Source organism: Ylistrum balloti, unplaced genomic scaffold (genome assembly GCF_031769215.1).
Source record: "Ylistrum balloti isolate Yb309-2 unplaced genomic scaffold, AGI_CSIRO_Ybal_v1 Utg370242, whole genome shotgun sequence".
Lineage (NCBI taxonomy): Eukaryota > Metazoa > Mollusca > Bivalvia > Pectinida > Pectinidae > Ylistrum > Ylistrum balloti.
Window position 1 is genome coordinate 210,817 of NW_026782196.1, and position 72,089 is coordinate 282,905.

Sequence of the window (72,089 nt, forward strand, 5' to 3'; positions counted from 1 at the left end):
TGTCCAATGTGACCTTGAAAATGAATCCTGACAGTCATTCATTTGAACATACTTAGTAGTTCTTCATTTCAGTACGCCAAAGGCCAAATATCAGTACCATGTATCTCTTTATAATTGAAAAAGAAGTTGTTTGAAAGGAAAAAATTATGCCATACTAACAGCGGCATTATGACATCCCAGAGTTACTTCCCTTGTTTCATTCTACCAGTGCACTGGTGGGGACCGAGGAATGTATCAAGACAATCATTGGTTACCAATGATGGGCATAAGCCAAACACTAATACTGCCATTATCAGTCCCTTTGGAACTACATTCAATCTTCAAAAAGCAACTATGGAAACAACCCTATTCATTTTACTTACTTAACAGATATGAACTCCCTAATTTGAACAATGCCATATAGACATTTAAATTCAGCATCCCAAACTGGGCACATAGATGGGAATAGGTCATTATCCCCACAACACTTGTTTTGTTCGAGGGATATACAAGCTGTTAATTTACCTGTAAGATTAATCCTGCATAAACTTTGATGTTCGAGTCTTTAACAAGTTGACTATAGCGGGCAGAACAAGAGTTTTATGTACATGGTGTTTTGACTTACTGATGCAAACTTTGATTTTTATTTGAAAAACAAGAACAGAGATCTTTTAAATTAATCAATATACAATATACGCCTGAAGCTAGTACTCTCCATTATGTGTAAATAGTTGCTCGAAACGTGTCGTAATATTAATTATCATGAATAAATTTCAATATTTATTTTGATTGATATACATTTAGGAATATCTGGTTCGTTTGGAGAATGCTTCAAGAAATGTATCTATATACAATAATGTTCCAAAGTGTTTTAGACACCCAAAATCTTTGTCTCGTACTTTGGTACCACTTATATTTGTGTCATGAAATCCAAAGACTACATACATGGACTAAAAATAGCAAGGATTCACTGTGTCCATACTCGGATCACTTAACTTTTATTTTATTTTCTTAGTGAAGATCTGAGTGGCTTTTTAAAATGTAGTAGTGTATACATGTTTGTTAGATGGTGACAAACAGCGGTGGCTTAACCACGGTGACAAGGATGAGCATGAATAATTCAAATCTGGCGCTGGAGACCGTGCTTTATTCCAGATGATTCCTGTCAAGTTGCAGTGCCTACATAATGATTGCTGTTCAGGTTTTTTCAGATGGGATGATATTATTTACAGTTGCTTTCACACTGATGATGTACCAATGTTTTTGCCTTGCTTCTACATTTTTTAAATGTTATTGAATGACCAGGTGGTTTTGGTGGTATCTGTCCTCTTCTACCACTCTGTAGAACAATATAAGACATTGGTATAGTCTCCTGGTTTAAAGTGTTGTGAAGATTCAGTTCTTGTAACATTTTGGTCATGCTTCCTTCCACCCTAGCTTTGTAGTCTTTTTTGATAAATCTTGCAAATCCTCTTTGTATGCTTTCTAATGTTGCTGTCTCTTTGGTTGTGTAGTGGTACAGGTGTTGTCAAAGTGCTCTTTCCATTTTGATCTTCTGAGATTTGGTTACTTAGCTATGGATTGGATGAAATTCTTTCCAAGATGTGGTCATTCTGTGTGTAGAATCGTCGCCCTTGCTTCTTGTACAAGTACCAAGAGTACAGCATATTTTTGGCGTGGAATCACATACCCCAGGTTGTTGCCTGTGTTTCCATGTTCTTTACAGTGCAAGTCATTTTAGGGTGTTATGTGGTCTTTCCCATTGTGAGCATTTGTCAGTAAAAAGCCTTTATACGGACTTAACTGGCTGTGGCTGGTCATTCATGTGGTATGGATATAATTGGGCCTAAGACTATTCCCTGTAGTGCTCCAGAGTCAACATTGACCATTTCCAGGTAGTCCTGCGGAATGATGAAAACAAGAAAGAACTGTTTAGGTTTCTAGCCCAAAGTTGCACTGAGTGTAATTCACAAGGCACAGTTATTATAACTACCACCGAACAAAGTGTCATCTCTTCTGTCAAGGATATGGACAAGCAGGGCCTTGAACCATGTTCACAGGAGGAGGCTGATACGCGAGTTGTCTTGCGCGCCAGGCATGCTGCCCTATGTGGTCATGAAAAAGTCACGATTCGTAGTGTTGAAACAGATGTGGCTGTTATTGCAACATCTTGTTTCTACTCGACCGGCCTTCAGGAATTGTGGCTGGCCTTTGGAACTGGACAGAAATTCAGATGGATTGCAATACATGAAATCGCAGCTCACCTTGGTCCAGCTAAATCCACAGGATTGTGTTTCTTCCATGCATTTACTGGATGTAACAATGTGTCCTTCTTTTTAAGCCGTGGAAAGATATCTGCGTGGCAAACGTGGGAGAGTTACCCTGAAGTAACAGATGCATTCGTGAAACTGTCAACGCAACCCAAAGAGGTTACACAGGATCTCATTGCTAGACTTGAGCGTTTCGTGGTTTTGTTGTACGACCGGACAAGTGCTTTGGAAGGGATAGATGAGGCTAGGATGTACTTGTTCCCTAAACGATGTCGAGAAATAGAAAACTTACCACCAACTTCAGCTGCCTTAAAGGAGCACATTCAACGGGCTGCTTATCAAGCAGGGTAAATCTGGGGACAGGCATTGGCCACCGATCAAACAGTCCCTTCCCCCTCAGACTGGGGCTGGAAGATGCAGGATGGCCGATGGACTCATGTATGAACAAGATTGCAACAAGCAGCCAAAGCCTGCTCCGAGTTGTTGTGTTGCCACTGCAAGTTGACTTGTAAAAGAAACTGCAAATGTTTCAAAGCCAACTTAAAGTGCACAACATTTTGCAGTTGTGACGGCCAGTGTTTTGAAGATTAGGACACATAGGCCAATTGCCATTCTGACTGGTACCACCTTGAGCACACTTTATAATGAGAAGACAGTCATCTTAATGATCTGCTTCAACTTAATACTCCCAACTGTTCTTGTGATTATTTTATCAATAGTCTATAAAATATGGTTAAAAATCGGTTACAGTGGTGGCCATCTTGAAATCCAAGATGGCGGACACAACAGTAGTTTCATATGATTCTCTGACCATGAAAACATGGGGGTAGCCATTGAAAATACGTGTGTATTTGCCTTAACAACGGAGTTATTGAGGAATACATACACCAGTTTGCCGCCATATTGAATTTCAAGATGGCCGCCACCAGGGGGCGTTTCTGAAGTGGTTCCTAATCGAAAATGACTTGTATTGAGATGCACTACCCACAAAAAAAGTTTCATGCTTTCCCCACATAGTGAAGTATTGTCTCCCGTAACCGCTGGACTAAGGTGTTCTTTATCCGCTGTCACAGATATTTGGTTACCCATCATGGATAGTTGGTCAGAATCCTTTCGACTGCATTGCTTAGAATATTTCCTCTTGCTTTCATTGTTTATCAGTTGTACATCTCATCACATGATATTTGGGGAGTTGTACTTGACCAACGTCCTCTAAGATGTTGATGAAGAATCCATGTTGAAAGCAGAGTTTGTGCATCTGAAGTTATCGATATGTATGATCTGGGTAAGAATTTAAAAAAAAAAATTTGTTAAACAGTATGTTCTTGTATTTCCTTTTTGTTTTCAATTGTTCCGTTATCTACTATGAAGATCCATGTATTAGCAGTCATCTGATACAGTAGGTTTATCTTTATAATGGCACTAACGAAGGCATGAACTGACAGTTTTAATATAACAAAAACAAAATAAGGGGTTTAAATTCTATAATTACTTTGTCTTTTTTGTTATGCTTGGCAAATATTGTCAATTTGGACCAGCAACTTGTTTCCTCATTCAATTATTGTAAAGATTTCATCATGTTTACACTTGCTTAGTCACTTAGGATAACTGATACTGAAATGGTTTGTTCTCTGAAATATTATATTTCAACCTTGTCTCTCCTTGGGCTACCTACATGTATAGGCATATTTCTGTCTGGGAAATTAAGGCACAAAATACCAAACTATGTACATATAAACACAAACTGTGTTGACTGTGACTGATAGAGGCATACAGCATGCACTATTTCCGCCAAATGTGAATGGAGGATGATAACATTGTCAAGGGTGATAGTTCTATAAACAATCTACCACAAAGATTTCCTAAGGAGTGTGAATCATCATGAAATATACTACATATCTAGTCAAAAGTTTGAGGCGACATGACCTAATCATTTACCTGTTCCACACTTTTGAATGATGCTGTCATTGAACACTTCTGTACCATCATCTTCAATTCACGATGTATCATCAATTCATTTGTCACCATTTCAAATTAAAATATTACGAGGTATAAAATGGAACTACATTGGAGCTGAAGAGACAAAAGTTGACAACTATTTTCTTTAAGTACCTTTAATGTCAACAAATGGATTACAATTTATACACCAATGGATTAAATGTTAAACTTATAATATAACTACATCGTATCCCACAGAATTACCTTAGCAAAAGAGTCTAGTTAGAATGGTGTATCAACTACTATCTCTTGTAAGAAACTCATTCTAGAGAAATAATCCCAAAGACGATGATTGTCAAGTGAAAAAATGGTAAGGAATCATACAATTACATTACTCAGAGAGATGGGGTTGGGGGTAAGGATGACAAGGTGGTGGTGTGGGGGAGGGGTGGAGTGGGGTGGGTTGGGTTTAGGATGACAAGGGGGTGGGGTGAGGATGGGTGGAGGGGGTTAGAATGACAAGGGGGTGGGGTGGGGAAAGTTAAGGATGACAAGGGGTTGGCGTGAGGATGGGTGGAGGGAAGGATGGGTGGAGGGGGTTAGAATGACAAGGGGATGAGGTGGAAGAGGTTAGGATGACAAGGTAGTGGTGTAGGGGTGAGGTGGATGGGGGTGAGGATGGGTGGAGGGGGTTAGAATGACAAGGGGATGGGTTGGAGGAGGTTAGGGTGACAAGGTGGGGATGGGTGGGGGAGGTTGGGGTGACAGGTGGGGAGGGGTGGGGGAGGTTAGGATGACAAGGTAGTGGTGTAGGAGTGAGGTAGAGGGGTGGGGGGTTGAGGATGGGTGGAGTTGGTTAGAATGACAAGGGGATGGGGTCGAGGAGGTTAGGATGACAAGGTAGTGGTGTTGGAGTGAGGTGGAGGGGGTTGGGTTAGGATGACAAGGGGGTGGGGTGAGGATGGGTGGAGGAGGTTAGGATGACATGGTGGTGGTAAGGGTTATTTATAATAACGGAATCAACATTCTTATTAAGTGACACTTTATAATTCATTACGAAAAAGAACAAATTTCCAGAACAATGGCAACTGACAGTGTTATGTTATTTCTTTAATACACAAAATACTAAAAATCAATCTCTCAATGGAGGAAGAAAACACTTGGGCTTTGTGGATCATATACCTGTTGTCTACATGAATGACTCAACAAAACATGTATACACTCAATGTACAGGAATTACTGAACAAACCAGTATTTACACACACAAAGTACATCAATGACTTTTTCAAATATTGCAAGACTTATTACCACGTTTTGTGTAACAAAATAATGATAACAGTCATTTTCAATTTATTTACTCTTTGTCTTTTATATATTAAGATATGTGACCTTGAAAATTGTGACCTTGAAAGTAGGTCATTGTAAATAGGGTGTAAGTATCTATGTGTCAGTAGCTCTTGAGCCCTGGTGATAAGTGGGGCAACAACTCAATGATGGACTTTATAATAAAGTTAACTGATAAATGATGGACTTTATAATAAAGTTAACTGATAAATGATGGACATTATAAAGAAGTTTACTGATTAACATTGTCTTTCTAACGCAGTCTTCAGTCTGGTTCTAGTGTATGATACTGTAAGGCAGTTTCTCATTTAAACTCAGTCTATCTATGTCGGTGACTTGAGGATCATCCATTTGTTCATTCAACTTTTTCTCCACAACATAATCATCTATGTCAGAAATAGGTGCTGAAACAAAAGAAAATGTGAAATATTCTTAATATCTCTATCAATCTATGATGCACCTTGTTTGTAACATGGAGGCTCTTTCTTAAGTTCAATCCAAATTTATAAAGGCAGATAAACTCTGCTCCATTTTAATTGAACTGAAGCAAAGATAATTAGTTGACTTGATAATTTAAATTGAACAGAAGGGAAGATAATATAATTGATTGATGATTTTTGAAGAGCGTTGTCAGTACAGTTTTGTGTGATATCTATACTTGTACATCAGCCAACCTCAAAACAATTAGGTGATGACAGGACATCATTAGATTATAAGGCTTATTAGACCTCATACAATAGGTGAGCTAAAAACTTCAATATATTCAGATATTTAAAAATAATAAAGACATTACCAGACAAGTATTGTCATACAAACATTCTGATACATATGTACAAAGTAATATAAGAAAAATGAGTAATTAAATAAATCCCAACACCATCACAACAACCTTATCAATAATTATAGGCTTTCTAACATGTTATTTTAACAAGTTATCCCCCCTTAGTAACTTTACTCTGTTATTTTAACTTTTTCTAATATTGATGACTATAGTCTTGTTTGAGCATTATTTTTGGCTATTCAGTTCAGATACCTCCAGAACTAATTACTTATGATGAAAGAATTTTTTTCAACAGATGTTCATAGTTTATTTATAACTTAATAAACACTAACAAAGATATGCAGGTCTTACTGAGAAATAGATATATGTGACATATGCATGAATGTATTCAACATGGCTACAATTTTCGACAGGGAATTCAAAATCTGAGACCTTGGGATATATGACACATTGTGTTAACATGATAACACAACAGAAAAAGAAAAACAATTTTTGACTCGTGCTCTATCTGGGCCTCAAACTCACAATCTATGGCATCAAATTGACTAGCCAGGAACTTCAACAACTGCTTAACCAACTACACCAACCGACATCCACAAAAAAGGATGCTTGGAAGTTGTAAAGATAGACAACTGGAGATTCTTGTCTATTATTTGATATGAACATAAGTATACTGATAAATACTGATTTGTTCTGTTAACCTTCTAAATTAAAATTTCTTTAATGTTATATATCATTATCTGATATTATTGATTCTGTCTCTACTTTGTGCAATACAAATGTGATTTATAATCAGCCATTTCTGTCTTTAAGGAGTCTTTATCAATTTTGAAAATACAGATTGGTTATTCTTAATTTTAGTGCAGAAGAATATAACAGAGAAGATATCATTGTTATTATAAGGAAACCTTCATCAGTTTAAATGACTGAAGTTTAGATAACTTGTTCTCATAAGTAAGTATCACCAGGCCTATTCTTATTTCCTGTCTGGAAACAAAACACATCATTATGAAATAAACGCTGGGAAGAAAAAATTAAAACTGAGCATGCTGAAGGTGATTTTAAAATCCTTAGAATCAACGTCAACCAAACTAAAGTGGCAATTCAAGTGTGGTTGAGAAAACTGAGGAAAGTCCATTCAACAGCCCAAACACATACTTACATAGAGACTTGGAGTTTAGCTCTGTCCTGGAGAGGGACGTGTAGGAGTGTTACTTATCATCATAAAAATTTACTTTTTAATATGAAAGCATTTCAATATTTCATTTACTTTCTAAAAACAGAGGATGAAGAAAAATTTGTGTTTACAACAGAAGCATCACACAAAGAATATGGAACAAAAAAAGACGGGAATTAACACAAGACAATGCTTTTGAGATTTTTCACAAAAAAAGGATTGAGTGTGAAGTTTGGACTAATCACTGGAATTTAGAGATCAAGAATTCAACAGAAGTGACACCTGTATCAGCTCAGGTGAAAGAGATTAAAACTTATACCACCATTAATGTAACAATGAGCTGTCTGTTGCAGTATTTTGAAAATGTTTGATATCAAACAGTTAAGTCTTGAACACTTGACATTTTTTATGAGCTCATACTTAAATTTGAGCTTACACTTCTAACAAGTCAAGCACACATATATTTATGGATATATTTTGGGCTTGAAAGTCACACTGGTCGATGACAAGTATGCAGATAACTCACCTTTCCTCACTATCTGTATTGTCTGCTGACTGGTCCAGGACTTCCTTCTGTAACCAAATATATAGGTCAAGGTCACATAAAAAGGTCAAGGTCACATAAAAAGAGATCCTACAAGGAATCTTGATGCCCACTACCAATATTGTTTGATCTTCTTATTCTCTGAAACTTTTAAAATGTTTTTACCCTTTATTTTCTATATATTTCTCTTATTTGCTTTTAATTTCAGAAATCTGAGAATTCCTCTTCACAAACAGTGATAAGAATCTTTAACTGCCAAATCAAATATGGTTTCTTGTTTTTGCTTTGTACAACTAGGGACCAATGAGAACCTACATATGAAATTAAAAAAAAAACATCCTTCCAATACCTTCTCAAAAGATAATCAGCATAAACAACGGCTGTTTCTTTGATCAGTCCGAGAATCAACATGCACAACCAAGGATATTGGGGAATCTACATATCAAATTTGAGAAAGATCCATCCAGTACTTCTCAAGAAATAGCAATAACAAAAATTGTTAAAAGAGGAATGGTGGACGGATAAAAAACAATGGACACTGTAATTTGTTGTTTGTGAGACACCTAGTATTAATGCAGGCAGCTCTGTTTCAGTGAAAAGGGAAGTAACTCCTCGACTTTCTTAGTTATCAAGGTACACATTACTTATAAATCTTAAATACAACTTAATATGGGTTTGTCAATGCTTCATTTTATTTTAGACTTAGTTTTTTCATATTATAGATTGAAGATGAATCAGGACATTACTCAAAGACAGAACAGGATTAACCTCTGACAATATTACAGAAATATAGACACATCTGATAATATTACAGAAATATAGACACATCCTTAACCTAAGGACTTCCATGAAGCTTTATTATCAAATCCCTTATGATAATTAATATAAAGATTGAGAATGTAAAAACATGTGATATTATCTTCCTTGTGTGATAGGAAGAGGTAATGATAAACGCACAGTCCCAGCTGGTGTGTGAACTTGTAACCTGATGCTGGTGACCTGAAATATCATTTTCTACACAGGTACATACCTTACTGGGTTGACTGAAACCTGGAGTAGGGCCTACTAGATGAAGGTCTGCCTTCTTTAGGGGTCTACCTATTCCTCGTAATATATCTGACTGTAATAACAAAACATAACACATATGAAATTTAAACAAGTCAGTCACACCATACAACAGGTAAGTCAGTCACACCTGTATATACAACAGGTAAGTCAGTCACACCTGTATATACAACAGGTAAGTCAGTCACACCTGTATATACAAAAGGTAAGTCAGTCACACCATACAACAGGTAAGTCAGTCACACCATACAACAGGTAAGTCAGTCACACCTGTATATACAACAGGTAAGTCAGTCACACCTGTATATACAACAGGTAAGTCAGTCACACCTGTATATACAACAGGTAAGTCAGTCACACCTGTATATACAACAGGTAAGTCAGTCACTCTTGTATATACAGCAGGTAGATCAGTCATACATGTATATACAACATGTAAGTCAGTCACACCATACAACAGGTAAGTCAGTCACACCATACAACAGGTGAGTCAGACACATCTGTATATACCACAGGTAAGTCACCCACTCCTGTTTATACAACAGGTAAGTCACTCACACATGTAAATACAACAGGTAGGTCAGTCACACCTGTATATACAACAGGTAGGTCAGTCACACCTGTATTTACAACAGGTAAGTCAGTCACACTATACAACAGGTAAGTCAGTCACACCTGTATATACAAAAGGCAAGTCAGTCACACTTGTATATACAGCAGGTAAGTCAGTCACACCTGTATATACAACAGGTAAGTCAGTCACACCTGTATATACAACAGGTAAGTCAGTCACACCTGTATATACAACAGGTAAGTCGGTCACACATGTATATACAAAAGGTAAGTCAGTCACAACAGCTGATTAAATCTCATCTTACGTTGTTAACATTTGTCTTAAGATCTTCATACATTACACAATTTCATATTGATAAAGGATCTTTGTTTCAAATTGGTGACTGCTTTTGGAAAAATATTCCTAAAAACAATTATGCATTGCTAACTTAACAGAACGTTTTTGTGTAATGGGGTGGTTTCAACAACAGAATTAGAATGATAATCCTTTAACAAAGCATACTTTCTCCTCTGAGGTCAAATCCGCCTCATACAATGGTCTCCATTTTTTAAGTGTCTTCTTGGTGACAAATGTGAGCATGAAAATGGTGAAAGCGCAGGCATAATAAAATTGTAATGAATCCACACTGGTGTGATGTCACAAACTTAATCATTGTGAATCCACACTGGTGTGATGTCACAAACTTAATATTCTAAATCAAGTGTGGTTTATTGATAAAATACAGAAACTATACATGTACATCAAAACATTCTACATGCAGGATAATCATTGAACTTAACAACTTCAAATAAATAACAATGTATTGGTATTGAGAGAAGATAATATTGAAACAGATGTATCTCATAGTCAATAAAGATGTTTATAGAATACAAAATATCTTTAGAATTTGAAATGTTTTCCAGAAAATGTTTATAAAATAATAAAATGACTAGTGACAATTTCTATTGCTTAGTTTGCTAGTATAACTTGTGACAATGACAAAGATGATAAAAAAAATTTCTTGAAAAATAAGAACAATTTTTAGAAATCTACTACAATCTAACTAACTACATACATCAAGGCAGTGACGACATTAATTACTACATACATGTACTAATTAATGATTAAATTGGGATTAGGAAAAAAGTACATCCCAAAAATGAAAAATTAAAAAAAAAATTGCATATTTTTGTTACATTCAAACAAAATTTGGCATAATTATTGTAGGTATAGACAAGAGTACATGTATCCTTTATTACTAACATTGATACATTTTTACCTTCATCCTTTATTACTAACAATGTTACATTTTTACCTGTATCCTTTATTACTAACAATGTTACATTTTTACATTTATTACTAACAATGATACATTTTTAAATTTCTGACCTGTCCTGTTAAATATCATTCCCTGTACTGTAAAATCATTCAGTTTCATGGGACTCAATTTTTTAAGATTTTCAAAAAATACTTTTTCAGGGACACTTGACAACATGGATAAATATAGTTCAGTAAATCTACTTATACTTACTTAACAGTCCATAGGAATTTGTGGGTTAACAGCAGCCACAAAATCAATGAAAATAAATCTCCCAAGAAAATTATTGAGTTCACAGTACTATCATGGTAATTATAGGTACCAGTTAATTCATTAACCTTGTTTGTCAGGGCCGAAAACCATGAAAGCAACAAAAAACAGAAAATAATCATACTACACTGTCTAACAAGAAGACTAAGATATATTATATCTGAAAAAATAAAATAAAGAAAATAAATTCAAAGAAATAAAATTCATGAAATAGTTGATATCTTAAGAAAACTTTTAATGTGCTTTCAAATAACAGTCTTATAATGTGGCCATGGAATTAGATTAGTACATAGGTTGTGCTTGGTAAGGAAACAAAAATGAATGTATGTGAGGTGATATACCACCGCGCAGACCTCAACTTCACGTTTCATCTCGGCCTTGTCCTGTTGCTGTCGTTGCAACCTCAGTTCGAGCTGGACTTTTTTTGTGTGCCTCTTATGCTGACGTATTTCTTCTAATAATTTGTGTTCCAGTGCATTTCTCTTCATCCGATTTCTCTCGAACACCTTGTCAAGTTATATATTTACTAATAGGGTTGATAACATCTGGATTAAGTTTATTAAAAGTTTGACCAATACAGTGACCATGACTAATTCACAGTCAATGTTGTTGTGTTTGCCCTCCTTTTCCAGATTTCACAATAATTCCTTTTTAATACAGATCAGAATCATATATCAAAACAAATTCTTACATCATTAATTTGTTTATAGGGGAGGGGGAGGGGGAGGAGGCAAGAGGGTGAGATAAAAAAAGAATAAGGGCTACAAGATTACATTTTTCATGAAAAATTGAACTCTGGAAATTTAATGTTTAAGTTCATTGAGCGGAGAAGGCTCTGACATATGATAAGAAAACATAACTCCTTCAAGTTTGCCAGGTTTAACCTCCAAACCTTTTATATAAAAAAATTATTCAACTATATGTGAGCAGTAACCCTGTATGACCTTGTGATGTTGATGACCATGGTGACCTTTTATGACCTTGAAGAATTGATAACTGTTGTGAACCTGTATGACGTCGTGGTGTTGACGAATGTTTTGACCCTGTTTTACCTTGTGTTACAAGCAGTCACCTTTTATGACATTGTTATGTCGTTGACGACTATTGTGACCGGTTACGACCAGGTCAAGATGTATGACCTTGTGATGTTCATTATTATTGTTAACCTGATTAACTTTGTGGAGCTGGTGACTGTTGTGACCTTGTATGACCTTGTGGTGTTGATAACCTGTAAACCTATTTGACCTTGTGGTGTTTTGCCATGAAGATTTAACTTACTTGTGCATATTAGATAGATATAATTTCATAAGTAATGTTTTGATGGCATTGCCGTTTCATTACCACACATAACACTAACAATCAATATCACACACAATTCTACATTATATTCCGGCTTCAACAAATTCACCAAATAATACCCCTAGACAGACATGCAGTAGTTTATCATGCAAACAAATTCAGCCCAAATCACCAGGCAGTGTACATGATGAAATGATAAGCAGAATTATTATATTTAACTTCTGTTTTAATCAATAAATGATTTACTGAATCCAATGTTTTGATTCAGTCAAATCAATTACAGCCATTTTAAACACTAAGTACCATTACAATACAGTATTGTATCAATATTCTACATAGTTTTTGATATATAAAGATTTATATTGATTTTTAAGTTTGATTTATATATATATATCAGTATTTCAACATTGCTTTCTACAGTAAACTTTCTACTTCGGTTGTATATATTTTTGGTACTGGGTGACCCCTAAATGACTTGTGACCCTTGACTTACCTCTTCTCGATGTCTCTCTTCATTCTGCCTTTGGTGGACTTGTTTCTGCTGTAAGACTTTCTCTAGCCTTGCTGCTGCTTCCATATCCTGGTTTCCTACAAGAATCATCTGCATGAAAATCTTATTTCTACGCATCAATCCTAATTTCTAAGCATCAATACTAATTTCTAAGCATCGATCCTAATTTCCGTGCATCAATCCTAATTTCCGTGCATCAATCCAAATTTCTAAGCATCAATCCTAATTTCTAAGCATCAATCCTCATTTCTAAGCATCAATCCTAATTTCTAAGCATCAATCCTCATTTCTAAGCATCAATCCTAATTTATACACATCAATCCTAATTTTTAAGCATCAATCCTAACTAATTTCTTAGTATCACTCCTAATGTCCTAGTATCAGTCCAACATTTCCTAAATACCTGTAGATAAAGGTGTAGAAGGTGTCTGTTCCTCTTCTGATCTCTGATCCTTAATCTTCCCTATAAAATGATCTTCTACCAAACTATCATCACCTTCAAGAGTGTCATCATCTTCATCCTTCATTTCTTTTTGCTCACCTTGTCGCTTGAGATTCAATCTGTTTAACTCTGTTGAGTAATCATTTTATAGAAATAAAATACAGTATTAACTAACTAGGGGCCTACTGATACACAGGTGTGGTCAGACAGGAACAGTAAGACAGGTACTACTAAAGTACTGACACACACCAGACTCTACTGATACACAGGTGTTGTCAGACAGGAACAGTAAGACAGGTGTGACTAGAATACTGACACACATCAGACTCTACTGATACACAGGTGTGGTCAGACAGGAACAGTAAGACAGGTGTGACTAGAGTACAGACACACACCAGACTCTACTGATACACAAGTGTGGTCAGACAGAAACAGTAAGACAAGTGTGACTAGAGTACTGACACACATCAGACTCTACTGATACACAGGTGTAGTCAGACAGGAACAATAAGACAGGTACTACTAAAGTACTGACACACACCAGACTCTACTGATACACAGGTGTGGTCAGACAGGAACAGTAAGACAGGTGTGACTAGAATGCTGACACACATCAGACTCTACTGATACACAGGTGTGGTCAGACAGGAACAATAAGACAGGTACTACTATAGTACTGACACACATCAGACTCTACTGATACACAGGTGTGGTCAGACAGGAACAGTAAGACAGGTGTGACTAGAGTGCTGAAACACATCAGACTCTGCTGATACACAGGTGTGGTCAGACAGGAACAGTAAGACAGGTACTACTATAGTACTGACACACATCAGACTCTACTGATACACAGGTGTGGTCAGACAGGAACAGTAAGACAGGTGTGACTAGAGTACTGACACACATCAGACTCTACTGATACACAGGTGTAGTCAGACAGGAACAGTAAGACAGGTGTGACTAGAATGCTGACACACATCAGACTCTACTGATACACAGGTGTGGTCAGACAGGAACAATAAGACAGGTACTACTATAGTACTGACACACATCAGACTCTACTGATACACAGGTGTAGTCAGACAAGAACAGTAAGACACGTACTAACCTGAGTACTGACAGAGACTCAAATCCTGATTGTTACATCAATATTGTATTTTTGTTGTTTCAGAGACACAATAATTTGCCAATGGCATTTAACCTTCACCTTTGACCTGGTGACCACAACATGTAGTCCAATGACTTCTCATTTAATTTCAAATAATTTTGCTTTATTATGTTATAACAAAAAATGTATCATTTCAGTATTTCAAATTAGACCTTGATCTTTAGTCTGAAATATTTGTAAATGTATTCAAATTTGATTTCAAATAATAATGCTTTATACTTTATACTGTATGATTTCAGTCAACAATGCTTCATAATGTCATAAAAAACATCTGCCAATAAAATATTTCCCATATCGACTTCAGTGTAGTTAGAAAGGTATGGATAGATAGATTTAGTTAGCTATGTGTATTTCAATATGTATACTTAAGACAAGTGATGTCAAACAGGTATATTCTGAGGGAGAAATTTTGACAGGTAGGTTTTGGTATTTAAAAAAGTATAGGTAGACAGGTAGAATAAGACAGGTGTACTAAGATATCAGACAAGAAATAGCTGGTGTAGTGGTTAAGGTATTGATACAAAGTCAATGGTGTTTTTGATCTGAAAAGAGATGCTGGTATTGTTTCAAACTTACCTTCCCTGAAGTCTAAGCTTGGCTGAGGAGCTGACGGAGGTGAAGGTGCTTTTTTCTTTGTCTTTGGTCTATGTAGATAAATACATATACAAAGCCACCTGTGTAGACTGACATCAGTGTAAAGTATATCTATAGGCCAAACCTATTTGAATTTACTAACATATGTTTTTGATCACGATTTCCCCAACCTTGTTGTTTTCTTCATGACATACAATAATATGTAAGAAGATCATATTCAAACATGCAATTCAATATATACATAAATTATTTCTCAATCAAGAACTGTTCCCTGTACTTAACCTACCCATACATAAATTGTTTGGTAGTCTAAGGATTACAAGTGAGTGATATTTACTCAAGACTGAATTCATGTATTGGCAACTCTTAGTTTATTGTCTTTTTTATACAGAGTTATCTGCTCTTGTCAGCAGGTATTGATTGTTATTTGTGTAGAAAAATGTTTTCTCAGTCATAATGTTATTTATTTTTGCAAACAAATGACATATCAATGCACGCCTGTTCACAAGAGCAGATAACTCTGTATAAGAAAAGAAAGAATATGATTGACGAAGTACTAAAGCTTTAATGATAAATATGTCCAGGCCATTAGCATTGGTTTAGTGTATATTTGATTTTTATACTTCTACTTTTATAATTGCTATTTCTGGACAAGTGTGAACCTGTAGGTAGATCTTTTTTTTTCAAATTTCATATGTACCGATATGTCCCCTAGTTCCCTTAAAGTAATCTTTCAAATTTTGAGAGTAATCTGAAAACAAAACGGATGACAGGTGGCCATTATGAATTTTACTATGAAAGTTTATTATTGCTTTTTCCTGTGAACAACTGAATGGATCTTTCCCTTGCAGTGCCCTTTTCATTTTAAGTATCATCAGTAAAGCAAATGACCTGAGGAGGCCATCTTGGATTTTGAGAATTGAAGTTTGTTTCCACATGGTATTTTAGGTGAGGTGATCAGTCTGATGTTGGATTTATAACGGTCACTGAAATTCTTATATGAAATAAACAAAAGCAAGCACACTCTACAAGTTCAGAAAATAGGAAAATAAAGAATAAATGTGATTTTCAAACCATTGTATAATATATATTTAGTAGTTGTTATCGTCAACACAGGCTCTTTTATACAGAGAGACAAAGTCACAGGAGGAGGGTAGATATATTTATTCAAATGTAAACATCTAAAGCATGCAACAGCAAATCACAAACAAGAACATGCAACAGCCAATCACAAACAAGAACATGCAACAGCCAATCACAAACAAGCAAAGTAAGAACCAAGCAATAAATCAGTGGAAAGAGAAAAAAATACACTTAAAAACGAAGCTACCTGGTTGTTTAAACAAAAGAAATTTCAAATATTTTGAGAAACTTCCAGAAAACGAAAGACCACCATATATGTGACTGTGTTGGTGTTTTTTCAAATGATTTGTTTGTATAGCTCTTTGGCAAAGACAATCCTGAACATCACCTGTAACATTAAGCATGGTGTCCACTGAACTTCATCACTTTTAACAATCAAGTAGACACTTTTTTACAAATGTTCTATAAAACTTTTCAGTTTTGAACCAGTCTACCAAATTAGTAATGGTATTGAAATTTGAAAACATTTCAAGAATGCCAATTAAAATGTCACAAGTACACAAGTACTTATATGTCTTTTTAATACATTCATGAACCATTCAGCTGTGAAAATCTAGATGAAAAGGTTAAATTTCACTGACAGGAAAAAATAAAAAGGAACATATGATACTGATTTCACAGCAAGCAGCCAGGTAACTGTACCACAATTGAATGAGAAGTGAAAGGGAGTGATTACATACATATATTGTATATTGGATTACATTTACAAATGGTTCCTTAAAGATAGATAAGCATATACATATACATGCATAATCAAGTGACACATTCAATTAAGTGTGAAACAAATGCATATCAGACACCAAGGAAAGGTGATAGTCCATAACATTTTCAAAATTACTACTAGAACAGTACAGTGCAGTGTTATCAAAACTGTACCTCTATTTTATTTTCTTGAACAGTACTAAAATAAAATTGGTGAGGACATTCTGTACTTTAAATACATGTATATGTCTATAAAGTGGTGTATGTATCTTTTTACTATTTTCTTTTATGTAATTATGAATCACTGCCATTTTATCCAAACTCTACAGCCAGATAGTTTCACTTGATATGTAATCAATGACTGCCCCAGCTACTATGAAAACCAGAATCTGATTAGGTGTTGAACACTATGGGGTAAATATGAACCAAATCTGTTGAGAAGTTCATAACATATGACACTGTGACGTAACAAAATGGGAGAAAGTATGTGTGGAAAACATTATGTAAACACAAAACCACTAACTAAATCAATTATCTTCATATCCTGTAAACTTCACATCAATTTTGACATTTTTATGATGAAATTCATAAAAATTGAAATTGTATAGATAAAATGTCAGAATTTAGCAATTAAGATAAATAAAAAAAAAAAATTTTGTTAAAAGTTAATAAGACACACACAGGAAATGTTTTTCTCCAAACCTGAGATACACTCCTGTAATAAGCTGGGGTTTCATGGAAATCAGGAAGAAAGAAAAGGGACAGGTAGATTTAGACAACACCAGTAAGTAGAAAAACATAATCATTGTTGACAGCATGCCTAGTTACTTAGAACTACAGTTTAGATAAAACATGTACATGATCTCACTAGACATGTTTTATCAAACAAAGAATGGCCAGAAATAAATTTAATAACATTTCATAACATTTTCAAATAATTTTGAATTTAAAAAAATTTTTTTTTTTGGAATTTTTGAAAAAAAATACCTCGCACAAAAAATAATGGGATATACAAAAAACATGATTAATGTTACTATGGCAGAATCTCAAGTCGTGAGGCTTTGGGCAAGGATTTTCAGGTTCAGCAATTAATAAAATAATTTAGGTAAAAGGTCATCCTCAGGTATAGACACCAAAGGTCATCCTCAGGTATAGACACCAAAGGTAATCCTCAGGTATAGACACCAAAGGTCATCCTCAGGTATAGACACCAAAGGTCATCCTCAGGTGTAGACACCGTAGGTAATCCTCAGGTATAGACACCAAAGGTAATCCTCAGGTATAGACACCAAAGGTCATCCTCAGGTATGGACACCAAAGGTCATCCTCAGGTATGGACACCATAGGTCATCCTAAGGTATAGACACCAAAGGTAATCCTCAGGTATAGACACCAAAGGTCATCCTCAGGTATAGACACCAAAGGTCATCCTCAGGTATAGACACAAAAGGTCATCCTCAGGTATAGACACAAAAGGTCATCCTCAGGTATAGACACAAAAGGTCATCCTCAGGTATAGACACCAAAGGTCATCCTCAGGTATAGACACCAAAGGTCATCCTCAGGTATAGACACCAAAGGTCATCCTCAGGTATAGACAACAAAAGTTGTAAGATATGCAATTGATAAACATTAAGAACATGCAAAAGCATTATCCATCAGTCATGCTTAACTACAGCATCAGGTGTTCTCTATAGAACTGAATGTCTGATTATAATTACCATTGTAGTGATGATCATGCTGATCTAACACTGCTACAATAACAGCTGCCACTAATTAGCAGCAAACATCTCATGCATTAACATATAATCAATTTGATCATTTGAAATGTTTACTTATTGTGTCATTACTGGTTGTGAAATTACAGAGTTGTGAACTATCTCCGTCTAATTCTGAAAGCTACAGGCAGTTTTAAACATAATTGATCTCCCTATGATAAAGTAGATGTGTATTATCTCCCTTGAATAGATAGGGTCACCCATGTTAATGTTGTATTCATAGAGATCCGTCTTTATTTACCTAATTCACACAGCTATTTCATCACATGTAAATTAAAACAAGATTCTAACGAAAATGTGTCAAACCTTTTGTAAGTTGAGTTTTGAAATTATTCCAAAGAAATAATCTTGGTAAGAATTTTAATCAAACAACATGAAATTGACACTTAAGATTGAAAGAAGAAATAAATTATGAAAAGAATTATTGCAAATGAAAATTATCATAATTTATAAATTATAAATAACAAAAAACTGAATATGACTAGTTAGTTAAAATATCATTAATGTGGTGGGTTAGTACTCGAGCACCAAGAAAGAAAATTCTATCTTTTCAAAATATTTCCATGATATTTTCATCCTCTTCATCGTCGTTGTTACCATGATGGTTGTAACTGTCATACCTATGTGTGGTCTGTTCTATAGGCGGTGGAGGTGGTGGGACAAGGGAAGGGACTGCGGCCGGGGGTGGAGGTGGAGGTGGCACATCTTTCTTTTCCTTCATAACAACAGCATATGCAGGTTCTTCGTACTGCTGACCACTCACTGGGCCACTCTCCTGCTTTGGAGGTTCTGTTGGTGTCTGGGTACGAGTGTTGATTGCGGCAGATTGCACTATTTGCATTCCCTAAATAATATAGTACTTCAATCAGTGAGAAAGACATTCAAATATCTCTTAGCACGGTTTTTATAAAAATTTTAAATTGGTGTGATTTTCTTCACCACAAAATAAATTCACATCTTGTATGTTTTTATCATTACTGTATACTAGTAGGTAGATCTTGATGGAGAGTTACCAAGACAACACATCTTGCCAGTGAAAGAACTTAGGACAGATCATTTCTTTGTATTAAGGAGAACTGAAAATTCAGAATAAAATTTGATAATAATTTTGAAAGATCTGTGTCATATAACAGGGAAGAGTGTTCACTTTTTGTGGCATTTTCACAACCCCAAAAATAGCTCTGCAAACGTGGGCAATACCCCACAGCCTTATTATAAAGTTGGAAATGTGTGGTTGGGGTGAGTGGAAAGTTATCTCAAGAATGGGTTGTGTAGATCCATAGGCCCAACATCCCCAGTGAAAATGGTGATGACCGGTGATGTAGTTTTTGAGATAATAAGCGGTATGCAATTGTGGATGGACGGGCAGACAGACAGACGGACGGACAAATGGACGAATGCCGTGCGTGATCGCAATACCCCACACCCTTTCGGACTGTGGAATAAAAAGTACAAACATGTTTGCTTTATATTAAGTTTTTGATAGGTCTACTCACTGTCTTTTTTCTGATTACAAGATTGAGTTCCTTGCTGCTTTTAAGTGCTACAATGGCCTGGAATAAAGGAAAATGTTCAGTTTAACTGCTGACAAAGGTTACCACATCAACAGCCTAGTATCAAGCTGAATCAGATAACTAAATTTCTGTGATGGCAGAAAAATATCAAGTTGTTGATTTTATTCATAAGCACTACTTTCAAAGCTGTTTTGATTTGTTGACAAGAAAAATGCTTGTAAATATTTCACCTCGTTATGTGATACATTCAGGAAGCTTATGCCATTGACATCGAGGATCTGATCACCAACTTCTAGGCCGATCTGCTCACCCAAACTCTGTGGGCCCACCCGCTGGATATATATTCCTCGACCTTGGGGGCCACTTATAATCCTGAAATTGACAAAAAAAACTTGTGAATATCAAGTATTAGACCATCTGACTGCCAACGTTAATGTCATACATGAAAACAACATCAACTCTGTAATTTAATGGGTTTTTTATTACTATTTTTTCTTTTGAGTGATGGCGTGGCAAACAAACAATGATTCTGCTTTCACCATTGTGTACTTCCTGAGGTTCAAGTTGTATTATTTATTGCAGCGTTGTATGATCCAACTGGACTACAATGGTGCACTTACCTACATCCAAGAGAAGGACACGTACAGAGATTGGAAAACAGTGCATTTACCTACATCTAAGAAAAGGAGACATACAGAGATTGGCAAACAGTGCATTTACCTACATCCAAGAGAAGGAGACGTACGGAGATTGGCAAACAGTACACTTACCTACATCCAAGAGAAGGACACGTACAGAGATTGGCAAACAGTACACTTACCTACATCCAAGAGAAGGAGACGTACGGAGATTGGCAAACAGTACATTTACCTACATCTAAGAGAAGGACACGTACAGAGATTGGAAAACAGTGCATTTACCTACATCCAAGAGAAGGAGACATACAGAGATTGGCAAACAGTACACTTACCTACATCCAAGAGAAGGGGACGTACCGAGATTGGCAAACAGTGCATTTACCTACATCTAAGAGAAGGAGACATACAGAGATTGGCAAACAGTGCATTTACCTACATCTAAGAGAAGGAGACGTACGGAGATTGGCAAACAGTGCATTTACCTACATCCAAGAGAAGGACACGTACAGAGATTGGCAAACAGTACACTTACCTACATCCAAGAGAAGGAGACGTACGGAGATTGGCAAACAGTACATTTACCTTCATCCAAGAGAAGGACACGTACAGAGATTGGCAAACAGTACACTTACCTACATCCAAGAGAAGGAGACGTACCGAGATTGGCAAACAGTGCATTTATCTACATCCAAGAGAAGGAGACATACAGAGATTGGCAAACAGTACACTTACCTACATCCAAGAGAAGGAGACGTACGGAGATTGGCAAACAGTGCATTTACCTACATCTAAGAGAAGGAGACATACAGAGATTGGCAAACAGTGCATTTACCTACATCTAAGAGAAGGAGACATACAGAGATTGGCAAACAGTGCATTTACCTACATCCAAGAGAAGGAGACATACAGAGATTGGCAAACAGTGCATTTACCTACATCCAAGAGAAGGAGACGTACAGAGATTGGCAAACAGTACATTTACCTACATCCAAGAGAAGGAGACATACAGAGCATTTACCTACATCTAAGAGAAGGCGACATACAGAGATTGGCAAACAGTACACTTACCTACATCCAAGAGAAGGAGACGTACGGAGATTGACAAACAGTACACTTACCTACATCCAAGAGAAGGAGACGTACGGAGATTGGCAAACAGTTTGACAATTTCCCCTTTATCCTCAGGTTCTTGGCGATGCTGTGTCTTCATCTGTAAATGGAAAATAGAATATTTTGGAAATACTAGAGATCAATATTTGTATAAATTCTGTTTCACATAATACATACTATTTTTCCTACTCATGATTATAGCATCTAAAACAAAAACTAGAAAATATCTACACATAAGTATCATTTGAAGAAGTTGTCAAGTTTCATCTTTGACCCTATGACCTTAATTAATGACATTATTAAAATGCTAGAAGTAGAACATGATGTTATAATAATATGGAGTAAAAATGAACTGATCTGTTGAGAGGTTCTGAGATTGACATCGGGTGGGACAAAACTGAACAGGGACAGGGCAGACAAACATGGGTAACACTATCTTTTTACCCAGCTACGGACATAAAAACTTCTAAACAGTAAATATCATTATCTTTACCCAGGCAGGGACATAAAAACTTCTAAACAGTAAATATCATTATATTTAACCAGCCAGGGACATAAAACCTTCTGAACAGTAAATATGATTATCTTTACCCAGGCAGGGACATAAAACCTTCTGAACAGTAAATATGATTATCTTTACCCAGGCAGGGACATAAAACCTTCTGAACAGTAAATATGATTATCTTTACCCAGGCAGGGACATAAAACCTTCTGAACAGTAAATATGATTATCTTTACCCAGGCAGGGACATAAAACCTTCTGAACAGTAAATATGATTATCTTTAACCAGGCAGGGACATAAAACCTTCTGAACAGTAAATATGATTATCTTTACCCAGGCAGGGACATAAAACCTTCTGAACAGTAAATATGATTATCTTTACCCAGGCAGGGACATAAAACCTTCTGAACAGTAAATATGATTATCTTTAACCAGGCAGGGACATAAAACCTTCTGAACAGTAAATATGATTATCTTTACCCAGGCAGGGACATAAAACCTTCTGAACAGTAAATATGATTGCTTGAATGTCCTTCTGACTCTTTAGGTATTCTGCCTTAAACTTACTACACTTTTCTTCCGGTCACGTTTCTCTACATACTTCCATGTCAGTGTGTCTCCTTGTTTCCTAGCAACAGAAGACACAGATAATGATATGACCAGAGTATGTTTGATCAACTTCTGATAGACTTACACTCTCTCTGTTTTTATTATTCCCTGAATTAAATACCCAGCTTTAAAAAAGTTTGCTGGACTTAAATCACATGAAAATGAAAAACCGTTATTCTATATTACTCAGTACTGAAGCCATACCCCCACAACATCACCTGTATCAACTGCTGATTAATTTGGATTTCACAGAGAAATAATCACAATTGTAACATGGAGATCACACAGTACTAGGTATAGAGATCACACAGTTCTGGGTATAGAGATCACACAGTGCTAGGTATAGAGATCACACAGTGCTAGGTATAGAGATCACACAGTACTAGGTATAGAGATCACACAGTACTAGGTATAGAGATCACACAGTACTAGGTATAGAGATCACACAGTACTAGGTATAGAGATCACACAGTACTAGGTATAGAGATCACACAGTACTAGGTATAGAGATCACACACTACTAGGTATAGAGATCACACAGTACTAGGTATAGAGATCACACACTACTAGGTATAGAGATCACACAGTACTAGGTATAGAGATCACACAGTACTAGGTATAGAGATCACACACTACTAGGTATAGAGATCACACAGTACTAGGTATAGAGATCACACACTACTAGGTATAGAGATCACACGGTACTAGGTATAGAGATCACACAGTACTAGGTATACTTTAATACAGAGATCACACAGTACTGGGTATATTTCAATACAGAGTTCACACAGTCCTAGGTATACTTTAATACATAAAATCACACAGTTCTAGGTACAGAGATCATACAGTACTAGGTGTACTTTAACACATAGATCACGCAGTACTAGGTATACTTTAATACAGAGATCACACAGTACTAGGTATACTTTAACACATAGATCACGCAGTACTAGGTGTACTTTAACACAGAGATCATACAGTACTAGGTATACTTTAATACAGAGATCACACAGTACTAGGTGTACTTTAATACAGAGATCACACAGTACTAGGTATACTTTGATACAGAGATCACACAGTACTAGGTATACTTTAATACAGAGATCATACAGTACTAGGTATACTTTAATACAGAGACCACACAGTCCTAGGTGTACTTTAACACAGAGATCATACAGTACTAGGTATACTTTAATACAGAGACCACACAGTCCTAGGTGTACTTTAATACTGAGATCACACAGTACTAGGTATACTTTAATACAGAGATCACACAGTACTTGGTGTACTTTAATACAGAGATCACACAGTACTAGGTGTACTTTAATACAGAGATCACACAGTACTAGGTATACTTTGATACAGAGATCACACAGTACTAGGTATACTTTAACAAAGAGATCACACAGTACTAGGTGTACTTTAATACAGAGATCACACAGTACTAGGTATACTTTGATACAGAGATCACACAGTACTAGGTATACTTTAACACAGAGATCACATAGTACTAGGTAAACTTTGATAGAGATCACAAAGCACTTGAAGGTTTCTCTCCTACAAGTGGTTACTTGTATCAAGAAAGTATCAGTCAATATTAGGACTGATTTGCACTTGATTGAGTATTGTGTTAAAGTGAGACAGGACCAGTACTAGTATAATATTGGTATGTTAGGGAATATCCTCTAATTAAGACCAGCACCATGAGGGTAATTACATACATCAATAATTAATATATATTTATCTTTATATTCTAGATTTTGACAGCTGTAACAAACTCTCTGTTGATAAACAGAGTTCCGCTTAAAATTATTAAAGACCCATGAGTATAACAAGTTAATTACCAGATATTTGTCTCATCAATTATGTCAGCTGATGCCACGGTAGAGTTCACCCTACCTATCCTGGCATGTCAGATGAAAACTTTATTAGCTAGAATATTTGTTACACAAGTAGCATAACACTCATACAAGTAACATCTGAGCAGAAAGAAACAGCACTTCAGACTATAGTTTGACCAAATTACGTTAATGGGTATGCTGGAATAATGTGTCTGTTCACAGGTGTCTCTGCGGAGACATTTTTCCAAAGTATTCTTATTTTGTTTTAAACGATGACAAAAATTCCACATACATCTCTGTAGTCACAAGCATAAAAACTAAACAAAAAAAAAACAAAAAAATACTGATTTATAGAGAGACATTTTGTTACATTATTTATAATTAATTGGAAATTGGAGAGCTAGCTATACATTACACAGTATACTGATCTGCCAACAGAATGACCAATACAAAACACATTGTACTTCTCCATTAAATGTTAATAAAATATCTATACCCAAATATCGACTTGAATTATTCAGTTTTGGTGAACAATGCTAGGGTTTAGTTCCGGATTTAGGGTATTCCTACCAGTACAGAAAGGAAACCAAGCATTACTGGTTGACCTACAAACATCAATGATTTTGTACTCTGCATATGAAATACTAAATTATAATAATTAATGAGCTGGTAATTTAATATTCATTATGACTGGGACATGTGGAGGAATATTTGATTAGATACATACCTGTGTTGACATTAGATATACATGTGAGAACACTGGACAAGGAATATCAGAAATTACAATAAACCTCCTAACCTATAAATGGATATGCTTCAATGAGTAACCAGCTTCAGGTTTCGTTTTCAATCGTGATCATAAAGAATTCATAACGTATTGAAATCTATGACAATCTTGTTATAATCTTTCTGGGCCTTGTTTCTTATCCCTCTGTATTACAATAAAGTCACTGGGCCTTGTTTCTTACCTGTTTTAAAATCACGAGACCTTTGTATTGTACATTCCTTATAAAGTCAACACTGGGCCTTGTTTCCTATCTCTCTGTATTATACATCACTTATAAAGTCACCACTGGGCCTTGTTTCTTATCCCTCTGTATTACATGTCCCTTATAAAGTCACCACTGGGCCTTGTTTCTTATCCCTCTGTATTACATGTCCCTTATAAAGTCACCACTGGGCCTTGTTTCTTATCTCTCTGTATTATACATCACTTATAAAGTCACCACTGGGCCTTGTTTCTTATCTCTCTGTATTATACATCACTTATAAAGTCACCACTGGGCCTTGTTTCTTATCACTCTGTATTATACATCTCTTATAAAGTCACCACTGGGCCTTGTTTCTTATCTCTCTGTATTATACATCACTTATAAAGTCACCACTGGGCCTTGTTTCTTATCCCTCTGTATTATACATCACTTATAAAGTCACCACTGGGCCTTGTTTCTTATCCCTCTGTATTATACATCACTTATAAAGTCACCACTGGGCCTTGTTTCTTATCACTCTGTATTATACATCTCTTATAAAGTCACCACTGGGCCTTGTTTCTTATCCCTCTGTATTACATGTCCCTTATAAAGTCACCACTGGGCCTTGTTTCTTATCCCTCTGTATTATACATCCCTTATAAAGCCACAACTGGGCCTTGTTTCTTATCTCTCTGTATTATACATCCCTTATAAAGCCACAACTGGGCCTTGTTTCTTTTCTCTCTGTATTATACATCCCTTATAAAGCCACCACTGGGCCTTGTTTCTTATCTCTCTGTATTATACATCCCTTATAAAGCCACCACTGGGCCTTGTTTCTTATCCCTCTGTATTATACATCCCTTATAAAGTCACCACTGGGCCTTGTTTCTTATCCCTCTGTATTATACATCCCTTATAAAGTCACCACTGGGCCTTGTTTCTTATCTCTCTGTATTATACATCACTTATAAAGTCACCACTGGGCCTTGTTTCTTATCTCTCTGTATTATACATCCCTTATAAAGTCACCACTGGGCCTTGTTTCTTATCTCTCTGTATTATACATCCCTTATAAAGTCACCACTGGGCCTTGTTTCTTATCTCTCTGTATTATACATCCCTTATAAAGTCACCACTGGGCCTTGTTTCTTATCCCTCTGTATTATACATCCCTTATAAAGTCACCACTGGGCCTTGTTTCTTATCCCTCTGTATTATACATCCCTTATAAAGTTACCACTGGGCCTTGTTTCTTTTCTCTCTGTATTATACATCCCTTATAAAGCCACAACTGGGCCTTGTTTCTTATCCCTCTGTATTATACATCCCTTATAAAGTTACCACTGGGCCTTGTTTCTTATCTCTCTGTATTATACATCCCTTATAAAGTCACCACTGGGCCTTGTTTCTTATCCCTCTGTATTATACATCCCTTATAAAGTTACCACTGGGCCTTGTTTCTTATCTCTCTGTATTATACATCCCTTATAAAGTCACCACTGGGCCTTGTTTCTTATCCCTCTGTATTATACATCCCTTATAAAGTTACCACTGGGCCTTGTTTCTTATCTCTCTGTATTATGCATTCCTGTTAACATCTTGTTTTTGGTTATTTGATATAGAGGTAATATTGCCTTAAATATCACATTTGAAGACTGGTATAATTTTGTTATATCAAACCAGTTTTGTTAGTTTTAAAAATCTGTACTCACTCTTTGACAGGCAGCATCCCTATATCTGGAATAGAAAGTTTTATAAAAAAAAATCAGACTTCCATCTTCAATAGATGATAGTATAATGGGTCACAGTTAGAAAGGCTTTTTAGTGATGGACGCTCCAGGCAGCCGCCTGCTTCAACACAGTTTTATTAAAATTTGTACCAAACACTCTGGTAAAATAACAGATACTAAATAAATCTCTAACCCAGTACATATGTATCCTTAAATCCTTCGCTGTTAAAACTGTTTTACTATTGTGACTACTCTGTTCTTCACTGTATAAACTTAGGTGAGCTTATTTCATTGATAAATCATCAAGGACACGAATCGACCCATTTTTAAAGATTCTTCATACATATAATGGAACTAAGCTTTATATATCACATGTTATCTTACCATAAAAAATCTTACTGTTCAATTGATATCTATTGATGGATTAATTATTCAAACATACTTGTAACCTTGAGTTCCACTGCATCATGTCCCTTAATGAGGTTGAGGACCTCTTCATGGATTGCCTGGGAGATTGTGTAGCCATTCACTCTCACTATCTCATCTCCAACCTAAAACACAAACTAACTATGTCATCACGTTTTAATTACTGATTTCAGAGCAAGGAAAAGTATGTAGGTCTAATTAATATGATATATAACTATATAATTATATTAAATAATATATATTATCATGTTACCTTTGTAAGTATCCTGATTCTTGAACACCCTCAGGCTCTGTACCAGTACAAAAACTACATAAATAGACACTTTCTGACATTTTCATTGAAGTCTGTAATGTTTTTCCTGTAAATTGACTATAAGATTTAAATCGAGGTATTTATGATATGTACTTTTATGTACACACTTACTCGGAGCCCCTGTCACTTGGCCTGGACTATTTAAATGTCCACACTTACCTGGAGCCCCTGTCACTTGGCCTGGACTATTTAAATGTCCACACTTACCTGGAGACCCTGTCACTTGGACTGGACTATTTAAATGTCCACACTTACCTGGAGACCCTGTCACTTGGACTGGACTATTTAAATGTCCACACTTACCTGGAGACCCTGTCACTTGGCCTGGACTATCAAAATGTCCACACTTACCTGGAGCCCCTGTCACTTGGCCTGGACTATTGAAATGTTCAATACTTACCTGAAGCCCCTGTCACTTGGCCTGGACTATTTAAATGTCCACACTTACCTGGAGCCCCTGTCACTTGGCCTGGACTATTCAAATGTCCTCACTTACCTGGAGCCCCTGTCACTTGGCCTGGACTATTTAAATGTCCTCACTTACCTGAAGCCCCTGTCACTTGGCCTGGACTATTCAAATGTCCACACTTACCTGGAGACCCTGTCACTTGGCCTGGACTATTTAAATGTCCACACTTACCTGGAGACCCTGTCACTTGGCCTGGACTATTTAAATGTCCACACTTACCTGGAGACCCTGTCACTTGGCCTGGACTATTTAAATGTCCACACTTACCTGGAGACCCTGTCACTTGGCCTGGACTATTTAAATGTCCACACTTACCTGGAGCCCCTGTCACTTGGCCTGGACTATTTAAATGTCCACACTTACCTGGAGACCCTGTCACTTGGCCTGGACTATTTAAATGTCCACACTTACCTGGAGACCCTGTCACTTGGCCTGGACTATTTAAATGTCCACACTTACCTGGAGACCCTGTCACTTGGCCTGGACTATTTAAATGTCCACACTTACCTGGAGACCCTGTCACTTGGCCTGGACTATTTAAATGACCACACTTACCTGGAGACCCTGTCACTTGGCCTGGACTATTTAAATGTCCACACTTACCTGGAGACCCTGTCACTTGGACTGGACTATTTAAATGTCCACACTTACCTGGAGACCCTGTCACTTGGCCTGGACTATTTAAATGTCCACACTTACCTGGAGACCCTGTCACTTGGCCTGGACTATTTAAATGTCCACACTTACCTGGAGACCCTGTCACTTGGCCTGGACTATTTAAATGTCCACACTTACCTGGAGACCCTGTCAACTGGCCAGGCCTGTACCTACATGAAAATGTTGACACTTACCCGGAGTCCCTGTCTCTCTGCCTGGGAGCCTGCGTCAATATGGGACACAAACACACCAATTCCATGTTCAAAACCTGTAACATGGAACATATATGATGGATACTGAAAATGTTGTGGATCCTGTAACAACATTTGATGATATATAATAAATCAGAACATTGAAGCCTCAAGTCTCTGTCCATAAATCAAGGAAGGGAAAGGGATAAGACTGAACAAAATGGAGGACATTCCTTGTGTTTTCATTAGTACCTAAGATACTGTGAAGATTGTTTTTTTTGAGGGTAAAAAAAAATGCGAAAGACAGATACCTTGAAAAAAAAATTTATTCCGAGAGCAGGGAGCAAGATTTGACGAAGTGACTCACACGAAAAAATATCACTTTTGTAACAAGCTTTTGGTTATGCTGCAAAAACTTTAACCATCAGAAAAAAAAAAAAAATTATAAAAAAATGTATGTATCATACAGACTTACCTCCCCTGACAGCAAATCCCAGACTTTCATTGGCACGACGGCGGAGGTTGATGATACGTCTACCACGACCAGGAGGTGATGGAGCAAGTCGATCAAAATCCAATTGGTGCTTTGCAGGGATCAGAGGCCTGAAGTAAAGAAAATATATGGTCATCATCCCGCTCTGGACGTGATAATGCTGGACCACACAGATATGTGTTTACATATTCCTTGTATTATAAGCATCATCCTGCTCTGGACGTGATAATGCTGGACCACACAGATATGTGTTTACATATTCCTTGTATTATAAGCATCATCCTGCTCTGGAGGTGATAATGCTGGACCACACAGATATGTGTTTACATATTCCTTGTATTATAAGCATCATCCTGCTCTGGACTTGATAATGCTGGACCACACAGATATGTGTTTACATATTCCTTGTATTATAAGCATCATCCTGCTCTGGACGTGATAATGCTGGACCACACAGATATGTGTTTACATATTCCTTGTATTATAAGAAATACATTGAAGATGTATGGATTTCAAACCTATAACTAATTCTGTTTGACAATGAAAAAAGGTATATCACATCACAAGTGACACTTGCCTCAATATGTGGGAAATTACCACGTTTGGTTATGTTTACTTTCTATATATCAATTACAGAATAATTTCGTCACGTGTTCAATTTCATGACTATCATGTATTTAACCTTTCAAGCATGTTTCATTTATTAATGACAAAATATAAGATCATGAATATGTTTTTTCACCTGTGAATTTGTTGTGAAGATAATAACGTGTAATGTGTTGTGAACAAAATACCAAATAATGAATTGTGCAGAGAATATCATGTCAAGGTTAACTTTTTCACCTGTGAATTGATTGTGCAGAGAATATCATGTCATGGTTAACTTTTTCACCTGTGAATTGATTGTGCAGAGAATATCATGTCATGGTCCACACAGAATGTGATTGTGCAGAGAATATCATGTCATGGTTAACTTTTTACCTGAGACTTGACTTGCTGGAATATATGTAAATGGACCACACTTTTTTACCTGTGAATTGATTGTGCAGAGAATATCATGTCATGTTAACTTTTTCACCTGTGAATTGATTGTGCAGAGAATATCAAATGGTTAACTTTTTCACCTGTGAATTGATTGTGCTGGAATACATGTCATGGTTACTTTTTCACCTGTGAATTGATTGTGCAGAGAATATCATGTCATGGTTAACTTTTTCACCTGTATTGATTGTGACAGAGAATAATGTAAATGTTAAACCTGTGAATTGATTGTCAGAGAATATCATGTCATGGTTAACTTTTTCACCTGTGAATTGATTGTGCAGAGAATATCATGTCATGTTAACTTTTTCACCTGTGAATTGATTGTGCAGAGAATATCATGTCATGGTTAACTTTTTGGGACACAAACACACCTGTGAATTGATTGTGCAGAGAATATCATGTCATGGTTAACTTTTTCACCTGTGAATTGATTGTGCAGAGAATATCATGTCATGGTTAACTTTTTCACCTGTGAATTGATTGTGCAGAGAATATCATGTCATGGTTAACTTTTTCACCTGTGAATTGATTGTGCAGAGAATATCATGTCATGGTTAACTTTTTCACCTGTGAATTGATTGTGCAGAGAATATCATGTCATGGTTAACTTTTTCACCTGTGAATTGATTGTGCAGAGAATATCATGTCATGGTTAACTTTTTCACCTGTGAATTGATTGTGCAGAGAATATCATGTCATGGTTAACTTTTTCACCTGTGAATTGATTGTGCAGAGAATATCATGTCATGGTTAACTTTTTCACCTGTGAATTGATTGTGCAGAGAATATCATGTCATGGTTAACTTTTTCACCTGTGAATTGATTGTGCAGAGAATATCATGTCATGGTTAACTTTTTCACCTGTGAATTGATTGTGCAGAGAATATCATGTCATGGTTAACTTTTTCACCTGTGAATTGATAATGCTGGACCACACAGTCATGTGTTAACTTTTTCACCTGTGAATTGATTGTGCAGGAATGATCATGACCACACATGGTTAACTTTTTCACCTGTGAATTGATAATGCTGGACCACACAGTATGTGTTAACTTTTTCCTGTGAATTATTATAAGAATATCATGTCATGGTTAACTTTTTCACCAATTGATTGTGTTTAGAATATCATGTATGGTTAACTTTTTCACCTGTGAATTGATTGTGCAGAGAATATCATGTCATGGTTAACTTTTTCACCTGTGAATTGATTGTGCAGAGAATATCATGTCATGGTTAACTTTTTCACCTGTGAATTGATTGTGCAGAGAATATCATGTCATGGTTAACTTTTTCACCTGTGAATTGATTGTGCAGAGAATATCATGTCATGGTTAACTTTTTCACCTGTGAATTGATTGTGCAGAGAATATCATGTCATGGTTAACTTTTTCACCTGTGAATTGATTGTGCAGAGAATATCATGTCATGGTTAACTTTTTCACCTGTGAATTGATTGTGCAGAGAATATCATGTCATGGTTAACTTTTTCACCTGTGACTTGATTGTGCAGAGAATATCATGTCATGGTTAACTTTTTCACCTGTGAATTTGTTGTGAAGATAATATCGTGTAATGTGTTGTGAACAAAATACCAAATAATGAATTGATTGTGCAGAGAATATCATGTCATGGTTAACTTTTTCACCTGTGACTTGATTGTGCAGAGAATATCATGTCATGGTTAACTTTTTCACCTGTGACTTGATTGTGCAGAGAATATCATGTCATGGTTAACTTTTTCACCTGTGACTTGATTGTGCAGAGAATATCATGTCATGGTTAACTTTTTCACCTGTGAATTGATTGTGCAGAGAATATCATGTCATGGTTAACTTTTTCACCTGTGAATTGATTGTGCAGAGAATATCATGTCATGGTTAACTTTTTCACCTGTGACTTGATTGTGCAGAGAATATCATGTCATGGTTAACTTTTTCACCTGTGAATTTGTTGTGAAGATAATATCGTGTAATGTGTTGTGAACAAAATACCAAATAATGAATTGTGCAGAGAATATCATGTCATGGTTAACTTTTTCACCTGTGAATTGATTGTGCAGAGAATATCATGTCATGGTTAACTTTTTCACCTGTGACTTGATTGTGCAGAGAATATCATGTCATGGTTAACTTTTTCACCTGTGACTTGATTGTGCAGAGAATATCATGTCATGGTTAACTTTTTCACCTGTGACTTGATTGTGCAGAGAATATCATGTCATGGTTAACTTTTTTACCTGTGAATTGATTGTGCAGAGAATATCATGTCATGGTTAACTTTTTCACCTGTGACTTGATTGTGCAGAGAATATCATGTCATGGTTAACTTTTTCACCTGTGAATTTGTTGTGAAGATAATATCGTGTAATGTGTTGTGAACAAAATACCAAATAATGAATTGATTGTGCAGAGAATATCATGTCATGGTTAACTTTTTCACCTGTGACTTGATTGTGCAGAGAATATCATGTCATGGTTAACTTTTTCACCTGTGACTTGATTGTGCAGAGAATATCATGTCATGGTTAACTTTTTCACCTGTGACTTGATTGTGCAGAGAATATCATGTCATGGTTAACTTTTTTACCTGTGAATTGATTGTGCAGAGAATATCATGTCATGGTTAACTTTTTCACCTGTGAATTTGTTGAGGCAAACGTTTCACCCAACAGTACTCCGAATGAAATCTGTGAATCCAATTTTCTGTCTCAATTGCCCTGATTTTTTTCTGGCGTTTCTTTTCTGGGTCTGAACAACAATCCATTTCAGAGTCGGTATGCTACATCTATACATGTAGATTTTTTCTCAGAAATTGTCCAGCATAAACATTTATTGGAAAAGTTGTTCCAAATAATGATTGATTTAAGCATTAGACCAAGGTTGGTCCAAATACATCACATGTCCATATTTAAGCTATGAGAATCCTATGGTACAAAAGGAGATTGTGATCAGTTCAGGCTACAGTAGTAATTAACAGACGCACCTGTTGATCAATAGAGAACAAGTTAAGACACCAACATATGACTGGATTTTCAATACTACGAAAATGTCCTTTATCTCTTTGATGGTCGAGTGTATCATTTTAGTTCATGTAGTGTCTGGTGTGCATGGACACCAAAACACATTCCAGTTTTTCCAAACACAGAGAAAAATTAACACTTTTTAGAATTCTTACTCTCAATGGAATGGTGATATAATTATTCTGTTTCACAGTGAAATCTTGAGAAAATTTAGAGATAAGAAATCTTCTGTACTGCCAACACAATCCTTCTAAATAAGGAAGCACCAATCTGCAGACCCACACACTTAACTTATCCCTTGGCTAGTTTGATCCTGGCGTCCTTGTTAACATTGGGGCCTTATCTCCAAACACCAATTAAGAAGATATCCATCCTCAATGGTACAGTAGTGTAATTTCTGCCTTGTCAGTACCAGAGACTTTAGTCTTCTACTGACTATCAGGTGTAGATATATACTCCATATACAATGTATATGTACCGTACTGTACCAAAATATTCCTGTGAAGGATCATTTGTGTCCCTTTAAGGGGATGTTATTTGTAGCATTTCTATATCTTACGACCCCAATAAAAACAAGTGATTTCTTTATATATATATATATATATATATATATATATATATGTGTGTGTGTGTGATCTTGATACCTCTAAAATTGTTCACAAAATGAAGGGTGGTTTAGATCTACCTATTGATTAACTACGGTAAGTTACCAGCTCCAGTTGCAGCAAAGACTCTAAGTATGAATAATTTACACCTCACAAACATAACCGTCCCATAAACTGACCACCTTGAAGAGTTCATATGTTATGAAACTCTTCTATTTCAAACATACAGTAGAATCATATATTTTATTTTTGTGGACTAAAGTTTCGAGGTTTTTAATAAGATTCCTTCTTCATGACCACTTTTTTCAAGGATTAAAAAAAACTCCTTTTTCAAGGATAATTGATTTCATGAATAGCTTGATAAATCTTTTTATGCTAATTTTATCAATTCACGGACATATGAATTTTTGGATTAAGAATTCCCTCAAAAAATAATAATTTTACCATTACCATAATTACCATTATACTTACTTTGAAATAATGACTGATCTTTAAAGATACATCTGTAATATAATTTAACTATGATATTCAAAACAGGTGCAATTGTCAATATTTACATTCTTATCAGCGACAGATCAACATCTGAATGTATAATCATATGGCTGTGTGCTACACAAGTGTTTAAATTAAAACACACAATTCCCTGATCACATTAATTAATACATCCTTTAAAGCTCTATTTCCCCAATTGTGTACAAGAGGAACAGTACACCTGTTTAACTGTATCAATATATCCTTACACCTGTACAACTGTATCAATATACCATTACACCTGTACAACTGTATCAATATACCCTTACACCTGTACACCTGTACAACTGTATCAATATATCCTTACACCTGTTCACCTGTATCAATAAACCCGTACACCTGTACAACTGTATCAATATACCCTTACACCTGTATAACTGTATCAATATACCTTTACACCTGTATAACTGTATCAATATGCCATTACACCTGTATAACTGTATCAATATACCCTTACACCTGTATAACTGTATCAATATGCCATTACACCTGTACACCTGTACAACTGTATCAATATACCATTACACCTGTATAACTGTATCAATATGCCATTACACCTGTATAACTGTATCAATATACCTTTGCACCTGTACAACTGTATCAATATACCTTAACACCTGTACAACTGTATCAATATACCTTTACACCTGTACAACTGTATCAATATACCCTTACACCTGTACACCTGTACAACTGTATACCCTTATACCTGTACAACTGTATCAATATACCATAACACCTGTACAACTGTATCAATATACCTTTACACCTGTACAACTGTATCAATATACCCTTATACCTGTACACCTGTACAACTGTATCAATATACCTTTACACCTGTACAACTGTATCAATATACCTTTACACCTGTACAACTGTATCAATATACCCTTACACCTGTACACCTGTACAACTGTATCAATATACCCTTATACCTGTACAACTGTATCAATATACCATAACACCTGTACAACTGTATCAATATACCTTTACACCTGTACAACTGTATCAATATACCCTTACACCTGTACAACTGTATCAGTATACCCTTACACCTGTACAACTGTATCAGTATACCCTTACACCTGTACAACTATATCAGTATACCCTTACACCTGTACACCTATATCAGTATACCCTTACACCTGTACAACTGTTTTAAATTTCATTAACACCAGTATAACTGTACAATTAATTTTTTGTTTGATATAATATATTGTGATGCCATACATTTCTTGGAAGCTACACATACGTCTAATTGTACAAATTTGAAATCAAATTTCTAGGCATGCAAACACAGAAAGGTGGGGTTTTCATAATTTATAATGGTAAGTTAATGATGCATTTATTAGCAGTAAACACTTGTCAATCAGTTCCAGGTGATGATTTAACCCATTTTACCTGAAAGCAGTATTTACAAACTGTAGGTATACAGGTTGTTTTTAGGCAGCAGCCCTTCTGGAGGACAACAGAAGCCTGCCTAACTACTACACAATCAGGTTATCAATATCTTATTACCTCTCGTCTCATTATCAAAACATGTTAAACATGTTTTATTTTTAATTTTCAATAAGCCTGAGATGACAAACATGATTATATATTCATTACAAACTAGCAATAAATGTATCTAAAACAACAGATGAAGGTCACCTAACAGTGCATAAAGGACTGACGATTTCTGATGTCAATGACAACAATTCTGGAGGTTACCATTATTTACATGTTTGTTTCGAAATTGGCAACCAAATAATAAACAAAATGTTACCCATTTCTTCTATAGTTACTTTAACAGTGTACATCTGTTAGAGTTACCTCCCATCTTTACAAGCTATACAAGTAGATTGTTTATATTTTGTACACAATTAAGGTAAATTCAAGAGGAACTCGACTTATCGAGGGGAACTTTTGAATTTGAAAATGACCTGAATTGACAATTTGATTTAGAAAGCAATCCTAAAATAACTAGAACACTGACAGATCAGCAAGGGCCCAACTATGTGGTTGGAAATCCACCATCCCCTCCCTCCAGCTTATCTTAGACACACACCCCAGACTGACTGATTAGCGGCAAGACCTTAAGTACACTCTGCCACAAAAGTCAAGAAAGACTTACTAAAAATAACAACCCATATTGACATACTAACAAATACATTCAACAAGCTGATTTTTTTATTTACAATAAAAATGACCTTGACCTTTGAACTTGGGATATAAAAAGCAATATCCCAAGTGAGCAATTTTGCTCAGGAAGCATTTTATGAAGTTTGAATTAGATTTGGCAAAGCAAACTCTAGTTATCACATAGAAACTGAATTTAACTTATAGTTAGAGTGACCTTTAATGTTTGGACCTGAATGGCAATCTCAAACAAACACTTATGGTTAAGAAGCATTGGTTTAGATTATCCAATGCAAACTCTAGTTATCACACAGAAACTGAATTTAACTTATAGTTAGAGTGACCTTTAACCTTTGGACCTGAATGGCAATTTCAAACATTTTTAGATCAGCCAAAGCGAACTCTAGTTTTCACATGGAAACTGATTTTCTATTTATAGCAACAGTGACCTTGAAGTTTAACCTTGGGAGATGAAAAACTACATCCCCCAAGTAAGCACTTCCTTCAAGGAGGCTTTGCATAAAGTATGAGTGCAATTGGTCAAACAGACTTTGAGATACTGTACAGAAACCAAAAAACGGATGGACAGACAAGTTGATTAATATAGGGCACCCGCATCTCAATGTTGGGTCCTAACAAGCATACTGAGAATAGATAAAGCAATACATGTCCCCTATCGGCCCTCAAGAGCTATTGCACTTTAATGATATATAAATATGGTGCTGTTTTTGGGAAAAAAGAAGCAAGTACACAATTAGTTAGTAACTGATTAAAATGGGAAATTAACTAAGGATTACAATATGACAATACAGTTTTATCACCTAAGTGTATTTGGTCATTTGTAAGTGTTTGAGGTTTGATTGAAAACCCTGTATGAAGTCAGTAGAGTGCAAATGATAGCCTTGACCCTACAACCCTGAAAACTCATATGTGTCATACTTTTGATGCTGAATAAGAGTGTGAAGTTTGATGAGAATCCCTCTAGTAATGATGCCTCTAGAGTGCTGACAAACTTTCATGGATGAAGGGATAAAGGGACAGAGAAGAAAGCTATTGCCCCTCCAAGTTTCAATGGTTGGTAACTAACAAGAACAGTTATTTGAGAAAATAGTCTGGAAATTTTGAGTCCGAGCAGTCCACGAAAGCTCAAGTTATTGAGCAGAAACAAATTTTCTATTGCTAGTAACAGTGACAATTATCTATCTATCAGCTTCCACATCAAAAAGCCAAGCAAGCCTGTTGGTAGGAAAGTACTGTGTGATGTTGGACTGAAACCTTGATATTTGACCTTTTGACCCAAAAAACAATCCAAGCAAGCACTGCTAATACCAAAGCAGTGTGTCAGGGTTGAATTTAAGCAGTTCACTACAACATGCATTACTGAGCATAAAATGGGACGCAGAATGACAGAATGAGAGAAAGGTATAGTGGCAACAGCATTTCAATATTCCTCTCCCAACTTCAATTTGAGAGACGAAAACGTTCCTGAGTGGTTGAAATATGGCATTCCACCTATTGTGATGAACTTACCTCACAAACTCGAATACTTCTAGTTTGGTAGGATCATCTAGTACCACCTTCAGGTCTTGTACCAATCTCTGAAGATCTGTAGATCTGCAAACAAACAGACAAACAAATAAATGACACTAATCTTACAATTTCAGTCTCTCAACAAAGTTTGTTTCTAAAATAGTTAACAATATTTCTGAAGTAGTCTAAATTGGTTCGAAGATAGTGTACAATTGCTTTGACCATGTGGTTGAATGAGAAAATGCCATTTACATATTTGTCCCTGAAGGTAGATGTTTAGTAGACCAGATATGTCAACAGTGAACAAGGTGTCAGTTTGGACAGATATTTGAAAAAATTGTACTTTTATTTTTTTCTGATATTTTATAGGAATATTAAACATCATAACAGTGTTATATATGCATGTGTATAGCAGATCCATTATATAAACTACCGTAAATCACTTCATGTGGGATTTATTTTCGCACTGATATGTGAGAACAGTCAATCATGAATTCAAATCCCTCGCGATGTTGTACAGAAATCATTCTTGATGACACCCATGCTGATTCAGTTAATGATACTGGAGTCCAAAATCTAATAGCCCATCACTTCTAGATGGTTGTTTGTGAAACCATGTATTCACAAATATATGTCAGAAGAGGTAATTTCGCAAAATAAAATATTCACAAAATCTACATGATTTACATGCAGTGTTCAGACAGAAGTTTGATTTGAGGTTCCATGAATGACATCTAGTACATGATCATTAAACACTATTATTGTCGAAAAGGAAAGTGTTACGGCCCACCTCCATTATGGCTGTTCTTCTTAACAGATTACATTATCGACAATGAATAATGTATACTGATTCAAATTACTGACACCATAAGACATCAACACAGACAGTGAATGTGATGAGCATTGGATGGTCTTTTTAATTGGTTATGATATTTACTTTGTACCAATCTTTGATTTTCTGAATGAAGATTTGACACTCTGAAAGAGTATGATTTAACCATTTCACCTACAATTTCAATACCAGGTCATTTTAACTATATCACCTATACTTACGATTTATATCTCTTGAGAGCATCAAAGACCACATCTCTGTCCTTTGCTGGCACTAAGTCATTCACCTGTAATGAAATATGCAAATATTTCATCATTAAGTCATCAAACTGTTGCTTAACATTTTGGAACACCTGGTCTTACTCTCTTGCATTTTACAGGGATCTCTGTGTACATTTTTCTTTGTTCCTTATTTTGCCATAGTTTCAAGAAGCTTGAATAAAAATTCTGACAATTTTTAGTTTTGTTGTTTTCAGATTCATTCATAACTGATTGGGTAAGGCTTATTGTAGGAGCAATGAAATAGCATTTTTTAACATTTTCACTGAACTAAAACATATCTGGGTGGGCGTGGATACGACAGGATTCATAGCTAAGCTATAAAATATTAAAAATAAAAAAATCTCCATCATAAATTTTCTTCAAAAGCTATCTTTCGATAAAGATCAATTAATCATTCAACTCGAGATTGCTCATATACAGACTTTAACTTCAAGGTATCTTTAAGAATCCTTATATGACTATCAGAGTTATCTGTCAAGGTGAATGTGTTCATGACAATGAATTGTCATTCACTGTCCCATGTGTGGTCTTCATACAAGGTGATATAATTCATTATCGATAATTTTATTTCTCTGGAAATCCTCTTTTATCTTTCTTCAATAGCAGTAATAATCATTTATCCATTGAAGAAGATCACCCAAAACCAATTCTATTTTTAATTCATGATAAATTATTTAAAGTTGTGAATGCCAAACACACATGCAACTTGGATATTCCTGGCATGATTCAGTACTCAAAATGTTTAAAACCATTAACAATGTACGGCTCATCACTGGTAATTTATTTTTTTAATTTTCTCATGAAAGGCAAAATTACAAATAAACATGCACAGTTCCATCAGAAGGAGATTAGGTGGAGAGATAAATTCATTAAAATAGTCTGCAGACCATTAATAATTTATTCTCATGTTACAACAAATAACAAGACCGTCACTTAACTCTGAAATATACTAGTATATAGGTGCATTCAGACTTCTATATAACCATTGTCTCAGATGTATTTATCAGCTCAAGGAGAGGTGATAAATTTAGACATTCCCTCATCACATGGTTAGTTAACCCTAATATATAGCCCAGCCTCCTAAATCTAACCAACATTAATCAGGTAATATAGCTGATCACATGGTTAGTTAACCCTAATATATAGCCCAGCCTCCTAAATCTAACCAACAAAACTATATCACATACTACATATGTGTCATTAATATTGGAAGGGTCCAGATGTCCTGTCAGTGTTGTAGTTAACACATTGTCACAGTGTCCTGTCAGTGTTGTAGAGAATACATTGTCACAGTGTCCTGTCAGTGTTGTAGAGAACACATTGTCACAGTGTCCTGTCAGTGTTGTAGAGAATACATTGTCACAGTGTCCTGTCAGTGTTGTAGTTAACACATTGTCACAGTGTCCTGTCAGTGTTGTAGTTAACACATTGTCACAGTGTCCTGTCAGTGTTGTATAGAACACATTGTCACAGTGTCCTGTCAGTGTTGTAGGGAACACATTGTCACAGTGTCCTGTCAGTGTTGTAGAGAATACATTGTCAGAGTGTCCTGTCAGTGTTGTATAGAACACATTGTCACAGTGTCCTGTCAGTGTTGTAGAGAATACATTGTCACAGTGTCCTGTCAGTGTTGTAGTTAACACATTGTCACAGTGTCCTATCTGTGTTGTAGAGAATACATTGTCACAGTGTCCTGTCAGTGTTGTAGGGAACACATTGTCACAGTGTCCTGTCAGTGTTGTAGGGAACACATTGTCACAGTGTCCTGTCAGTGTTGTAGAGAACACATTGTCACAGTGTCCTGTCAGTGTTGTATAGAACACATTGTCACAGTGTCCTGTGTTGTAGTTAACACATTGTGTCCTGTCAGTGTTGTATAGAACACATTGTCACAGTGTCCTGTCAGTGTTGTATAGAACACATTGTCAAAGTGTCCTGTCAGTGTTATTGGGATCACATTGTCACAGTGTCCTGTCAGTGTTGTAAAGAACACACTGTCCCACTGTCTTATCAGTGTTGTTGGGAACACATCCAAAATGCCAACATCCTTGAATCTGCACATTACCATCTTTGATGTGCCTTGGGACAAAGCTCTCATGGGTTCAACCTCAGATGTCCTCAACATGCACAATGGTTAAGCTGTGCCACCCTAGGATTAGAACCTTCAGTCCTAAACATGCCTTCATGATTACTGTGTGTCCAATAATGTCTGAGAACACGATATACAGAATACCAGGCATGTTTACTGCCACCAAATGTTAAATGTGTACTGATGTGCTGACCAAGCTCGATGTTGCTTAACTATGTTACATAGACAAGACAATCTACTACATATATAGCCACAAGGGCTAGCTAATGGACTCAGAAACTGATATGCCCATATCCATGAAATGTCACACAATTTCAGAAACATCTTTCATACACAAGAATAGTAACTTGTTCTATCCTAATGCAGTAAAATGTACCATTATTCTAACTGATATCGTAATTTCACAAGATATTTGATTATGAAGAAGTGACGCCATTTTAGTCCCCATATATTTTTATTGAACATCCTTGTGAAGACGTGTATTGTACAATGCTCATATTGAACACTTTGTTATATAAAGTATTTTAGCTAAAACTACCTTAAGTGTTTATTTATTATTTTTTATCATCAAACCAACAATTTGTTATCAATGTTGTAATCAGCTCTGTTATTACCTACCTTTTTGGCAAAGTCTGCACCTGCATTTGACTTCGCCATATTACTTCCGGTATAATTTATACAGTTTGTATTCCAATATAATATTGTTCAATGAAATGCTGATTTTAATATTACGATGACCTCCAACTTCTCTATAAATAGCCAGTAACATGCAATATTCCGGTAGAAGTAGAATTCTATCAATACCTGACCTTAAAAGTCAGTATGAGATATACATGCAGGGTGTGTCTCAACAGGTAACCAATATTTCTCCCTCGAAGTTTTCTTATCAAGGTACAACAAATGAAGTGCTGATAACATTTAAACTAATCTGGGCTAGTACTTGGTATTATATGCTTTGTAACCACAGCCTAGGACTGTCACAACTCTGTTTACGACTGTTTTGAGGTAATTTTGTTCTGTTTATTTTTTTGTTAATGGCAAGTTGGGGAAAGTAGCACTCCGGTTCATGAGAATTTCGTCCAAAAATTAACAAATAAATTTATGGAATAAAAATCCTTCAAAATGAGGCAGCATACCTACAAAGTTAATGCCTCAAAGATTGTCCAAGACCTGTAACATGAAAACTAGGTCACAATGTCCTACTTTCATATGTGATGTTACATTGACCTCATAACCACACATGAGCCTTGGGTCTGAAAAATCTGGACTTATGTATCCGTTTTCCATACCAACCGTATATTTTTCGGCTTGCTCTTAAGTTTTCTCTCCAAAAGTTTTAATTGAAGTACTATGAAAGTCAAATTATTTCTCTATATATCAATCCTTAAAAGTAAAATCAATTTATAAAACAGAAATATTTTTTTACCCTTATTTACTTAGTGAAAATACATATACTTTTAAGGCATCAGCTTTGGCCATGTATGTGTGCCTGCTAATGGAGTCATAACTATCATAAACAGCATAAAGTAAGTTAAAAGCATAACCAAATAAACAAGAGATCCCAGAGGGATCTTGGCGCCCACCATTTGAGGATCTGTTTTCAGTTCTTGAAGATTTGTTTATTTTTTTTTTGTTTGTTACAGGTGTTGTAAATGTTCATGTACTGGTCTTCATTGAATGTACTCAATGATGGCACAAGATATTTTTATTAAGCACCTATTAGCATATATCATTTGAAAAAGATCTCAAAGTATTATTAGAGAGCAGTCAGTTACAGGTGGATAATGGACAATAGGCTTGTGCTGTATTACTGTCGACATCCAAGATGGCTGCCTGTGGGCCACCTTGATTTCAAATCAGTCCAAAAAAGGTACAATACACAACTAGGGACCAAGGGAAACCAATATCTATGAAATATCATAAGGATCCATCCAGTACTTCCTCAGATATAGCAGTAACAAGATTTTACTCTCAAAATCCAAGATGGCTGCCTGTCAGCCATCTTGATTTCGGATCAGTCCAAAAGGCATTATGCACAACTTGGAACCAAAGGGAACCTGCATATGAAATTTGAGAAAGATCCATCCAGTACTTTCCAAGAAATAGCAGTAACAAACTTTTACATCCAAAATCCAAGATGGCAGCCTGTCATCATCTTGAATTTGAATCAGTCCAAAAAAGGTACAATGCACAACTAGGGACCAAAGGGAAACTGCATATGGAATTTGAGAAAGATCCATCCAGTACTTTCCAAGAAATAGCAGTAACAAACTTTTACATCCAAAATCCAAGATGGCCACCAGTCGGCCATCTTGAATTCGAATCAGTCCAAAAAAGGTACAATGCACAACTAGGGACCAAGGGGAAACTGCATACGAAATTTGAGAAAGATCCATCCAGTATTTTCTCAGAAATAGCGGTAACAAACTTTTACTTCCAAAATCCAAGATGGCCACCTGTCGGCCATCTTGAATTCGAATCAGTCCAAAAAAGGTACAATGCACAACTAGGGACCAAGGGGAAACTGCATATGGAATTTGAGAAAGATCCATCCAGGACTTTCCAAGAAATAGCAGTAACAAACGTTTACTTCCAAAATCCAAGATGGCTGCCTGTCGGCCATCTTGAATGCAAATCAGTTCAAAACAGGTACAATGCACAACTAAGGACCAAGGTGAACCTGCATATGAAATTTGAGAAAGATCCATCCAGAACTTTTCCAGAAATAGCGGTAACAAGAATTGTTTACGGACGGACGGACGGACCACGGACCACGGACGCAGGGCGATTTGAATAACCCACCATCTATTAGATGGTGGGCTAAAAATCTAGGTTCCAGTGACCTACTTTCATTTGTAATAATGAAATAATGACACCATAGCCCACAAATTTTGATTCAGGTATTCAAAAAGATGTACAACTGAATATATTGCGTTAACAATATAATATTTTGAATACTTGAATCAAAATATTCTATTGTTCATGCAATATATTCAGTTGTAAATGTAATACAATTACAGTTACTGTGAGCACATAAATGAATAAGACCACAGTTCTTGTCTATACCAGTTCTTCCCAAAAAAACTTTTGGCTACTGTTATACTCATCAATTTCAGCTGCTATCAACACAAATGAAAAATGTACACCAAAAGGACATATAAAATGACTGGCATACAGACAGCTTTCGATCGTCAATCGCTGAGTCATACAGGGGTAATGCAATTCAACCAAAAACTAGGAAATGTCTGTTAGACATGAATATCCATGCTCCTTTGAATAAAAGTATCATTGTTTGATGAACCAATGATCACTAAACAAATCCTGTTGTGAGGTTTGCCAGATATAATGACCTTCACTTGGAATAGGACACACAGCAATGAGACAGACCATAATCAGAACAGACCTGGGTAACACTATATGCCCCCTCTCCCACTCCACCCCAATCCCTGTTATCTTGAAAATTAATGCAGTTCATGGAAAGTAAAAACAGCTTCTGTGTCACTTTGCTTCAAAACAGCAGGTCACGCACCACCAAAGATAATTTAGGAAAACATGGCCATCAATATCCTGTTTTAATATTTCAGAAATGTTTCACTACCACTAAGTGGAAGAAACATTCCCCATTTGTTTCAGAAATCAATATCCTTTATGTAATTATTAAAACGGAGAAAGACAAATCTAATTGCTACTTATGATTCTATAAATTGTGTTTGAGGTAAACAGTTTCCCCGTGAGTACCCGTGTAAGCCTTATCTATATATTAAGTGATTGATGACAGCAATCTGTAATTCTCATTTACTGTTGAAAGAGGCTCAGAAAAATGAAAATTCTAGATATAGACTTATATACAAAATAGAAGTTCATCCTCCATACAGTGTACAACATTCAAAACTCATCCTCCATACAGTGTACAACATACAAAACTCATCCTCCATACAGTGTACAACATTCAAAACTCATCCTCCATACAGTGTACAACATACAAAACTCATCCTACATACAGTGTACAACATACAAAAGTCATCCTACATACAGTGTACAAAATACAACACTCATCCTACATAGAGTGTACAAAATACAAAACTCATCCTCCTTACAATGTACAACATACAAAAATCATCCTCCATACAGTATACAACATACAAAACTCATCCTCCATACAGTGTACAACATACAAAACTCATCCTACATACAGTGTGCAACATACAAAACTCATCATCCATACAGTGTACAACATACAAAAATCATCCTCCATACAGTGTACGACATACAAAACTCATCCTCCATACAGTGTACAACATACAAATCTCATCCTACATACAGTTTGCAACATGCAAAACTCATTCTACATAAAGCGTACAACATACAAAACTCATCCTCCATACAGTCTACAAGATACAAAACTCATTCTACATACAGCATACAATATACAAAATTCATCCTACATACAGTGTACAACATGCTTAACTCATCCTCCATACAGTGTACGACATACAAAACACATCCTACATACAGTGTGCAACATACAAAACTCATCCTCCATACAGTGTACAACATACAAAACTCATCCTACATACAGTGTACAACATACAAAACTCATCCTACATACAGTGTACAACATACAAAACTCATCCTACATACAGTGTACAACATACAAAACTCATCATCCATACAGTGTACAACATACAAAACTCATCCTCCATACAGTGTACAACATACAAAACTCATCCTACATACAGTGTACAACATACAAAACTCATCCTACATACAGTGTACAAAAAATACAAGAAGCCAGTGTGAGGTCCCCCTCAGTGACTACTTCATTGTGGTTTACTATGGACTGTTATATATCAGCCACAAGTTTTAATCACACCAGGATAAATATCTATACCTTTACACTGGCCTTTTCTACCACTCAGAAGTGTTGCAGTTTTACTCCTTGATATGACTTCATGGAATTATTGTTACATGGACATATACGCCACTAGAATTCTACAGAACAGTGCACAGAAGACAACATTACAATAATCATAATTTATATCATTTGACGGCAAGAGACAAATTTATGTCACCTTCATGGAAAATCTAAATGTCAAGCAATGATCTTAACAGGAACCCAATCCAACTCACCAGTAATTTACTGATCCAATCCAGTTTTGTTTAAATATTTTAAAAAGGGACTTATTCAATATTTTAAAACTGTCTATCTGTTATTAATTGTTTCTGAGATGATAGTAGTGCCTATTAGATGTATATGTAAAACTGCATTTCAGAAGGCTTCAAACACAACATAGACTGCCATTATGTATTAAGCATGCTTCCATCAAGGTGTCTTTATTTATATCACACCTAATGCTGTAAGTATAATATCATCCTACTCTCACCAGACTGTCAGTATACTGTCACCAGGATGTAAGTATACTGTCACCAGACCGTCAGTATACTGTCAATAGACCGTAAGTATACTGTCACCACCAGGCTGTCAGTATACTGTCACCAGGCTGTCAGTATACTATCACCAGGCTGTAAGTATAATGTCAATAGACTGTTAGTATACTGTCACCAGGATGTAAGTATATTGTCACCAGGTTGTAAGAATATTGTCACCAGACTGTAAGTATACTGTCACCAGGATGTAAGTATATTGTCACCAGACTGTAAGTATACTGTCACCAGGATGTAAGTATACTTTCACCAGGCTGTAAGTATTGTCACCAATGTCAGTATACTGTCACCAGGATGTAAGTATACTGTCACCAGACTGTAAGTATATTGTCACCAGGATGTAAGTATACTGTAAGTATACTGTCACCAGGATGTAAGTATACTGTCACCAGGATGTAAGTATACTGTCACCAGGATGTAAGTATACTGTCACCAGACTGTAAGTATATTGTCACCAGGATGTAAGTATACTGTCACCAGGATGTAAGTATACTGTCACCTGACTGTAAGTATACTGTCACCAGGCTGTAAGTATACTGTCAATAGACTGTAAGTATACTGTCACCAGACTGTAAGTATACTGTCACCAGGCTGTAAGTATACTGTCACCAGGATGTAAGTATACTGTCACCAGGCTGTAAGTATACAGTCACCAGGCTGTAGACTGTAAGTAAACTGTCACCAGGATGTAAGTATACAGCCACCAGGCTGTAAGTATACTGTCACCAGGCTGTAAGTATACTGTCACCAGACTGTAAGTATACAGTCACCAGGCTGTAAGTATACTGTCACCAGGATGTAAGTATACTGTCACCAGACTGTAAGTATACTGTCACCAGGATGTAAGTATACTGTCACCAGGATGTAAGTATACTGTCACCAGACTGTAAGTATACTGTCACCAGGATGTAAGTATACTGTCACCAGGCTGTAAGTATACTGTCAATAGACTGTAAGTATACTGTCACCAGGATGTAAGTATACTGTCACCAGGATGTAAGTATACTGTCACCAGGTTGTAAGTATACTGTCACCAGGCTGTAAGTATACTGTCACCAGGCTGTAAGTATACTGTCACCAGACTGTAAGTATACTGTCACCAGGCTGTAAGTATACTGTCAATAGACTCTAAGTATACTGTCACCAGGCTGTAAGTATACTATCACCAGGATGTAAGTAAACTGTCACCAGGATGTAAGTATACAACCACCAGGCTGTAAGTATTCTGTCACCAGGCTGTAAGTATACTGTCACCAGACTGTAAGTATACAGTCACCAGGATGTAAGTATACAGTCACCAGGATGTAAGTATACTGTCACCAGGATGTAAGTAAACAGTCACCAGGCTGTAAGTATACTGTCACCAGGATGTAAGTATGCAGTCACCAGGCTGTAAGTATACTGTCACCAGGATGTAAGTATACTGTCACCAGGATGTAAGTATACAGTCACCAGGATGTAAGTATACTGTCACCAGGATGTAAGTATACAGTCACCAGGATGTAAGTATACTGTCACCAGGATGTAAGTATACAGTCACCAGGATGTAAGTATACAGTCACCAGGCTGTAAGTATACAGTCACCAGGATGTAAGTATACTGTCACCAGACTGTAAGTATACTGTCACCAGGATGTAAGTATACTGTCACCAGACTGTAAGTATACTGTCACCAGGCTGTAAGTATACAGTCACCAGGCTGTCAGTATACTTTCACCAGGCTGTCAGTAAACTGTCACCAGGCTGTAAGTATACTGTCACTAGGCTGTTAGTATACTGTCACCAGGATGTAAGTATACTGTCGGCAGACTGTTAGTCATGAGTGTCAACAGGCTATTAATATATAGTCACCATTTTGTTAGTCTCAGTGCAAACTCCACATTATTTAAAGACTGTGGAATTAGGCCTCCGTTAAATAGAGGATATTCTTTTGTCATTTCTGGATTCACTGATTTGATACAATGTAGTTACAGAATTATTCATAAAGTTGGGTGGAAATTTTAATATTTTTCACAAGGATGCAGATTAATTATTCAGGTTGCTAACAGTTTTTTTACTTTTGCATTCTATACTCCCTTGAATGGGTATGTCGAGTCTAAGAGGGAGTAAACAAATACCAATTTTTTTTAGCAAAAAATAAAAAAAAATGAAGCTCCATCAATCAGAAATAAAGTAAACTATGATTTATCCTTTGTATCAATTATATACTTATGAGAGATCGTATTGCCTTTTCGACTGTTATTGTTCAATTTTTAGCCCCGTTAACCTGATAACGTGGTTCTCAAGTTTTATCAAATACTGTCAAAATATGAAATACAGAGTTATGTCCCTTTAAACATAAACGTAAACAAACACTGGTATACATTCCCGTGATCACAAGAGAGGTAGATCGACAAGCCCACACATGTCCCGAGACCTTCAACTGTCAAATACATCGTGCATTTTATCATAAAGCATTTCATCTTTGAACGCCCCTCATGTATCTGTTAACTGCTTGTTTGTTGTGCGGTAAGGTCACGGGTGGTGATCCCTATAGATGACACACGCGATAGCGACGTGTGGCTACATAAATATACACTGTATACTTCTACGAAAATTTGTTTATATATTTCAACTTTTCTACATCTATTAACATGCATCATGCATTATTACCTCTTCTATAAATTGTTTTACAACGAAGTTCTCTTCTAGGGTGCTATGTGTTGTCATATTCAGGTCTCTCCTAACCGCTCTCACCTGTCGGAAGATGCTTTGAACTTTGACCCTAAGGCTACATGTTCTTGACCAGCGCCATCTGTTATAGAGATAACAACAAATACTTAAAATTCTCAAACAGACACTTTGTAGTGTTGTGCTAGGTGTATAGAGTTGACGTGACTAAACAATATCCTGACATATTTTATTTATGGGTTCCATGCATCAGGATATCGATTTTAAATACATTTGTAGACCTGTATCAGATACATATACACATATGTATATATCGTAGAGGTAGGAAAATAAAACTATACATCCTTGTTTCGGGAAGAAAAATAAAATTATACATCCCTGCTAGAGGTAGGATAATATAATTATACATCCCTGCTAGAGGTAGGATAATATAATTATACATCCCTGATAGAGGTAGGATAATATAATTATACATCCCGGCTAGAGGCAGGATAATATAATTATACATCCCTGCTAGAGGTAGGATAATATAATTATACATCCCTGATAGAGGTAGGATAATATAATTATACATCCCTGCGAGAGATAATATAATTATACATCCCGGCTAGAGGTAGGATAATATAATTATACATCCCTGCTAGAGGTAGGATAATATAATTATACATCCCTGATAGAGGTAGGATAATATAATTATACATCCCGGCTAGAGGTAGGATAATATAATTTTACATCCCTGTTAGAGGTAGGATAATATAATTATACATCCCTGCTAGAGGTAGGATAATGGAATTATACATCCCTGTTAGAGGTAGGATAATATAATTATACATCCCTGCTAGAGGTAGGATAATATAATTATACATCCCTGATAGAGGTAGGATAATAGAATTATACATCCATGCGACAGATAATATAATTATACATCCCTGCTAGAGGTGGGATAATATAATTATACATCCCTGCGAGAGATAATATAATTATACATCCCTGATAGAGGCAGGATAATTCAATTATACATCCCTGTTACAGGTAGGATAATATAATTATACATCTCTGCTAGAGGTAGGCAAATATAATTATACATCCCTGCGAGAGATAATATAATTATACATCCCTGCTAGAGGTAGGATAATATAATTATACATCCCGGCTAGAGGTAGGATAATATAATTATACATCCCTGCTAGAGGTAGGATAATATAATTATACATCCCGGCTAGAGGTAGGATAATATAATTATACATCCCTGTTAGAGGTAGGATAATATAATTATACATCCCGGCTAGAGGTAGGATAATATAATTATACATCCCTGTTAGAGGTAGGATAATATAATTATACATCCCTGTTAGAGGTAGGATAATAGAATTATACATCCCTGCGAGAGATAATAGAATTATACATCCCTGCTAGAGGTAGGCTAATATAATTATACATCCCTGCGAGAGGTTATAGAATTATACATCCCTGCTAGAGGTAGGCTAATATAATTATACATCCCGGCTAGAGGTAGGATAATAGAATTATACATCCCACCTAGAGGCAGGATAATATAATTATACATCCCTGATAGAGGTAGGATAACAGAATTATACATCTCACCTAGAGGCAGGATAATATAATTATACATCCCTGATAGAGGTAGGATAATATAATTATACATCCCTGATAGAGGTAGGATAATATAATTATACATCCCGGCTAGAGGTAGGATAATACAATTTTACGTTCCTGGTTATTTAAAGTGATAAAATATTCGTCTCTGCTACATATATATAATATTTATTAATAGAATAACACTTCACTGGCTATAGGTAGAATTATAGAATTATATGTACTTGCTATAGATAGAATTATAGAATAATACTTCCCTGCTATAGATAGAATTATAGAATCATACGTCCCTGCTATAGATAGAATTATAGAATCATACGTCCCTGCTATAGGCAGAATTATAGAATCATACGTCCCTGGTTATAGATAGAATTAGAGAATCATACGTCCCTGCTATAGGTAGAATTATAGAATCATACGTCCCTGCTATAGGTAGAATTATAGAATGATACGTAGCTGTTATAGGTAGAATTATACATCACTGCTATAGGTAGAATTATAGAATCATACGTCCCTGCTATAGGTAGAATTATAGAATGATACGTAGCTGCTATAGGTAGAATTATAAACATCTGGTAATAGGAAGGATATTTATGATTGATGTTTGTTGGATTACATTATTTGTTTTGTTGAGTTTTCCTCCTACATCCAAAACAACAATTGTTCCCTCAACGACATTGTTATAAAAGCTGTATGGAGTGTATGTGTTGATGGCTGAGTGTACATTGTTATAAAAGCTGTATGGAGCGTATGTGTTGATGTCTTAGTGTACATTGTTATAAAAGCTGTATGGAGCGTATGTGTTGATGTCTTAGTGTACATTGTTATAAAAGCTGTATGGAGCGTATGTGTTGATGGCTGAGTGTACATTGTTATAAAAGCTGTATGGAGCGTATGTGTTGATAGCTAAGTGTACATTGTTATAAAAGATGTATGGAGCTTATGTGTTGATGGCTGAGTGTACATTGTACAACATAAGCTAGATTTTCGAAAGGAATTAATTGGTTTCTTTTATCATATAAATGCCTTGTAATTCAGTAAATGTACCATTTTTAGCGAAATACACATGTGCAATATGGCTTATTTTCATATCACTCTAGAAATGCCCGTTGTTTACCAATTTCATATGAAAAAATGATCATTTGATAAAATGGATCTTAAATTCTTTATTTTAGTTCGCAATAGGCTTGCTGAAATGAACGAAATGCTTAGACTGATTTCACAAACTGTGTTTGAATCATGAACTCAAGTAATATATTTTAGATACATGTGATATGTTAACTACAACATTGATGTCAACTTTCATGCCATTTGTTTTATTTCCATTGAAAAATGAAAAACAAAACAAACAAAAAAAAAAAAAAAAAAAAACAAACAAAAAAACCAAACCAAACAAAACAAAAAACAAACAAACAAAAAACAAACAAACCCAAATAATAATGAAATAATAAAATATATACATAACAACACCTTGTTGGTGTTATCACACTATTATATACATATCGTTACGACACACATGTAGGCCTAACATGACCTAGCGGTTCTGTAATTGCTGAAGCTTGTTTCTATTGTCATATCGTAACATAAATACGTCATTTCCATTGTGACGTCAGCAGAGAGATGATAGAGTAAGCTAATTGCCAATTCATATTTTGTATCCGTTTGATAAAGTGTTATTCTTGGTATTTTCACAAGAATGATATAAAAACATATAAGTTGCACGTGATAGATATACATTTGGTGCCATTTATACATATGTATGTAATTCATGAAACTCGTCATGGTATTTTCAGTATACTTCGCTAGAGACTCGCTTAAATGTATTGTATGGTTCGTATTAATCTAATATGTCTGGAAACTCATTGATATCCTATATCTTAGATTGCAATAAAGATATACGATACTCGAAATTGGTTTAATTTTGTCGCGGGTACTTCCGAAACCCCTAGACGCGTTCCTTCCTGGTAAAATAATAGCAACATACACTTTATCACGTTCGGAAGAACACCAGTCCCGGTTTCGATTACTACCAGAGGAATGAAGAAAAAAACATCTCTTACAAAAATATCAGACTGGTATAAAACACAATAGTGCTATATATCAATCGCATTTTTGCCAATTTATCAATTTGATCAAAAGCCTTCGTAGTTTTGACCAACCAGAGCGATGATCTTTAGTCACTGCATTCCTGGTAGGTCGCAAATGAATTGTAGGTTCAATAAGATGGTTTCCATCAAATTATTTCCGTGTACATTTCTGGGTTTCTCTTATTTTAAAATAAAACAGTTTTGTAAGCGCTATTTTACCAGACTACAGTATGAAATTGTAGACTACAATGTAAAACAGTCTACTAAAAATGGCGTCGTGTTGAACTATCTGACGTCACAGAACATCCCAATATTTCTCGAAAGGTCTTTTTAACGCCGTTTTATTTTTTGCTTGGGTCAGTTTTACAGGTATTATAAATAAAAAAAAATAACGGTTTCGCGCTAAATATCATATATATTTCACTCGTTTGGTAGACCATATCTATATTTTTCACGTGTGAAAAATATAGATATATTCTGTCCTACTCGTGAAATGTATATCATAATTAAACCGTAAAACATCCTCTACATTCATGTAACACATACAACGGTATGTACAGTAATAGCACAACTTCTAACGCTTGGTATTACGGTATAATATCAGTACGATGTATTAATTATTTATAGCCTTACAGACCTGCCTAAATAAATAATTCATGTTTCTATCGACCCGACCTAGAGATGAGCAAACCATGCATACAAACAATCAAATTAACCAATCAAAATATGCATGAACAAGTTAATTGGATTAACTGTGTAATAAATTATGTTTTTAATAGTATATTGATTATTTAAGGGCGACCATGCATATCACTGGAAATAATATGTATTAGCTAGATGATTAAAATTGATAGGTTCATTACATTAGTGGGTTATGAAAAAGAAAAGGGCAAATGGAGAGAGAGAGAGAGAGGGGGGGAGGGAGAGAGAGAGAGAGAGACAGACAGACAGAGAGAGGGAGAGAGAGAGAAAGGGACAGACAGACAGACAGACAGAGAGAAAGGGAGAGGGAGGGAGAGAGAGATAGATAGATAGAGAGAGAGACAGACAGAGGGAGAGAGAGAGAAAGGGGGAGGGAGGGAGAGAGAGAGAGGGAGAGAGAGAGAAGGGGGATTATAATGCATTTTTTCAAATGCTTTCAAAATGTAATATAAAGATAGAAAATGAACAGCATGTTTCATCATTGAATGTATTGCTTTTATCTTATTGTCATATATGTACAGGTATTTTTGTTATATTTTGAAAACAATTTTATTAAAAGCAATCCATAGCTTCAGAAATTTTGTCTTTATAAACAAGGCTATAGCTAGATATTGAGTTCACCTATAAAAGTTTTATAACGTAAGAGATATTACCATCCATCATCTTCTTTTATATTTAACATATTTTCTTTAGACTCAAGAAAGTAGATTAAAAATATATAAATAAAATATCACTTTCGTTCACGCTTTTCGTAAACAAACCTGGTACATCATACTTGATTACCATATTTATCCCACGGGACCAAAAATAAAACAATACGTTTTCATCTAAAACAGCTTTAATTATCATTGCTTAATGAATATTAAAATGATCCATACATACATGTAATATAAACTTGCGGTAAAATAACCAACTATATATGAGGAATCGAAATTGATTTTAATAATCCATAAAACAAGCTACGCTTGACGACCGTCTTATAAATTATTTTAGACAAACATGAAATCATTATATTTTGGAACATTTTCTTCGGGTTCGTAATGTCAATAGCATAGAATTTCTTATTATAACACAACCAGTAGAAAATTAGAGTGTGACGTTTCGATGACTACACGGTCACCTTCATCTTAAAACACAACCAGTAGAAGATTAGAGTGTGACGTTTCGATGACTGCACGGTCACCTTCATCTTAAAACACAACCAGTAGAAGATTAGAGTGTGACGTTTCGATGACTACACGGTCACCTTCATCTTAAAACACAACCAGTAGAAGATTAGAGTGTGACGTTTCGATGACTGCATGGTCACTTTTATCAGACAAATGACCAGTGTGGAATGTATGAATGAGATGATACGGAATCCATCATCTTTTTCGGCTGCAGTATAATCTTAAGTACACTAAGTTCGAAAATAGTGCGACGAGAAGGTAAACAGATTATAGACCAAAAAATACACCAGATAGTAACAATGTACAGTGGTCAATTCGGCTACGCTTTGTTTAACATTTGGTCGTAGGTGTGAAAGAGACTGTGGTCCCCCTCGTCCCTATCAAGTCCTGCTGCCCCGCTGCGACGTATCCATATGGCTTCCTTAAAAAACATCTGAAAAAGTTGTCATCCCTGTCGACTATTTGGGGATTTCCCCAGTCAATGATATGGTATTGCTGGTGAAATCATTATAGATTTTTTTATTTATTATGATTATTATTTATATCACGGTGGAATTTTCTCAACAATTAGATTTTGAATTTCACTTTTTGTTGCGTACTTCGTTCGTTCGATGTAACGAGGAACAGAAAACGAAATGAAAGACCGGAGGACTCTCTTTGAGGAAAGAGACGGATGGACGGTTCAAGTCAGTGTTACTCTTAAACGCTGAGAGTAACATGATCCAGTATTGAAAATAGTGTATGTCGTTTTTTGCAAATTTATTTTTCATTTGAAACATTTCGACGTCATTTGAAAACATTCTGTTGCATAAATTCTGACGATGTTTGTGTTTGAAATTAATTATTGATGTCTGTAACAACAAACTTACATTATAACCGTGTGCATTCATGTCAATCGTTTTCTAGAAGTAGAATGATCTACATCAATTAAAAGCTTGTATTTGAGAACGATTATATACACTGTAAGAACTAACTTGTACACTTCATTAAGGTACACACATTCAATACCGTAACGCTGCCATGTTTGATAATAAATGAATAAACCATTTTCATGTCTCCTGTCTCCATTGTTAAAAAGCGAAAGGCCTTTAGAATCTGATTCTAATATTAAAATACTTTGTTACAATAATAGGGCTATATATATGTGTGAGTGTTTGGACAATATGAGAGAATTCACGAAAGGTGAATCGTGCCCTGTTCAGGCTCCGCACGATCTACAGCACCAATTAAGTCGCCAAGCCAAGAAATATTACAACTCCGAACCATTACAGCACCGCTTTGACTCTGGAAGAAGATGGATGGAAGTTGTAGTTATGAAAAGCTAATCTCTAAATTCTTGACATGATCATAGTGGCAAGTTGTCTTTCACGTGATTTGAACACATAGCACCGGTTGTTCAAAAGTTAGAGTAAACTACTGGCGAGTGAATAAAAAATGTTGCCACAGAAATAAGAGTGTTAAAGGGAAAATTAACACTCCAAATATATCAATCTGACCTGTCTCAAGAAACCTACAGCTGTGAAATGACGAGAAATGTTTTCAATTTTTATACATTTATTTTTGTAATTTTTCTCTAACCACTTATCTCTCATAGGTCTTTGAACATTCGAAGATTTGTGCAAATAATACACATCAAACTTGCCAGTACAAACTAAGTCAGGTAATTCCAGTTTTTATTATGGTCGGTCGAACATGGTAACACAGCTGACGAAGGTATTAACTCGTGTCTGTTACGACACCTGTCGACCCAGTTATTCTCTTCAAATGGAAACATATTGAAATGTACAGAAATGTGGAATATGACAAAACGTAATGAAACGATTCATGTTTTAATTTAATTAACACCTTGCTGCTACAGAGATCGTGTTTTACGTCCAGGTGCTATAGTCATGTCTGTGTCCGTTTATATACGATGTATAATTATCTGTACAATACGCTTAAATCGAACTCGCCATCAATCATTGGTTAATAATTGATCACGTGTCTTTTGACTACAAAGTAAAGAGAGCGATTGCTGGTAAATTATTTACAGAATGACCGAGCTCTGTTGTAAAGTCCGCCCCATAGCTCTGTCACACGAACACACATAGAAGAGGTCCAATTTAAATAACTATATCTTTTCTCATTATTGTGAAACTGATTGTTTCGTTTTTTACACGAGTCTGTCTCAGTGAGTCATATTATCTGTATATCTTAGTTATCACCTAGAAGTTTGAAGGTATGTTTAGGGTGAAAACCAAAAATCGTAACACAGCCAAGCTGACAATGCTCTGTTCACCGTCTGTTACAGTATTATTTTTTTAAAAATCCAAACATATTCCGCCGTTTTTTCTGGAAAGACAAAGATAACATACCCATAGGAGACCGAAAGGGCGACTTCAAAATTCAGTTTGTTTATTTCTAACATAAGATTTAAAAGCTAAAAAGCCACACGAAAATCATAACACATAAAATCTATCTCAGAAAAAGTAACGTGTTGTTTATACCGAACTATACATACAGACAGCATGTTCATTTCACCTTACAACATACATAAGTAACTCATCCAAGAAACATCCATTTTTCTAGTAATTTTCTCTCGTTTTAGTGGCATTTTTCTTCCTAAAGGTCTCGTCCGGTTACTCCCATTTTGTGCTGTTAGTTGTTTAACGATTCCCTCTTTCAGTGTTTCTATTTGCATTGTGTCCACTAGAAACAGGCCTCACCTACCTCTAGTAGTTACGACCCTCTATACCGTTAAATACTTTTTGGCCGTGTGTTACTGTTCGCTTTCTTATCTTCTATGTTTAGCTCTGTTATCTAATTCATTCTTTAATTCTAAGTTCACTCTCTTGGTTCGCTAATCTCCATCAGTAATCATTCGATTTTAACATAGACCTGCCTGTCCTGACTATCCTGCAATCCTCTCCACCTTATCTGAATTGTTATATATTCTTTCCTTTTAAACATTTTGATCTCAAACTTTCTCACTTTGCCTGGTGTTATGGGGGCTATGTGATGTACACCGCCTAACCCTGTTTATTTTAATAATGAATAAGTACGCGAATCATAAGTATTGTGATAATTCGATTTTTGCCAATATGTCTCTATTGAATCAGAGTATTTTTCTCTTCAGCACCACATATTGAGATAACGCATGCCACATATACTTGAAAAAGAGAAGTCAGCTTAACCAAAAACCATTCAAAAAGGCAAATCTAACTTTGTGGATTATTTAGATAAGCAACAAATATGTTATAATTTAACGTACAAACTTTAAAGTTTAAGCAATAAAATTATGTTTAATTTCATGGCGTGATGGAGATTTTAATTGGTCAAGTATACCAGGTAGGTAGTAACAGTTGAAGCTTATAGAACGAAAGGCCGTTAAATGTGGTGTACTGTGGGGAATTGAGCTCAACAAATAACATATAGGCGACTGACTGGGCGGTATACATCATTGATGCCGACGGTCAATATAATAGCCTGGCTGTTTTCAAAACAGGGAATGAAGTTATTAACTATTCAGTACACACTATCAAACAGCTCGGGCTTCTCAGCCCACGTCAGCAGCAACAGGAGCTAATTCGAATTAACAATTTATGCCAATCCTTTGGGTCCAGACACACACATTTCGGGGTCAGAAATAGTCCTTTATCTCTGCCATGATCGGCCAAAATATCGAGCACTTAGCTTTTGTTTGTGATGCATATTTGATAGTAACGGCCGTAAATTAATGATATTTGAGGGGGAGGTGTAAAAGCGGAAGGCGGGGTGGGAGGGAGTGGGATGGAGAGGGGCTGTGTTTAGTAAGAGAGACTTCGGAGTGGAGGAATGGGGGACGGGGTGGGAGGGAGTGGGGCTGTGTTTAGTAAGGGAGACTTCGGACTGGAGGAATGGGGTGGGAGAGAGTGAGGTTATGTTTAGTAAGGGCGACTTCGGAGTGGAGGGATGGGGTGGGAGGGAGTGGGGCTGTGTTTAGTAAGGGAGACTTCGGACTGGAGGGATGGAGATAGGGTGGGAGGGAGGGAGTGGTACTGTGTTTATTAAGGAAGACTTCGGATTGGAGGGATGGGTTGGGAGGGAGTGAGGTTGTGTTAAGTAAGGGAGACTTTGGAGCGGAGGGATGGGGTTGGAGGAAGTGGGGCTGTGTTTGGTAAGGGAGACTTCGGAATGGAGAGATGGGGATGGGGTGGGAAGGAGTGGGGCTGTGTTTTGTAAAGGAGACTTCGAAGTGGAGGGATGGGGTGGAAGGGAGTGAGGTTGTGTTTAGTAAGGGAGACTTCGGAATGGAGGGATGAGGTGGGAGGGAGTGGGGCTGTGTTTAGTAAGGGAGACTTCGGTGTGGAAAGATGGGGTAGGAGGGAGTGGGGCTGTGTTTTGTAAGGAAGCCTTCGGTGTGGAGGGATAGGGATGGGGTGGGAGGGATTTGGGCTGTGTATAGTAAGGGAGACTTCGGAGTGGAGGGGTGGGAATGGGGTGGGAGGGAGTGTGACTGTGTTTAGTAAGGGAAACTTCGGATTGGAGGGATGGGATGGGAGGGAGTTTGACTGTGTTTTGTAAGGAAGACTTCGGTGTGGAGGGATGGGATGGGAGGGAGCGGGGCTGTGTTTAGTAAGGGAGACCTCGGAGTGGAGGGATGGGGGATGAGGTGGGAGGGAGTGGGGCTGTGTTTTGTAAGGGAGACTTCGGTGTGGAGGGATGAGGATGGGGTGGGAGGGAGTGGGACTGTGTTTAGTAAGGGAAACTTCGGATTGGAGGGACGGGGTGGGAGGGACTGTGACTGTGTTTAGTAAGGGAGACTTCGGTGTGGAGGGATGGGGTGGAAGGGAGTGGGGTTGTGTATAGTAAGGGAGATTTCGGAGTGGAGGGGTGGAATGGGCTGGGAGGGAGTGGGACTGTGTTTTGTAAGGGAGACTTCGGAGTGGAGAGATGGGGGATGGGGTGGGAGGGAGTGTGGCTGTGTTTTGTAAGGGAGATTTCGGTGTGGAGGGATGGGATGGGAGGGAGCGGGGCTGTGTTTAGTAAGGGAGACCTCGGAGTGGAGGGATGGGGGATGAGGTGGGAGGGAGTGGGGCTGTGTTTAGTAAGGGAAACTTCGGATTGGAGGGATGGGGTGGAAGGGAGTGGGGTTGTGTATAGTAAGGGAGATTTCGGAGTGGAGGGGTGGGAATGGGTTGGGAGGGAGTGGGACTGTGTTTTGTAAGGGAGACTTCGGAGTGGAGAGATGGGGGATGGGGTGGGAGGGAGTGTGGCTGTGTTTTGTAAGGGAGATTTCGGAGTGGAGAGATGAGGTTGGAGGGAGTGAGGTTATGTTTAGTAAGGGATACTTCGGAGTGGAGGGATGGGGTGGGAGAGAGTGAGGTTATGTATAGTAAGGGCGACTTCGGAATGGAGGGATGGGGTGGGAGGGAGCGGGGCTGTGTTTTGTAAGGGAGATTTCGGAGTGGAGAGATGAGGTTGGAGGGAGTGAGGTTATGTTTAGTAAGGGATACTTCGGAGTGGAGGGATGGGGTGGGAGGGAGTGAGGTTATGTTTAGTAAGGGCGACTTCGGAATGGAGGGATGGGGTGGGAGGGAGTGGGGCTGTGTTTAGTAAGGGAGACTTCGGAGTGGAGGAATTGGGGACGGGGTGGGAGGGAGTGGGGTTGTGTTTAGTAAGGGAGACCTCGGAGTGGGGAGATGGGGATGGGGTGAGAGGGAGTGACGTTGTGTTTAGTAAGGGAGACTTCGGAGTTGAGAGATTGGGGACGGGGTGGGAGGGAGCGGGACTGTATTTAGTAAGGGAGACTTCGAATTGGAGGGATGGGTGGAAGGGAGTGGGGCTGTGTATAGTAAGGGAGATTTCGGAGTGGAGGGGTGGGAATGGGGTGGGAGGGAGTGGGACTGTGTTTTGTAAGGGAGACTTCGGAGTGGAGGGGTGGGGATGGGATGGGCGGGAGTGGGGCTGTGTTTAGTAAGGGAGAGTTCGGAGTGGAGAGATGAGGTGGGAGGGAGTGTGGCTGTGTTTTGTAAGGGAGACTTCGGAGTGGAGAGATGGGGGATGGGGTGGGAGGGAGTGTGACTGTGTTTTGTCAGGGGGATTTCGGAGTGGAGAGATGAGGTGGGAGGGAGTGAGGTTATGTTTAGTAAGGGATACTTCGGAATGGAGGGATGGGATGGGAGGGAGTGGGGCTGTGTTTAGTAAGGGAGACTTCGGAGTGGAGGAATGGGGGACGGGGTGGGAGGGAGTGGGGTTGTGTTTAGTAAGGGAGACCTCGGAGTGGGGAGATGGGGATGGGGTGAGAGGGAGTGAGGTTGTGTTTAGTAAGGGAGACATCGGAGTTGAGGGATTGGGATTGGGTGGGAGGGAGCGGGACTGTATTTAGTAAGGGAGACTTCGAATTGGAGGGATGGGTGGAAGGGAGTGAGGTTGTGTTTATTAAGGGAGACTTCGGAGTGGAGAGATGGGGTGGGAGGGAGTGAGGTTGTGTTTAGTAAGGGAGACTTCGGAGTGGAGAGATGGGGTGGGAGGGAGTGAGGTTGTGTTTAGTAAGGGAGACTTCGGATTGGAGGGATGGGGTGGAAGGGAGTGGGGCTGTGTATAGTAAGGGAGACTTCGGAGTGGAGGGGTGGGAATGGGGTGGGAGGGAGTGGGACTGTGTTTTGTAAGGGAGACTTCGGAGTGGAGGGGTGGGGATGGGATGGGCGGGAGTGGGGCTGTGTTTAGTAAGGGAGAGTTCGGAATGGAGAGATGAGGTGTGAGGGAGTGTGGCTGTGTTTTGTAAAGGAGACTTCGGAGTGGAGAGATGGGGATGGGGTGAGAGGGAGTGGGGCTGTGTTTAGTAAGGGAGATTTCGGAGTGGAGAGATGAGGTGGGAGGGAGTGAGGTTATGTTTAGGAAGGGAGACGTCGGAGTGGAGGAATGGGGGACGGGGTGGGAGGGAGTGGGGTTGTGTTTAGTAAGGGAGACTTCGGAGTGGAGAGATGGGGATGGGGTGAGAGGGAGCGAGGTTGTGTTTAGTAAGGGAGATTTCGGAGTGGAGAGATGAGGTTGGAGGGAGTGAGGTTATGTTTAGTAAGGGAGACCTCGGAGTGGAGAGATGGGGATGGGATGAGAGCGAGTGGGGCTGTGTGTAGTAAGGGATACTTTGGAGTGGAGGGATGGGGATTGGATGGGAGGGAGTGAGGTTGTGTTTAGTAAGGGACACTTCGGAGTGGAGGGATGGGGATGAAGTTGGAGGGAGTGAGGTTGTGTTTATTAATGGAGACTTCGGAGTGGACCATCCTCCATATAACGAAGGTCGACCATATAACGAAGGTCGACTATATAACGATGGTCGACCATATAGCAAAGGTCGACCATATAACGAAGGGCGAACATATAACGGAGGTCGATCATATAACGAAGGACGAACATATAACGGAGGTCGATCATATAACGAAGGGCGAACATATAACGGAGGTCGATCATATAACGAAGGACGAACATATAACGGAGGTCGATCATATAACGAAGGGCGAACATATAACGGAGGTCGATCATATAACGAAGGGCGAACATATAACGAAGGTCGACCATATAATGAAGGGCAAACATATAACGAAGGTCGACCATATAACGAAGGGCGAACATATAACGAAGGTCGACCATATAATGAAGGGCAAACATATAACGAAGGTCGACCATATAACGGAGGTCGATCATTTAACGAAGGGCGAACATATAACGAAGGTCGACAATATAACGGAGGTCGATCATCGACCATATAACGAAGGTCGACCATACAACGAAGGTCGACCATTTAACGAAGGTCGACCATTTAACGAAGGTCGACGGTCGACCATATAACGAAGGTCATATAACGAAGGTCGACCATAAAATGTACATTTTCGTATTTGTTAATTGTTCTCATAACGTTTATATAAAAATTCTAAAACAATAACCCAAAATAAGAAATTCATAACCTTATTCCACGGCTTAGCGATCTGTTATACTTGTATTCATTACAGATTAATAATGAATCACACGCTAGCCTATGTTATCTGATGCAGATAATCGCTCTAATGAGGTAAGATATGGGTTAGTACTATACAGGGAAATCAGATAGTATCGATTTTTAGACCCTCGAATCGTGTGTCGTAAGACCTGTGCGGGTATTTAGAAATAATCTAACAGTGTGTTTCAGTCGTCTGTATAGTGCTAATTAAACATACTTAGATTGTACAACACAGTCGTGTTTTTCAATATTCTGTACAGTTATTTTAATGAATATGAATTGTACCACACAATCGATGATAGTGGTCAGTAATGTTATCTGTTACAGTGGTCAGTAATGTTATATGTTATAGTGGTCAGTAATGATATATGTTATAGTGGTCAGTAATGTTATATGTTATAGTGGTCAGTAATGTTATCTGTTATAGTGGTCAGTAATGTTATCTGTTATAGTGGTCAGTAATGACATCTGTTATAGTGTATCTGTTATAGTGGTCAGTAATGATATATGTTATAGTGGTCAGTAATGTTATATGTTATAGTGGTCAGTAATGCTATCTGTTTTAGTGGTCAGTAATCATTTCTCTTATGGTCGTTATGTTATAGTAATAAAATTATATATACATTTTATCATTCATCTGGCGCTGCCATTATCGGAATACAGCTGCTACATATATGTTGCTGTATTTGGCAATGGCGGAAAACAGCTGTATTATAGCACGTGCGTTAATTCGACAGAATCACTCTCTGAATTACTTTAATTGTTTTACGTACAACAACAAAACAACTGTTGAAATGAGCGATTTGTTATGTCATGATAACAAAGTTACTTACGAATATTTAGGAAATCCTTGTCATATTCGTTCAAGTTTGAAACGATATTTCTGCGCGGAGCAATTACTTTGGCACCCGTCGGCAGGCAAATTCAGCGTAAACAAAGATTGAACAACAAAAATGTTTAAGTTTCGATCGTCTGATTTTCAATCAATGTTGCAGGATAGATAGAATATATGATCAGTGTCTTAAGATATCAGCAGCATTTTGACTGAGGACAGAATGACACTCGCCAGAGACTCGTCACCAATACAGCTTATGTTTTAAGACACTGATCATGTATTCTCTATATCATGTATTCTCTATATCATGTATTCTCTATACTATGTATTCTCTATCATGTATTCTCTATACTATTTATTCTCTATAATGTATTCTCTATACCATGTATTCTCTATGATGTATTCTCTCTATCATGTATTCTCTCTGTCATGTATTCTCTATCATGTATTCTCTATGATGTAGTCTCTCTATCATGTATTCTCTCTATCATGTATTCTCTCTATCATTTATTATCTATCATGTATTCTCTCTGTCATGTATTCTCTATCATGTATTCTCTCCATCATGTATTCTCTCTATCATGTATTCTCTCTATCATTTATTATCTATCATGTATTCCCTCTGTCATGTATTCTCTATCATGTATTCTCTCTATCATTTATTCTCTATCATGTATTCTCTCTATCATGTATTCTCTCTGTCATGTATTCTCTATCATGTATTCTCTATGATGTAGTCTCTCTATCATGTATTCTCTCTATCATGTATTCTCTATACCATGTATTCTCTCTATCATTTATTATCTATCATGTATTCTCTCTATCATTTATTCTCTATTATGTATTCTCTCTATCATGTATTCTCTATCATATATTATCTATACCATGTATTCTCTATATCATATATTCTCTATACCATGTATTCTCTATATCATATATTCTCTATACCATGTATTCTCTATATCATATATTCTCTATACCATGTATTCTCTATATCATATATTCTCTATACCATGTATTCTCTATATCATATATTCTCTCTATCATGTATTCTCTATCATGTATTCTCTCTATCATGTATTCTCTCTATCAGATATTCTGTATATCATATATTCTCTATCATGTATTATCTCTATCATGTATTCTCTATCATTTATTATCTATCATGTATTCTCTCTATCATGTATTCTCTCTCTCATGTATTCTCTCTGTCATGTATTCTCTATCATGTATTCTCTATCATGTATTCTCTCTATCATGTATTCTCTATCATGTATTCTCTATCATGTATTCTCTCTATCATGTATTATCTATCATGTATTCTCTATCATGTATTCTCTCTATCATGTATTATCTATCATGTATTCTCTATCATGTATTATCTATCATGTATTCTCTATACCATGTATTCTCACTATCATGTATTCTCTTTATCATGTATTCTCTCTATCATGTATTCTCTCTATCATGTATTCTCTATCATGTATTCTCTCTATCACGTATTCTCTATCATATATTCTCTATCATATATTCTCTATCATGTATTCTCTCTTTCATGTATTCTCTGTCATGTATTCTCTGTACCATGTATTCTCTATATCATGTATTCTCTCTTTCATGTATTCTCTATCATATATTCTCTATACCATGTATTCTCTATACCATGTATTCTCTATATCATATATTCTCTATACCATGTATTATCTATCATGTATTCTCTATATCATATATTCTCTATACCATGTATTATCTATCATGTATTCTCTATATCATGTATTCTCTATACCATGTATTCTCTATATCATGTATTCTCTATACCATGTATTCTATACCATGTATTCTCTATATCATGTATTCTCTATACCATGTATTCTATACCATATATTCTCTATATCATGTATTCTCTATACCATGTATTCTCTATATCATGTATTCTCTATCATGTATTCTCTATACCATGTATTCTCTATACCATGTATTCTCTATATCATGTATTCTCTATCTTGTATTATCTATCATGTATTCTCTATATCATGTATTCTCTATACCATGTATTCTCTATATCATGTATTCTCTATACCATGTATTCTCTATATCATATATTCTCTATACCATGTATTCTCTATATCATATATTCTCTATACCATGTATTCTCTATATCATATATTCTCTATACCATGTATTCTCTATATCATATATTCTCTATACCATGTATTCTCTATATCATATATTCTCTATACCATGTATTCTCTATATCATATATTCTCTATACCATGTATTCTCTATATCATATATTCTCTATACCATGTATTCTCTATATCATTTATTCTCTCTACCATGTATTCTCTATACCATGTATTCTCTATACCATGTATTCTCTATACCATGTATTCTCTATATCATATATTCTCTATACCATGTATTCTCTATATCATGTATTCTCTATACCATGTATTCTCTATATCATGTATTCTCTATACCATGTATTCTCTATATCATATATTCTCTATACCATGTATTCTCTATATTATATATTCTCTATACCATGTATTCTCTATACCATGTATTCTCTATATCATATATTCTCTATACCATGTATTCTCTATATCATATATTCTCTATACCATGTATTCTCTATATCATATATTCTCTATACCATGTATTATCTATCATGTATTCTCTATATCATATATTCTCTATACCATGTATTATCTATCATGTATTCTCTATATCATGTATTCTCTATACCATGTATTCTCTATATCATGTATTCTCTATACCATGTATTCTATACCATGTATTCTCTATATCATGTATTCTCTATACCATGTATTCTATACCATATATTCTCTATATCATGTATTCTCTATATCATGTATTCTCTATACTATGTATTCTCTATCATGTATTCTCTATACCATATATTCTCTATACCATGTATTCTCTATATCATGTATTCTCTATCATGTATTATCTATCATGTATTCTCTATATCATGTATTCTCTATACCATGTATTCTCTATATCATGTATTCTCTATACCATGTATTCTCTATATCATATATTCTCTATACCATGTATTCTCTATATCATATATTCTCTATACCATGTATTCTCTATATCATATATTCTCTATACCATGTATTCTCTATATCATATATTCTCTATACCATGTATTCTCTATATCATATATTCTCTATACCATGTATTCTCTATATCATATATTCTCTATACCATGTATTCTCTATATCATGTATTCTCTATACCATGTATTCTCTATACCATGTATTCTCTATACCATGTATTCTCTATACCATGTATTCTCTATACCATGTATTCTCTATATCATATATTCTCTATACCATGTATTCTCTATATCATGTATTCTCTATACCATGTATTCTCTATATCATGTATTCTCTATACCATGTATTCTCTATATCATATATTCTCTATACCATGTATTCTCTATATTATATATTCTCTATACCATGTATTCTCTATATCTATCATGTATTCTCTATATCATATATTCTCTATACCATGTATTCTCTATATCATATATTCTCTATACCATGTATTCTCTATATCATATATTCTCTATACCATGTATTCTCTATATCATATATTCTCTATACCATGTATTCTCTATATCATGTATTCTCTATACCATGTATTCTCTATATCATATATTCTCTATACCATGTATTCTCTATATATATTCTCTATACCATGTATTCTCTATATCATATATTCTCTATACCATGTATTCTCTATACCATGTATTCTCTATATCATGTATTCTCTATACCATGTATTCTCTATATCATATATTCTCTATACCATGTATTCTCTATATCCTTCCCTGACGAATATATCCCATAACCTCTCCTTCCCAAATTGTGTATTACCTTTTAAGAACTCCATTTCTTTAGTGTAAAAAAAACCAGAACATTTTGTAAAGAGGAATACTTCTAGTAATCTACCACTAGGAGCAAACTTAAGAATTACGTGCATTATCAAACTGTTTTCAGCAATATAACGATATCTCAGCAACATCTAACATAACCTTCTTCTCTGACATATGAGAAATATGATGTACTTTCACCTGTCTTCAGTTCAGGTAAAACTATTCAGAACAATTCCCCCACCAAAGTTCACATGACAAAGCACTGGGACTACATTGACCTTTCAAACGTGACAAGTACGCATGCGCAAAGTTACGCTGCACGCACCATGCAATTGATTTTCATCAGTGTATACAGAAGTTTTAGTTTCGTACACGGCAAGTTATGAAATAGTAATAACCTAGTATTGAATTGTCTACTATTCCTACAAAATAAGTTTTTTTTTGGAACAGCAAACTTATAATGAGATTGTCTCAATTCGGTCGGAAATGAAATATTAACGAACTGCATTAGACATGCAATAACGTCTGTTGTGAATCGATATTCACTGTACTCTCACTGAAAATGTATTACTGATCCTACCGAGCCTAATATAATACTGATCCTACCGAGCCTAATATAATACTGATCCTACAGAACTAACATACTGATCCTACAGAACTAATACTGTTCCTACAGAACTAATATAATACTGATCCTACAGAACTAATATAATACTGATCCTACAGAACTAACATACTGATCCTACAGAACTAATACTGATCCTACAGAACTAATATAATACTGATCCTACATAACTAATACTGATCCTACAGAACTAATACTGATCCTACAGAACTTATATAATACTGATCCTACAGAACTGATATAATACTGATCCTACAGAACTAATACTGATCCTACAGAACTAATACTGATCCTACAGAACTAATATAATACTGATCCTACACAACTAATACTGATCCTACAGAACTAATATAATACTGATCCTACAGAACTGATATAATACTGATCCTACAGAACTAATACTGATCCTACAGAACTAATATAATACTGATCCTACAGAACTGATACTGATCCTACAGAACTAATATAATACTGATCCTACAGAACGAATATAATACTGATCTTACAGAACTGATACTGATCCTACAGAACTAATATAATACTGATCCTACAGAACTAATACTAATCCTACAGAACTAATATAATACTAATCCTAAAGAACTAATATAATACTGATCCTACAGAACTAATATAATACTGATCCTACCGAGCCTAATATAATATTGATCCTACAGAACTAATATAATACTGATCCTACAGAACTGATATAATACTGATCCTACAGACCTAATACTGATCCTACAGAACTAATATAATACTGATCCTACAGAACTTATATAATACTGATCCTACAGAACTAATACTGATCCTACAGAACTAATATAATACTAATCCTAAAGAACTAATATAATACTGATCCTACAGAACTAATATAATACTGATCCTACCGAGCCTAATATAATATTGATCCTACAGAACTAATATAATACTGATCCTACAGAACTGATATAATACTGATCCTACAGACCTAATACTGATCCTACAGAACTAATACTGATCCTACAGAACTAATACTGATCCTACAGAACTAATATAATACTGATCCTACAGAACTAATACTGATCCTACAGAACTAATACTGATCCTACAGAACTAATACTGATCCTACAGAACTAATATAATACTGATCCTACATAACTAATACTGATCCTACAGAACTAATACTGATCCTACAGAACTTATATAATACTGATCCTACAGAACTAATACTGATCCTACAGAACTAATACTGATCCTACAGAACTAATATAATACTGATCCTACAGAACTAATACTGATCCTACAGAACTAATACTGATCCTACAGAACTAATATAATACTGATCCTACAGAACTAATATAATACTGATCCTACAGAACTAATACTGATCCTACAGAACTAATATAATACTGATCCTACAGAACTGATACTGATCCTACAGAACTAATATAATACTGATCCTACAGAACGAATATAATACTGATCCTACAGAACTGATACTGATCCTACAGAACTAATATAATACTGATCCTACAGAACTAATACTAATCCTACAGAACTAATATAATACTAATCCTAAAGAACTAATATAATACTGATCCTACAGAACTAATATAATACTGATCCTACCGAGCCTAATATAATATTGATCCTACAGAACTAATATAATACTGATCCTAAAGAACTTATATAATACTGATCCTACAGAACTAATATAATACTGATCCTACAGAACTAATATAATACTGATCCTAAAGAACTTATATAATACTGATCCTACAGAACTAATACTGATCCTACAGAACTAATACTAATCCTACAGAACTAATACTGATCCTACAGAACTAATATAATACTGATCCTACAGAACTGATATAATACTGATCCTACACAACTAATACTGATCCTACAGAACTAATACTGATCCTACAGAACTAATATAATACTGATCCTACAGAACTAATATAATACTGATCCTACACAACTAATACTGATCCTACAGAACTAATATAATACTGATCCTATAAAACTAATATAATACTGATCCTACACAACTAATACTGATCCTACACAACTAATATAATACTGATCCTACAGAACTGATATAATACTGATCCTACAGAACTGATATAATACTGATCCTACAGACCTAATACTGATCCTACAGACCTAATACTGATCCTACAGAACTTATATAATACTGATCCTACAGAACTAATATAATACTGATCCTACAGAACTTATATAATACTGATCCTACAGAACTTATATAATACTGATCCTACAGAACTTATATAATACTGATCCTACAGAACTAATACTGATCCTACAGAACTAATATAATACTGATCCTACAGAACTTATATAATACTGATCCTACAGACCTAATACTGATCCTACAGAACTGATATAATACTGATCCTACAGACCTAATACTGATCCTACAGAACTTATATAATACTGATCCTACAGAACTAATACTGATCCTACAGAACTAATATAATACTGATCCTACACAACTAATATAATACTGATCCTACAGAACTAATATAATACTGATCCTACACAACTAATATAATACTGATCCTACAGAACTGATATAATACTGATCCTACAGACCTAATACTGATCCTACAGACCTAATACTGATCCTACAGAACTTATATAATACTGATCCTACAGAACTAATACTGATCCT

At 36.2% G+C, this 72,089-nt stretch overlaps 1 protein-coding gene across 1 annotated transcript; it reads right to left on the minus strand.

Annotated features, from left to right (window-relative positions):
* Positions 1–5,758: 5,758 nt before the first annotated feature.
* LOC132552319 (membrane-associated guanylate kinase, WW and PDZ domain-containing protein 1-like) lies at positions 5,759–34,154 on the minus strand. The gene is made up of 18 exons (XM_060216481.1): positions 34,027–34,154; positions 30,330–30,457; positions 29,858–29,931; positions 28,241–28,349; positions 27,781–27,805; positions 23,209–23,269; positions 22,147–22,238; positions 20,621–20,762; positions 20,373–20,429; positions 19,497–19,720; positions 15,236–15,303; positions 13,453–13,620; positions 13,032–13,126; positions 11,581–11,745; positions 9,064–9,153; positions 8,016–8,062; positions 7,475–7,500; positions 5,759–5,935 (listed from the first exon to the last, which is right to left on the minus strand). The coding sequence occupies exons 1-18, from the start codon at positions 34,152–34,154 to the stop codon at positions 5,808–5,810; spliced, it is 1,827 nt and encodes a 608-aa protein (XP_060072464.1). The 3' UTR covers positions 5,759–5,807.
* Positions 34,155–72,089: the final 37,935 nt, after the last annotated feature.

Excerpts from the sequence above, each read along its gene's own strand:
- LOC132552319 (XM_060216481.1), bottom strand. The coding sequence starts at position 34,154 with ATGGATTGTTGTTCAGACCCAGAAAAGAAACGCCAGAAAAAAATCAGG. Across the intron at positions 13,127-13,452 it reads TTCTACACCTTTATCTACAG|GAAACCAGGATATGGAAGCA; the intron begins GTATTTAGGAAA and ends TGATTCTTGTAG. Across the intron at positions 8,063-9,063 it reads GTTTCAGTCAACCCAGTAAG|AAGGAAGTCCTGGACCAGTC; the intron begins GTATGTACCTGT and ends ATTTGGTTACAG.